The sequence below is a fragment of the Sinocyclocheilus rhinocerous genome, unplaced genomic scaffold (genome assembly GCF_001515625.1).
Source record: "Sinocyclocheilus rhinocerous isolate Xijiao unplaced genomic scaffold, SAMN03320098_v1.1 scaffold4226, whole genome shotgun sequence".
Lineage (NCBI taxonomy): Eukaryota > Metazoa > Chordata > Actinopteri > Cypriniformes > Cyprinidae > Sinocyclocheilus > Sinocyclocheilus rhinocerous.
Window position 1 is genome coordinate 53308 of NW_015656248.1, and position 72089 is coordinate 125396.

Consider the following 72089-nt stretch of genomic DNA (forward strand, 5'->3'; position numbering starts at 1 on the left):
AAATGTTTAATTTCACAAAACTCATGTTCATCATGCTAAACAACGGACACTCCAAACGCCAGAAGTAAGTTATAATACAGTCGGAATAGTTTGTTCAGTTTAAATCACTCTCTCTTTCTTTATTTACATTTTTCCTATTTAAGTGCAGTGTATTTTCTTATTTATAACTTCTCCACTGCTGTAATATCCAGACTGCTACAAATTGCAAATACAACTGACTGTTGGCAATATCTAATTATTTATGAACATTCTTTATAATTTATTTAAATTATCACTGAAGAAAGGTATTATAGCCCACAAAAGGGCTTTGCCCTCAGAAAGAAAAACAAAAAGTAACATACAGTCCCCATAAAAACAAATATATTTTGCACTGAACAATACGATATTTAAACTGAAAAGCAGTAAGTAAATGCCAGTGATAAAATCTGTTGTGTTATGTTCAGCATTAAATAAACAGAAATAAATAACAGAGCTGTGACTGATGTATCACTGCATGTCATCACACAAAAAAAGTTTTTATACAAGTTTTTCCTTCATGAACAAAATGTAGTTAGAGAAGCTGTATTACTAACAATTCTCTAACAGGTCTATAATTAGAAGTGTAACAGTGTTACACATCATTCACTCTAGTGCAATGAACTGGAATAGTAGAAGAGAAATTGAACCAGAACATCCCAAATAAGAATCAATCCGAATCCACAACTTCAGTGAAGATGTCATCCAGTAAGAAGTGGGACACTTGAACAGGATTCTTATCAGCATCCAAATCGGAGACAGGAGGGCTATTTTGAGGAGACTGCACAGCAGAGGATGTAGCATTAATAAAAACAACTAATAAAAAGAGATGTCATAAATTTAAACCTTTCAATTCCTTATCTAACATTAATATAAGGTGTAATAATGTACAGAATACAATGATTTGCTTATAGATCACAGCTTGTACCTGATGATCTGCTGATGTTCGGGAGGGTGTGGTGGACACTCTGGCTGGGGACGAGGTAGGTGTGGATGTGTTCTCATCAGTAGCTGTTAATGGTATACGATGAAGGACAACCCTTGGTGAGTATCCTGGCAGCACAGGCGGCTCCTCTTCAGCATATGATTCTAAACCAGAGCTTCTGCTTCCATGCAAAACCAGAGATGCCTTATGCATCTCATTCCTAAGAGTACAAATAGATTTAGTAGTTGTTTTTACTGTGAACAGCACTAAATATTGTGATTTCAACAAGAATTACATACGGTGTCATTGGCATGAAATGGAAAGTATCCTTACCCTCTAGAAGTGGTTTTCACAGTGACAGGTGTGCTGTGATGCATTGGTTGCAGGTCACTCTGGGCACTGCAGATTTCCTCTACAGATAACCTTTCTAGCTGTATCCGACACACACTTGAGATCTCTCCTGTTTGTTGTCTTGTTGGAGTTCCCATGGACTCCTTCACTTTTGATGTCAGAGTTCGCTGAGGTGTTGTCGGGGGGGCTTGGGTTGACTTTAGCACACAAGGTTGAACTTTAAAGCGTCTTTCAGGTGATCTTAGTGTCATCTGTAATGTACCTTTTTAAGAGAAATCAGAAAAAAAAAAAATTTGCTCGTCACTCTTAGGGGAATCTCCAGTCTTCCTTTTGGGAAACGTCATCTCTACCAATAACTTGCCTTAAAAGCCAGGGCCATAAAAAGCATCAGAAACGTTACTCAATCAAAGAAAATTCATAACGTTACTCAAAGAACATTCATCACATTGTTACAGAAACTAAGCAGTGAGTCGAGAAATTACGGTTTCAAAAGTTTTTCACCACCTTTTGCCAGAGTGGGTCTTTTCCTCTTGGGTGATACTGATGGTCCCACATTTGATGATTGTGACACTGCGCATGACAGGTCTGTGGTATCTGGATCCTCTCTCACCTGTAGTATAGATTTCAAACAAAAGCCAAATTAATTATGGGTATTAAAATTATGGACATAATAAAACAAAATAATTTTGAGATTGTTAACATCTTTAAAGATTAACTTCAAGTTAATTTTGAAAATGTAAAATATGTGGAAATAAGAATTTAAAATTAAATATCCAATATTGACCAATGCCATTAAAAAAATATCTAACAGTACTCATTATACCATTCAGATAACTAACCTGAGATCTTTCTGCCTCAAGAGGGCTTCTCTTTCCAGTTGTTGTCCATTCCTTGCTCAGATCATCTGCCATTTCCTCACAGACATTGGGATAAAAAGTACTCAAGCGACCAATGGCCTTTCAAAATAGAAACATACATGGACTGCATCTTCTTTAAGACCAGCTGAGAAGGCCTCTTTGTGAAGGGTGCATTCTGCAGTCTCATCCAATACAGGCACCAAAATATCAGAGAACACCATGTGAGAAACACCCCCACATGCCTCCTCACAGTCCTCTGAGCCAATGGGCAGCAAGCCAGCACTATGACAGAAAGACCAAACCATCAGTAATTTAACTCATATTTTGATTAAAACTTAAAATGTACAGATCACTCATACCATGTCTCAGCACTGCATTGTGTTGACATTACGGTTGACGGAGGAACGGTTTGTGATTGCTCGTCACTCTTAGGGGAATCTCCAGTCTTCCTTTTGGGAAACGTCATCTCTACCAATAACTTGCCTTAAAAGCCAGGGCCATTAAAAGCATCAGAAACGTTACTCAATCAAAGAAAATTCATCACATTGTTACAGAAACTAAGCAGTGAGTCGAGAAATTACGGTTTCAAAAGTTTTTCACCACCTTTTGCCAGAGTGGGTCTTTTCCTCTTGGGTGATACTGATGGTCCCACATTTGATGATTGTGACACTGCGCATGACAGGTCTGTGGTATCTGGATCCTCTCTCACCTGTAGTATAGATTTCAAACAAAAGCCAAATTAATTATGGGTATTAAAATTATGGACATAATAAAACAAAATAATTTTGAGATTGTTAACATCTTTAAAGATTAACTTCAAGTTAATTTTGAAAATGTAAAATGTGGAAATAAGAATGTACAATTAAATATCCAATATTGACCAATGCCATTAAAAAAATATCTAACAGTACTCATTATACCATTCAGATAACTAACCTGAGATCTTTCTGCCTCAAGAGGGCTTCTCTTTCCAGTTGTTGTCCATTCCTTGCTCAGATCATCTGCCATTTCCTCACAGACGGGAATAAAGTCTATGATGAAGAACGACTGACTTCTTGTTGGTGAGTTTTTTGCTTGTGATGCTGACAGACTCTCATTTGACTTCAAAGTCTTTGGCATGTCAGAAGTAGTGTCTAATTGGTGTACCTATAAAACAGATTTTTGCATTGTCATTTGCACCACCTTGTTTAACGTTTTATATAGGAGAATCTCGAAAAACCTGACCAGGTCACACTTCACTCCAAAAATTAATTATTAAATAGATATTTTGTTCATTTTACTCCCTCAATATATTGTGTCTGGTACGGTGTTTTTTTTCTTTTAAATCATTTTCTTTTATTAATATTTTATTCGTTTTTTTCAGTAAAATGTGATCTAGACACTTCTTCATTCAACTTACCCATAAAAAAATCAATTGTTATGAACCACAATTAAATGCTTCTTAAAATAGCATACTTCACTTGAAATTTCAGAGGGCGTCTCCTCACTCTTTGTCGGACTAAGAGCGATTTGCTCATCCTTATGAGGAATGCTTGAGACACACACTTTTAGGTCCGTTGGGATCAATATATCAGTCAGCAGCATGTGTGAAACGCCTTCATGTGAATCCGTTTCCTGGTCTGCTTCTGCAGCGACGGCCTGCTGGCTCTCTTCACGCATGTGAAGACGTACGGTGTTTTTTTTCTTTTAAATCATTTTCTTTTATTAATATTTTATTCGTTTTTTTCAGTAAAATGTGATCTAGACACTTCTTCATGAGACTTACCCATAAAAAAATCAATTGTTATGAACCACAATTAAATGCTTCTTAAAATAGCATACTTCACTTGAAATTTCAGAGGGCGTCTCCTCACTCTTTGTCGGACTAAGAGCGATTTGCTCATCCTTATGAGGAATGCTTGAGACACACACTTTTAGGTCCGTGCTGCTCTCTCCAATCTCTTCAGAAACAGGCACAAATGCATCTGACAGCAACATGTGGGAAACTCCTTCACACCAGTTCTCCATCTCATCTGAGTCCATGGGCAGCATATTGCTTTTGAGGGACCACTCTGCTGCTTGAGGGTCCAGGGACTGCTGAGATGTAGCTAAATGTGTCTGTGTAGAGCTGGGCTGACGGAGGTCAGTTTCTGAAGAATCATCTTTTCTTTTTGATAATTTAGGCTTTGGATGCAGTGTGCCTTGAAAAACAGATTCAATATCGATTGAAAGCATGAATTTAGAAGCAAATCCAAAATCATTTGTTCAAATAATACATTTATGTTAATACACTTAATTTTGACTGAAAAAATAAATAAATACATAAATAACATGACCAAAATCATGGTTCAGTTTTTTTCTGGATCTGTTGCTCCCAATGAAAAAGCAAAAGTCTTTTTTTTTTTTTTTTATTAATTTTAACTTCTGGTTTGGATGGAACTTCCACTAGCCATATGATCACCATCTCCCAATTCAGCAGAAACCGGCACCAATATATCAGACAACACCACGTATGCAGCATCCTCATGCCCATCCTCTATTTTCAGTTCCACTGGTTGCAATTCAGTGCTATGACAGAAAGTTAAAAAATTAGTCTATAATAACTGTACACAGATCTAAGGACATTTATTAAGATAGATGTGTCTTACCATGCTGATGTTTTTGTAGTGCTGAATGGTATAAGCTGTTGAAGTTGTGAGGACGAAGCAATCACAGCAGGCTCTCTGTCTAACTCCTCCTCTTGATCAGACCACTGTTCCACTTTAATGGATTCTTCTTTAATCAGAGGTGCTGGATCATTATACCCGAAGTCAGACTGCTCCTGTCTTGAGAAATCATCTTTAGTAGATGTCGTTTTGGGGATTTTAGGCTTCACTTGCAATTTGCCTTGAGAAGGAAAAAGAGATGATAAAATTGAAATGAAACCAATCAGGTTTGTTCTCATGAGTCAAGCAAGTAAGTTTGAGCTTCCATTTACCATATCTGATGTGCTTTATGTGTGTTGATCAATAAAAGCCAAAATTAAGTCTGTTCATCATACAGCATCTCTCCTTAAGACTTGGATTAAACCACAATTTATATGGATTACTTTTACAATATCTAAAAGCATCAAAGTTTCAGCTGACTGACCTTTCGATGGATGGACAAAAATCTCATGGTTTTGGAATAACATGAGGATGAGTAAATGATGACAGTTGTCATTGTTGAGTGAACTATCCCTTTAAAAGGATAAAATAAGTCAGTTAAAGGGACATTAATATCATTACCTCTCCTAAACGGCACAGTCTTCTCTTGAGATGCAGATGATGTCACACATGATGCCTCTCTGTAAGTTTCAGGCTTTTTAGCAATATCAGCCATTTTTTCCTTCTGTGGACACAAGTACTAATTAACTCAAGTAATGTGCTCCTAGTAAACTTGAATATTTTACGTAAAAAATGTCATAAGGTACATGATAGAAGGACTAATGTTTTGTTTAAATATAAACAAACACACTTACTTGGTCACTAACTGCAGGAAGAGATTTCTCACTCTCTGTAGGACATACAGAAATGTCCTCAGGTTTTTGGAGCTCACTATCATGAGGGCTTTCCTTTTCCTTATTAAAAACATCCTTCATTTCTCCTGATGAGAGTACGAAGGTATCAGCCAACACCATGTGTGAAACACCCTCATAACCAGCTTCAGTGTTCTCCTCAGACTCCTTTATGAATGGACTGTGCACCTGTGAAGAAACACTTAGTGAATGACTGATTTATCTTAAATTATAATACAGCAAAAACAGTGTGAATGGTCCATTTCAACAGAGAACAGCCTCTGACTCACTGGAGGGCCAACAACAGTGTCCTCATCCGTCTGGAGCTCTGTTCTGAGAGGACTTTCCCACTTCACTTGACTCTCAGCTCTCATATCTTCAGAGACTGGCACAAGGGCTGTTGATATCACAGCGTCAGGTCCAGGATGTGCTCTTCTCTCACTGTCTTCAGGGCTTGAGTGGATTTTAGGACCAACTGTTTCCTGCGCAGATGTTCTCTGGTTGGACTCAATCTCAGTTTGTGCTGTGGCTTGAGATGGTGGTAGATACTGACTGGGTGCACAGTCAAACTGGCCATTTTTTGAAGGCCCAACCTTCACACCTGGCTTTAGTTTTGGCTTGACCTTTATCTTGCCTTCATGGAGAGATCAGACAGGACATTACCATCTCGTCTCCTTGAATATACCAGGTTTAATATAGTAATTGATATGACAAATAAAAATTGAATGCAAGTGAATTTCCTACATCTCCTTTGTGTGGGAGCTTTAGTTTCTGGGGATTCTGTCAGGAGCTCATCCAACTTCGGCACATCTGATGGCTTTTACCAAAAGAGAAGAAATATGCTACAAAAAATGTATACGCTCTGCAAATTATGGTAACAAAAGGGAGTACTACATCATACCGTGGCAGAATTACAGGAGAACATCGCGGGTGGACTAATTAAAGAGTTCACATCATCACGACTGCTTTCCTGTGAGGATATCAATTGTGTCCTGGCACCATCTACTGCATCCTTTGAAAGAGGATCCAGGGAGTCATCCACTAACTTGTGAGAACTACTTTTACATGGATTACTGGTCTCTTCTGATGCCATATGCAGAGATGCACTACAAAACAAGGTCATCATGGATGAAAGGAAGGGTTAACCAAGAGTGTATTTTTTACTGCGTAAAAAGTTATCTAATTAAATCTGGACTGGAAGGGAAATGTACCTGGAAGCCTCTAATGTGACAGAATGAAAATGTGAACTACTCGACAACAGTGAGGGTGTCTGGAATTGTGCTGGCTGCAGTTCATAAGGGGCAGTGCCCTGCTGCCCAAAGGCAGCCTCATGAAATAGCTGAGAGGCTGGAATCTCATATAAAGTTAAAATAAAGGTGGGCTCCTCCTCAGACTGTTTATCTGTGACAAGGAAAAATTGTTAATTGTTTTTAAAAGAACTTCATACTTTTATTCAGCAAGGATGCATTAAATTGCCAGTAAAGATGTTTATAATGTTAAATAAATGCTGTTCTTTTTAACTTTTTATTCAACAAATCTTGAATTTTTTTTTATAAGTTTCCACAAAAATATTAAGCAACACAACTGTTTTTAAAATTTATAAGAAATGTTTCTAGAGCACCAATATCAGCATATTAGAATTCTTATAATATTTCATAATATTACAGTTTTTGTTGAATAAATAAATGCAATCATGTCACCATTACCAGCTGCACCTGTATCCACTCCAGCTGAATCTGAAATTTCAGATTTTGCATTTTGATTGAGAGGGGCACTGCATTCCTGCCAGAAAACATTAGTTCAAAAGTATTTATTTCATTCAGCAAACAGAGAATACACAAGGTGTAATGTTTGTCAGGACTCTTCACCTCAGAAGCTTCTGATGGCTCTTCTGTGCAGTCTTGCTTTTCTGAATCCTGCTCACCTGGTATTTGGATGTCTTCAGCTACAGACTCGCTAAACTGCATCCTAAAGCAACATTTAAACCGCATACTATCAGTCATTTAATACGATTATATACATTCCTAATTATTATCAATTAAAGCTGCAAACAATGTACATACGTGTCCATATCACACAGGTTGCTTGCATGTTCATTGGGAGGTGAAACCAGACTGTGTGCTTCAAATGGTGCTGATGAAGCATCACTGAGAACTGGATCTACAAGAAACCAATCAAATGAACAGACTCAATCATTTGCGTGTATACATAAAGGATGGTTCCTAGTCAGTTTTATGTTTTAACTTAGTTCAAATATGTGGACTAAATATTTCTATAAAGAAAATAAAATTAGATCAAACTAATTAAATATAACAAAAACTTAAGAAAGTGTTAAAAGTCTAAAACTCACCATTTGGTTCATCCAGTTTACGTTCCTGTAAATCCACCTCAGATGACAGAAGCTTATCTTCTCTGGAGATGTTCTCCATGTCATGATCCAAATTACTGTGCTGGGCTTGAACAGGACTCTGAGGTTCTGGCTTTTCGGCAGAATCTAAATGAAGATGTCAAATCATTGGCGGTAGCACTAGTGACCCTTAAAGCGATATTGTCAATCTGAACAACATGAACCCCACCTTCTTTAGGCTCTAAGGTCTGCTGAGGGTTGATCATGACTGGGGGTGTCCCTTCTAAGTTGGGTGTTTGCTTATCAAACTGACTGTGTCTCTCTGGGGCAATATCATCTTCAGTATAAACTGAGGAACCATCCGCAGAACAGCTGCACAGATGCAAAGACAGTTAAAAACATTCAAGACAATTTCAGCCATCTACCGATTCATCTGACAGTGCGCACCTGACTGGAATAATCCTCTTCAGCTCTGTCCGAGATTCCTCAATCATTGCGTCTGTGACTTCAGACTCAACAGGCTCTGAATCCTGTTCCTCCTGATCAGTAATTTGATCTTCATTCTCAGACGTCTGCGATGGAGACCTATCAAATCCTCTTCTTTCAGGCACATCTGTAAAAGTCACTGATTTTTTTACTTTTTGGAATCTGCTGCAAACCAAGTTAAGCACTTAATTGTGGGTTTTTGATGTCTGAAAAAAAAAAGGCTTCTATTGCACCTTCATCTGACGGTGTGGTGTCAAGAACCTGGGGCATCCCAAGGATGGGTAAAATCTTACTCGCTCTTGGAGGACTTCCTTATTTAGATAAGTGGTACAGAGACAAAGAAGTAAATTAAAATGAGTTGAAAGGAAAAAAGACAAAGACAAAAAAGAAAAGATAAAAAAAATAAAAAAAGAAAGATGAAGGGAAAGAAAGACAACCGAATAACAAAAGCAATATTGCTTTTAATCTTACCAACTGATGTTAAGGAAGGAAGATCATCTACAGTGGTTTCTGCTTCATCATCCTGGACCTACAAAAAGGAATTAAAGAAGAGAAAACTCAATGCAAGTCAAATATTTTTTATGTATGGCTTTTCCGTCAAATGATCAGAACACACAATGAAGTCACAAAATCTCTCACCTGAACATCCTGAGGGCCGTTCTCTTCTGGAGTAACACTACATGTGCTCTCTTCCTCAGGACGGTCCCTGTGCTCTTCTACAAGGCATTCATTTGGGGTGTTCTTCACTTGGACTTCCACAGGACAGCTACACTGCAGCTGCACTGAGTCACGTTTGAAAGACGGGGTATCTGGATTTGGAAAGAACACATGCCCTCATTCAGAACAGAAAACTACACCGTGTTAAACACTATTCACAGGCCACTGGACGGTCTTCTTAGCTCATGGTTTATATACATCTGAAGCTCACTTTCATTAAAATCTGTTGTCTGTACATTCAGAGGTCTGCGGATGGACTGTGCTGACCGGCTCAGACTGGGTTTGGGCTTGGAAAACCTTCTCCTTTTTTCGACAATGCTTTGTTGGGCAGAAATGGAGGCGGTGTCGGTTTCCTTCACTTCTTGAGAGACCCTCTCTTCTAGAGTACCACTAGAAGAACCCTGTTCCTCAAGACCATCCCTATGCTCTACCACCTGCAAATCACATCAGCAGTCACTGTTTACTGATTACTACTTGAGTAACGCACAAACAATAACAGATCACACACACATACAGAATAAACTCCTCCAGTACTGACGTGAAGGTCTCTGGCAGGTGCTGTGTCCTGCTGACTCTCAGAGGCTGTTGATTCCTCTGCAGTGGTTTGTGCTTGACTCCTGAGGTAGTGCTTCACTTCGTCATGAGACACCAACACAACTGCTCTTTTCAGTAATGTCTGACCTTGAGGGGATATTAAAAGAAGCATCACACCCATTTTCAACTGTTAATATGTGTTGCACCAGAACAACAGCGGTTGGCTGAAGATCAGTGTTTGAGATTAGATAAAGAGCCTAGAAACAGACTCTTGGTAATGTCATCCATTTACATTCATATACATTACCATTCAAATGTTAATACTTTTACTCAGCAAGGATGGATTAAATATATTAAAACTGATGGTAAAGACATTTAAAATGTTTCAAATAAATGCTGTTCTTTTGAACTTTATATTCATCAAAGAATCATGAAAAACTATATATAGCAGCACAACTGACAATAACAAGAAATCTTGTGCACCAAATCAACATATCAGAAAGATTTTGGATAGATCATGTGACACTGAAGACTGGAGTAATGGCTTGAAAACAGTTATTTTAAACAGTAATAAGCATGAGTGAAAAAAAAAAATTATGAGACACATAAGTGCTCAATTTGTCTAACTGGTCTTACTATGATGAAATAGTTATAAAAACATCAGCAATGCAGACTTACCATTAACTTCAGATGAAGTCAAAAACTCTAAATGCTGTAAATTTAAACCCTAGAAAGAAAAAAGGTAATTGGTGTATTAAATAAAATGAGCAGTTTAGTCTTTCTATTGGTCTATTTACATTCAAACCCTGAACATCACCATAATTGACATATTTAAAGGGGTCATATGATGCTATTTTAAAGATCATTATTTTGTGTATTTAAGACTGTACTTTCATTTAAGTACAATGCACTACATAATCAGAGATCCATACATTTTAAGATCACAGCTTTAAAAATTATGCTCTAAAGTTTCAAAGTATTACGATCAACACCTTTATATTATAGTGATTACTGGCACTCTGCTATGTTAATGCAGGCCTGAAACAGATCCACAGCACACCAAAAAATTCCCAGCCTCCCTTTTTTTTTTTTTTTTTAATTATTGTGGAAATGTTGAGCACATGCAATTAGAGCTATTTGTTTTACCTCCTCCATACAATGATCAGCCACTTTAGAGTCTTGCATGCCCACTTGTTTCGCCATGGCAGTGCTGCTCATGTCCTCTGGTGACGGATCTGACCCAGTATGACACTGGTCTATCTGATCCCCTTCTGAAGCAGTCAGATTGTGCTTGTTCTTTTCCGCTGTTGTCCGCTGCCCAGGAGAACATTTGAACAAGCTTTGCGAAATCTCCTCCTTAGTTGTGCTCTCTGGAATGAGCTTCTCCCTGACACATTATGAGGCAATTGATGAAGATTTGTAATAAAGGACTACTGAAAGAAAATCCCATACCCTGACCATGGGAAGATAATTTTGCATACCCTTGATCCTCTTTAACACCAGGGCCTGCTGTCAAGACTTCACTACCATCACCTGAAGCAGTCAGATTGTGTTCTTTTCCGCTGTTGTCCGCTGCCCAGGAGAACATTTGAACAAGCTGTGCGAAATCTCCTCCTTAGTTGTGCTCTCTGGAATGAGCTTCTCCCTGACACATTATGAGGCAATTCATGAAGATTTGTAATAAAGGACTACTGAAAGAAAATCCCATACCCTGACCATGGGAAGATAATTTTGCATACCCTTGATCCTCTTTAACACCAGGGCCTGCTGTCAAGACTTCACTACCATCACCTGAAGCAGTCAGATTGCGCTTGACCTTTTCTGCTCTCATCTGCCGTCCAGGAGAATGCTGCGGGCTCTGGGAGGACTGAAGCTGGTTTTGGATTTCAGATGAGTTGTGTGAATCTTTTAACCTGTGATGTAATGTAATACAATTTATAACAGATAAAATATGTTTTTTCAAAAGATCACAGTGTAGTGCTGTAAAGTGCTGAAAGAATGAATCATAATTTACCTTGGTGGAGTTCTTTCCAGAACAACTACAGGCTGATTCTGGAGCTGATCCTCAGCAAGACAGATGATTCTCAACTATAAGAATAAAAAAAATAAATAAATAAAAGAAACATGTTTCAGGATTATCCCTAGTTATCACTAATGAAATGAACTTGTGACTGTGATTTTGTTAATGGCAAAATGTGTTTTAAAAACAATGGTTTGCTTGGTAGATCTAAAAGCAGCATGATACTGTTCTGTGCACGTAAAGTTTCTATGCGGTAAATAAATCAATGCCAAAAAAAAAAACTATTAAAGAAAAAGGGATATTTCACCCAAACCTTGTCATCCCAAACCTGTTGACTTTCTTCTGTGGAATTAAAAAAAAAAGATATTTTGAGAAATGTCTCAATGAATGTCAAAAGCTATTCATACAGGCTTGATCAAGATTGTGAGTAATGATGACAATTTTCATTTCTGGGTGAACTATCCCTTTAAAACATTATTTTATCCTGGGTGGTTATCTATATACTGTGGTAAACAAACCAAAAAGAGACTAGGCAGGTGTGGAATCAAACTCAGAGATGTGAAAACATACCTCATTGTCTGCTTCTCTGCAGCTCTCATCTTGACATTCTTCTACTGTATCCTCAAGCTCTACTGTTGCTTTTGGCTCAGAACATATTTTGACTTTCCTTTTTGCCAAATTGGGCCTTTTTAAACGTTTGAAGGAGCTTTGTGAAATCTCCTCCTCAGCCGCACTCCCTGGAAAGTGCTTCTCCCTGACATATGAGGCAGTTGATGAAGATTTGCAATTAGAGTATTGCTGAAAGAAAATCTCGAACTCTGGGAAGATGATTTTACATACCCTTGATCCTCTTCAGCACCAGGGGCTGTTGACGAGACTTCACTACCATCAGCACCCAGCTCAGATCCAGTACACTCTGCGTAAAACATACAAAACAGGTGACTTTTAAAAAGCAAACATCAAATTTTAGTGATCACTTTAAAATGTATTAAAAAAAAAAATCCTCAACCTTCCTGTGATGTTTTGCTCTTTTTAGTCTTCCGTTCTCTTTTTGTAGGTTCCTTTTCTTCCTTCTCACCCTTTTTGGAGCGTTTCCGCTTTTTAGTTGGGACGGCAGATGCCTCATTGTGCTCCTCATTCACTGCACCACTTTCTCCATCAGTAGGTTCTTCATTCCGTACTGTCAAGTTTACAAAAAGTATATTTTAAACATGCACACTGCAGTTCAAAGGTTTAGGGTGAGTAAGATTTGTCATTATTAAAAGTACTCAAATTCAGCAAAGACTGATCACTAGGGACAGTAAAGACTTTTCTAATGGTACAAAAGATTTCCATTTCAAATAAATGCTGATCTGTTGAGCTTTCAATTCATCAAATCCTGAATCCTGAAAAAACTATCATGGTTTCTACAAAAAATATTAAGCAGGAAATGCTTTCAACATTGATAAGAAATTTTTCTTAAGCACCAAATCAGCATATCTGAATGATTTCCGACAGATCATGTGACTAGATGATCCAGACTAGATCATTGTCTGCTGAAAATTCAGCTTTGATATCACAGGAATAAATCACATTTCAAATTGTAACAGTAGTGCAGTGTAAACAGTAGTGTATAGCTCTCATTTTGATGTCAGAGGGTCTTTAACGTGAGCTCAGTAATGTCAACGTATCAACAGAAACCTTCAAGTGTCTTTTTGTTCTTCTTTTTGTTCTGTTTTTCTTCTATTTTCAATTCTTTCCCCTCCTGGTCACCCTTTTTTGATTGTTTGCGTGTCTTTTTTGATACGGGCATACATGACTGATCTTCATTGTCTGTGTTTACGGAGTCTTCCTCCAAGTCATTGTCCACACACACAAGGTCACCATCTTCAGCTTCCATTAAGCATTTGGCTGAAATAATAAACAGATCTAATCGTCATTCAGCTGCTAATTAATACAGGAAATTGTTATGTTCAGACACTGTGTGGGTTTTGGACCATAATGCACTACAAACAACAGACAGAATGGACAAATCTGAATTACAATAATGAGTAATCACATATTAAAATTTGTCAAACCTTTTTTCGGTGCCTTGTTTTTCTTGCTCGCCTTGCATGTTTTTGGCTCAGCGTCTTTTGTGCGTTTACGCTTCTTGCTTGTGCTTGACGGCACATCCGCTTCATTCATATTACTGCTGTCCTCATTCTCCTTTTCTAAATCAAAACAGACACTGTCCACACTGCACAATTCATCATCATCATTAATGGAGTCTTTGTCCTCAAGCTGTTTCACTTTTTTACCATCTGGGTGAGTGAGAGTAAAACATAAATGAAATTAAATAACAGTGACACAAACAATACTTTGGGAAAGTGTGGTACAGTGGGTTCTTGAGATCTGAGGCTGCCACTCTTGAGCACATTACCTTTGCCTTTCTTTGCTTTACTGGATTTTACAACCAGTTTTATGGATTTGCCTTTTTGTTTGTCTTTAGCCAAGACCCTCTTCAGCAGGAAACTGAAAAGCTCGCTGTCATATGGTCGCTTATTTCCTAAACAGTCAAAATGTCAGAGCAAGGACTGTGCAGTAGATTTTTTTAACAGCACGATAGACAGACAGAGAGATGGATAAATAGCAAAACTTTAAAAATACTCACTGAATGCTTTATCCACTCGCCATGCATTCGCTCTCTCCTCCTTCTTAAATTTACTCTATCAAAAAGAGAAAGACCAAAGCACACAAACAGATAAAGTCTAAGACCTAATGTGAATCAAACTTAAGGTAATACATTTATACTCGGGGTCAGTCAGTGACATAAGGATGTTTGTTATGATTGAGTCTTGTACCTTAATTTCTGCTCTGCTACGGTGAGTCAACAGCTGAGTAATCATGGAGAAGTCTGTTCCCACCATACTGATGGCCAAATAGAACATATCTGTCTCTGAAACACACACGCACTTAAATTTCAAGATGCTCTTAACATGTTTCTTCTCATAACTGAGAAGGAATAAACCAATAAAAAGTATTGATCGTTTAACATTCAACCTACTTCTATGCTTGACAAGAGCGCAAACATCAAATCTCATGTTTCTACACAATTATAAACCAACAGATGTAGCATTTAGTATTCGTACCTCTGACAGACCAGTTTTTCACATAGCCTTTTTTCCTGAAACTTGTGTATGTTGTAGTAGAGCCTCGTTCAAACAGTGGATTTGCATTCTCAACAACTGTATCAGACGTCCTCTGAACGCGCACTGTCAAACTGAACACGACACCGTAATCAGTCAGTAATTCATGATTATGCATTATATAAGATGAAATAAACTGTTACTGGCTGTGCTAAATGCCATCTTTACATCTGTAACCCTGCAGATGCATAATTTCACATATCATTAAACAAAAACAAAACACCTAAAAAAAAAAAACTATTTCATTTCAGTTAGTTTCCAAGTCAACATTTTTCATTTTAAGTTTTAATTGTAAGTACTATAATAACAAACCTAACTATATAGATATATTTAAATATATATATAAAAATGACGAAAACAACAATTACTAACATTTTAATTAAAATTGGTGTAAGATGAAAGTGCATCAATTAATAAGGTTTGGCTGGACTAATAAAGTTAATTAATAAGGTTAAGGTTTGGAAGCACATCTGAGAAGCAGTAGGGGAAATGAAAGCAAGCAATTTCACTTTCAACAAACTAACTAACTAATTAGCTGAATAACTAAACTAAATAAATCAATAAATCAATCAATACATCTGAGAGTAATGCTGAAGTGAAAGTTTCCCTTATTAGGTTATTAGATTCATTCAGGCCACCATACCTTTCTTCATCTAAAATCAGTGAGCCATCTTCTGCCACCTTGACTTTGGGAACAAGCAGTTCCTCATCAGCATCAGCATCATCATCATCATCCTCCTCGCCTGCTTCTGCCATATTTTTCTGCACCCTGAGACACAAAAACAATGGCATTATCTTGAAAGACATGACTCTAAACAACATGCAAATCAAACCAAATATTGTTCTTTACTGCAGGAGAAATTGCAGTCCTGAATGTCAAGTTAATGTTACACTAATTGTCAAAAACAGTGTACGTACTCAGAAATATGAAAACGATTAACCCCAAGTACAAACAGCTATTCAGTGAATGGGACATGTGTGTATAAATAATAATAATAATACAGGTTTTATTTCACTTACGTGGGAGTTGGTGGAGCAGTGGTCTGTGTTTGAGTCTCCTCTGTGGAAAGGGAGGACCTTTGGAGATGTAAAAAAATCATAGGATATGTGATAATATGGTAACACTTTACAATAAGGTTACATTTGTAAACATTAGTTAACGACATTAGTAAGCATGAACTAATTTAGTTAACTTCACAGTTAGCACTTACTTCATAGGGTTTGACTCAGGCAGGTAATAAATGAAGTCAGCTAAGGTCATTTTGTCACGATCTGGCTCAAAGCCATGCTCACATTTAGGTTGTCTACTCTTCTTCTCCTTTGAGTTGGCAAAAACAAAGAAAGTTTACATATATGAATTTAACATTTTGACTTTGCTTCTCCATGTTTTTGATAGATTTCTTATTTTCTAACAACTATTGTGAGAAGCTTAAAAACATTTTTTAAATGACTTAATATTGACTTCACCATTCCTTCTTTCTTCCTCTCCAGCTTCATCAGTTCTTTCAGTTTGAGGGCCCTCAAGACCCGCTGCTTGTCTGAAGAAATTTTGGTCCTGAGGGGAGAGTCTGGTCCATCAACACGTGACAGTTTCACATATGGTGAGAGTGTGCATGAAACTGGAGTGACTCCTTGTGGCCCAAAATCCTCATTTGGGATTTTTTGGGGAGTTTGGCAAGGCTCTTGTTGAGACGCTGTTGATAATGGAAATTCTGGGCAGCCAGATGTTGATGGAAGACATGGTGAGGATGGAGGGTAGTTGGCTGCTGTAGTGACATCTGAGAATATATAGTTTTGTGAATCGTCTCTGCTGATAGCAACTGGGATGGGGGACTGAGGAAAAGACTTGGCTGCCTGGAAAGGGGATGATGTCTTGGATGTCTCTGATGGAAGAGAAACAGTCTTTCCAGTGGATGGAGGAGGAGCAGAACGGACTTTGGGTCTGCCTAGGTTTGGTGTGGCAGAGAATCTACTCCTCCTCTGAAGTACTGTAGTTGCAGGTGTGCTGACGCTAGATGGCGCTCCATCATTACTGTCAAAAAATAAATAAATAAAAACTTGATTTGAGAGGCTTCTGAATCTGAGGTTTGACCACATCACTGTAGCAGCCATATAACTAACTTTTAATTTAGTTTAGGCAGTCATGTAAAGTATTAAAAACACATAATTTAATTGAATATTTACATTCATGTTCTTGTCTGAAACTAGCTTTTATAGTATTTATTAATATTTTTAATTAGCTTTTATTTTTATATTTCAGATTTTAATTTAAGTTCTTATTAGTTTCTGTTTTTTTTTTTTTATTTAGCTTTCATTTATTTTTAATTTCAGTTTGGTTTTTAGTAATTTTAGAACTTTAAAGGGGTCCTATGATGCGATTTCAATTTTTCCTTTCTCTTTGTTCATTTTAGTTGGTTGCCAAGGCAACATTTTGTTTGCAAGATTGTAAATGTCTTTACTGCCAATTTTGATCAATTTAATGCATCTTCGCTGGATAAAATCATTAACTTTTTTTCAAGAATTTCAAGATTCAAAATAAAAGTATTAATTCCCACAAACGTTTGAATGGTAGTGTATGTACGATCATAAATTTTCTATTTGATGTTTATACTTTTCCTTGTAGGAGGCAAATGCCATTTTGCCAATTCACCCCGAAATATACATGAAAAATATACTATTTAAAAAAAAAACTTTAATATAAAAAGATGATTTCTAAAACCAATGTCTCCCAAAAATATGGTTCCATGGGGAAAAAAATAATTGTAAATTCTGGGGGTGCTGTACATGTTTGCTTACATGTTCAGTGATGCTTTTTCTGATGGAGAGCCGGGCACATTTCCATCTCCTGTCGCCACAGCAGACTCTTTGACTTCCAGCTGAGACTGTGGAGAAGGTGACAGCGTTTGCTGGGTGTCACCAACAGCTGTGGACCCTTGGGAGCTCTTGTCCTCTGCAGCAGGCTCCACACTTCGACCTCCTGGCCTGACATTGGGCTTAATACTAATTCTTGCTCTTCGCATCCTGGTCAAGTAACTGTGGTAAGATCAAGTCATGTATAAGCTTGCATGTCATACATACACGTCTATATAAGGATGAGGTGTCACGTGACTGAGATAGAGTTGCACTCAGTCACAGCAGGACATACCCTATGATCATAGACTGTATATAGATTACAATTGTGTCATGTGGTCAAGACTGACTGATTTCCTCGGTCTGGTGATGGCCATGTTTCGCGTGGCTGCTAAGCTAAGTTTTGAAGGATATTATCGACAGTACTGACTAATTAAAGTATTTCTAACCCGTGGGCTCATGTATTTTGCTCACTGAGTGAATTATGAACACCAACAGTAGTCGAGATTAAAAATATAAAAGGGGTATCTCTGAATTGTTAAAAAATGCTCTTATATTGGACACTTATACTCGACAAACGCCTCTGATTCCCGCATGCCTGAGTGTGGTGTGTCCACACTGATTTCCCATTGGTTGCTGACAAAAATGAAGATGCCACAATTACGAGCGACAAAGCGGAAAATGTGTATTGACAACAGAAAAGCAACAAGCCTTACTTTAGTTCAAATCCTGTCAGTGTGATTGCCGCGATATAAAGTGGTAAAACGCCGTTTCAGCCGGTCGTATGGTATGGCTCCCCTGCAGCAACTTTCCCTGCGTAGTGCGTACCGGCCGGTGTCTGATAACTACGCCAGTCCAGACCTCTACTCATTCAGCGAATGGCATTGTGGGTCTTTTTAGTTTTACTGTTACTCTCTTCGCCTCTTTTCTCTCGCAAAAAACTACATTACCCAACAGCTTCAGAAAATCAGCTGCGACTGATAGTACACACGTGGAGCAACACTCTGCCTGAAGGCACGTCGTTAACAGGCAATACTATGAATTTAAAACTGCAATTTACATTTTTTAAATATTTTTTTTTCTTCAATTTGATAAAGAACAGTTTATGATAAAGGATATTACTCGAATGATATACTAAGTGGTATTTTTTTTTCAAGAGATAATCATACCTGCGTCATACGGTTGTTTGGAGTAGCAATAGCATTCTAACGTAATACTCTTACCTCAGTTTGTAGTATGTATGCAATGCGAATTATGTAAAAAAAAAAAAAAAGTGTGCTTGACTTTACGTCGTTAACAGGCAATACTATGAATTTAAAACTGCAATTTACATTTTTAAAATTTTTTTTTTTCTTCAATTTGATAAAGAACAGTTTATGATAAAGGATATTACTCGAATGATATACTAAGTGGTATTTTTTTTTCAAGAGATAATCATACCTGCGTCATACGGTTGTTTGGAGTAGCAATAGCATTCTAACGTAATACTCTTACCTCAGTTTGTAGTATGTATGCAATGCGAATTATGTAAAAAAAAAAAAAAAGTGTGCTTGACTTGACATTTTCAGTGTGCTGAATGACCAAGCAGTCATATTAACCACAAATTTTGACATCATCTTTTTGACTGCAAACCTTCGTCTCATTTTCCCCACCAATCATTATAGCTGCTTTGAAATAAATATATATTTTTTAAGTGATAGCAATGACTTGACTTGTAGCATACTAGTTAGAAAAAAAATCCTTGCGGTTATGCTTATGTAGGTAGTAAACCGTATGCTGCTAGCATTCCATTCTGAACATAGCCAGTGTAAGTTACTTCAAAAGTTTGAAGTGTACTTCATTCAGCACGTTTTTCATCTAGTAAAGAAAAATGAATTCAGTTATCTGCTGATCCCATTCAGAGATTATAAACCATTGTACTACCAGAACTTGACATGTGAGACTCAAATCATTCAGCCAGTCATCACTTTATTGTGAAGTGGACCTAACTGGTCTTATACAGATTTGAATACAAACTTTGCAAAAGATAAATAGGACAATTCTGAATCTATTCCACTAACTAAAATTCCAGTTTATTGCAGCGACTACATTAAAAAAAAAAACATATGTTCTATAGCATCCAAGGTAGAGATGGCATAGTGCATAACAGAGCAGATATTTATAAATGTACACACATACAATTCACATAATTCATTCTGACAAGGCTTTAGCATCCAGTACAGGCAGTATAGTACACGTTGTTGTTTTTTTTGCTAAACCATTAATTCAGAGATGAATGCATGTCTGCTGCACTTTTAAGCCTTGCAATATCATGTTTTTCCCACTTAATTTGTCAGGCAGAAACCATTAAAAATAAAGAGCAGTGTAGTAACATATCATTGATCAGTCAGACACATCAATGTTTTATCAAATATTACCTGAAACTTTCTGGATCATCATGTTACACGCAAAACAATGTGCTTAAATAATATTGCCTACAGGCATCATCCTCCAATTCTATGGATCGATATTATTTTTGACTGTTTATAGTTGCAGTACCACTGACAACATGCCAGTAGTCGCAATTAAAGATTATTTATTAAATACAATGTCAAATCAAAACAAAAACAGAGAACTTTTGACATGATGACAGTACATACTGTATATATTAGTGAATGTTGCAAGCTCACCACCTCACAAATAACAGAACACTGAATACAGATCAAAGAAAATAACATCTTGCAAGGGATTCAGTTCAAAAACAGGTTGATTAGAGTCAGTTGCTCTTTATAATGAACAGGCCAGAACAGTATGTATCATGTGATCTGATAAGTACAGAGCAGATCAGCAGATGTTGATTGCACAGTTGTCATATCAGAGCATCCCTATAGATATTATATACACTTTCTCTCTGCTGTCCATCATGTCGTTTTGTGTTTGGACATTTAATATTTAAAAAAAAAATCTGTAATCTTATTCAGTTTATATGCCAGTTCATAAAAATGTTTCTCAAAATTAGTGACCAGTCATGCCCTAAAGCTTTTCATAAATGTGGAAAAGTAAACATATAATGTCAAAATAATACTGCAATGAAGAAAAAGTCATCAGACAAGACAGCAATAACTTGTCTACTGGTGCGAAAATGACAAAATTGCTTTTGAGTGCTTTTAGTACAGAAAACAAAACCACCCTCATCATGTTGTCATTTAGAGACACAATGCACTCAAATTCATGTTTGTTTGGTTTAATCATGTTTTAACAGCAGACCAGCACTGGATGATGGTTTATTTTTAGCCTGTCCATGATCATGGCTTATAAAACTAGGAGGGTTGCACACACTTCATTTGGCTGTGACATCAGAGCTAAGAGACCTGCTCTTGAACAGGATGCACTTTAGTGGGAAAGATACATAAAAATGGTGCTCTGTGAAAAGCGGTTGTGGTCGTGTATCCATTAGCTCAACCACAACATTATAAAGCTGAAACACCTGGGATGGAATTGTTTTTTGCATAATTTCTTGTTCAGTGATTTTTGTTTGACTTGGAACCTATGGAGTCATCAAGGTGGCCAGCTATCATGCAAATGAGTTTCCAAATGGGTCTCTGAAAGGATCTAAGCCCACTGTCTTTATGGGAGGAGCACTCTGTAAAGGTCAAAAGAAAACAGAAACAGAAATATTAAAGAAGAAGAAGAAACATATTGAGCCGCTCAGAAAAATAAACTTAAAATAATGTTATTGTTTGATAAAATGTTTCATAATCTCTTAAAATAATGCACATATACGTACAGTTGCAGGTACAGATGTGCCAAACAGATTTTTTCCAAAGGAGTTGTCGAATGGGTTCTGAACTCCAATCTTCAGTGGCTCTGCAGTGACAAAAATGATTTTTTGTATGTTATCTCAAGATGTTACCAAAAATATAACCTACGGATTCCCAAACTTTTTGTCAGCCAAACCCCCTTGACATAAAACAATTACTTGAAGTATCACGTTAATACTTCAATAATTTAACAACACATTTGCATGCTCATGGTTCTCTGATGTTGGTTAATGGCAGGGTTATTATAGTTAGCTAAGACTAAATCCATACAAAACCATGTTACTTGAAATAAAAGTTAACTGAAATCAAACATTTAAAAAAATTAAACCTATTTTAATTCAGCTAGTCGCCAAGGTAACATTTCTCATTTTCATTTAGTTTAACTTGATTTACTAAAATAATAAAAAAAGTGAATAATAACTAGACTTTTAAAAAACTAACAAATATGACAAACAACAAAATTACTCAAACTTTAAATAAAATTGAAAAAAAACAAAAACAAAAAAATAAAAATTCAAACTATTAATAAAAACTATAATAGTATCTCAATGACACAAAAACAGCACTGGTTATTTTTGTCATCTTTTTAGTTTTGACAGCATTGCAGTCCACATCACAATCACACTGGTGTTTTTAGGAACCCAATCATTTTGAATATAATAATAATAAATATAAAATTATTTCATAATTTTATCATAATTTTTATTTTTAACTCAAAATTATTAAAAATCCTTTTGAATAAATGTAATTATTAACAATCATTTTGAATAACTAATTATTGAAAATAAAAACGGAAATATACATTTCTATTGTAATAATGCAATTGCGCAATCATATTTACTAAAATTACTTATAGTTACAAATTAAATGATTCACTTTCAAATGTTAAACCCTAAATCTATTATTCTAGTTAAAGGTGGGGTAAGCGATTTCTGGTAGCCAATGTTGACATTTGAAATCACCAAAACAAACACGCCCCTACCCCAAAAGGGTCTCGCCCCTATTTTGATAGCTCCGCCCCACACATACATACGCAACCCAGGCAACAATTAGTTCTGTGAAACAAAGCAAAACCAATGTTACACCGTGTCTACACCGGACGCGAGTGGCGTGGCGCGACAAAATACTATGGAACTCATTATAATCAGTGATGCTGTTTACACCATATAGATATATATATATACATATCTATGGTCTACACTGGATGCGGCGCGGCACGACACGACAAATCCCCGACAGAAAACTGCTGCTGCGTTCTATTTATGACGTATTGACACAAATTTCAAATGATTTTCAACGGTCACTTTGTCGCGTCCAGTGTACTAGACAGACTTTAGCTGTTGCGGTGCAGACACGGTGTTACTCACCTATCGAGAAGAAACAAAGCAACCTGAATGCTCTCTCCTCCACATCATGAGTAGACACGCCCCTTACTGCTGATTGGCTACAAGTTTGTTTTGCTAGTCGGCCCGAATCAGTTTTCTAACACGTTTTTGAAAAATCGCTTACCCCACCTTTAAACACTCAAGCTTTTTCTGCAGTGAGACCTCTGTTTAGGTGAAATCAGGTTGATGAATGCTTCTCGTTACAAATCTGGTGAAATGCTGAAAACGTATTTCTGAAAAATTTTGAAAATTATGCAAATGTAAAATAAAGTGATTGTGGTGTATGTCGCATTCCCAAAATGCATGTTATGAGCAACTCAAACTGACATCAGATGCAGAGACGCATTTTATGGCATTCTCATGTAATTGTTAAAACAGCTGAGATTTTAATTACAAATAGATCCATATCTGCTCACCTTTCCTTGCTGGCAAGTTTGGTGGCTTAGCCATCTGGAAATCCTTAAACATGTCCTTTATATCTCTCTTCTCCTTTTCTCCTAGAGGATCCAGGTCAACAAAAGCATTACTGTCCACCTTTGGAGCTTCTTTGGTAGCTACTGCCCGAGGTGGAACCAGTGGAGGGGGACTGGAGCTCTGCTGTCCATCGGGCACAAGGCTGGGTGGAAATACGCTGGTCTGGAAGGGGTTCCCCAGGGTTGAATGAGGGCTCCAGGATCCATTGGTTCCATTGGAGACTGGGGTGGTGGTCCATGATGAAAGCTGTTGGGTAGGGTTTGAAGTTCCCAAACTTCCAGGAATGTTTCCCCAGGCAGGAGCAGGAGAAGTGGAGAAGACAGGTGCTTGAGTGAAGGGCTGAGAGACACTGGTGGTGCTGGGGAAGATGGAGGAGAGCGGCTGATTCCACAGAGCTGCTCCAGGAGTGGAGACTGCAGGTGGAGCTTGTAGAGACAACCCTTCTTAAAAGAAAATATAGTGTTGATAAAAAGAAGATGAAATATTACACTTATTCAGTGTTCCGCTTATGACAAGAATCGAATGGACCATGCATTCCTTTTGGCACAAAGAGTCATTTTTCATTTCAACAGAGTGGTAATCAGTAATCACCATATCAGCCTTCCTTTTGTGAATATTATACTACTGTACTTTAGTCTATTTGAATCATGCACATTGCTTATAAATCATGTAATGTTTTATTTGTTCACCAATATCTATTTTTCCATGTGTTTGGCACTTGCTAGGTATTCATTTTGGACCCTGATGTCAGCTTTCAGTGACTTACACTGCATTCAACATTTAATCAGTTCATGCATTCCCTGAGAATCAAACCCATGACCTTTGGCATTGCTAGTGCCGTGCCCTACTGTTTGAGCAACAGGAATATATGAACAGAACAACACTCAATCTAGGCTCAAGCTTTCATTTGAATAAGAATCACTGACATTTTGAAAAAGCACTGTTTGGAAGCTCACAAATGTCAAGATATTTATTTATTTGTCTCATATGTCTTACCAAGAGCTGTGAGTGTGTCAGTGGAGGATGGGCTCCGGCTGAACAGACTGACAGAGTTGACAGGGCAGTTGTCAGGTTGAGGAGGTGGTGATTCCGATTGGCTCGGTGAAACAAATGGATCCGTCCCGAGTTTTTCATTGGAAGGGGACTATAAAAGATATAAAAAATAATTATAAAAGAGATTCAGTCCATTATGGGGCCAACCTGGTTAAATAAAAGTGAAAAAAAAAAAAAAAATTAAACAAGCATATTGTAATAAATTGTAATGTGAAGAAATATGTTAACATTTTTACCACCAGAAGAGAACCTTATAAAATACTACAGTTCAAAGGTCAGGGTCAGTTAGATTAAATTAATACTTGTATTTAGCAAGGATGCATTAAATTGATCAAATGTAACAGCAAAGACATTTGTAATGTTACAAAAGATTTTAGTTTGAAATAAATGCTATTCTTTTGAAGAATCCTGAAAAAAATGTATCACATTCCCACAAAATGTGTTTCAATATATATATATATATATATATATTAGGGATGCACCGAAATTTTGGCCGCCGAAAATTGCATTTTTGGCGAAAGAGAAAAATGGATGAAAATATATGCCACGCTGCGGCACCGCAGCGCACCACCCAGCAGTGTTCAGTGCGCAGGTTCACTCTCCCTCTAGCCATCGTCACTGCGCGGCGGTGTGACGCTCCGTTCAATATTCCGCTCTATGAATGTGCGTTCTGTTGCTCACGGCCCATGTGAACACTCCACTCATGTACCGCTTTTCAGAATTTTCATTTTGGTTGGTGCCTAATATATATATATATATATATAATATTATCCCATGGCAAACAAAAGCTTCTATACTTTTCTGTTTTGCAAAAAAAAAAAAAGAAAGAAGATCAAATGACATTAGGGTAAGAAAACAATGACAAAAGTTTAATTTTTGGATGAACTAACCTCTTAAAGTTGGTTAGTTTTTAAAGACTGTTTTTAAAGTTCCCTGTGACCCTGTTTTGACCTTATCTCAAAAACAGAGAAGAAAAACTTTCCCTGACAGTGTCACGACTGATCGGTCAGTCTATTCCCCAGCATGCCTGCATGTTTCACTCTCAGATAAGATGTTACAGTGCCAGGGTGCTGCCACGCTCTGCCCACATTCACTTCTTAGCAACTGGCAAAGGATTCTTCCTTCCTCTCTCTGCCGCCTCCTCATCTACACCTCCTAAGCGACCGTCTCCACACATGCTGTTTATTTGGAAGAATCCAGAGAGACACAATGGTGATTTCCTACAGGACCCAGTGATGCAGACATTGTTCTGTTGGCTTTGGCTACAGGCTTTGCTTTCTTTGCCACTACTTTTGCCATGGAAGTTGGAGGAGTTTATTTTGATCAGCTGGATTTGTTGAGTCAGCTTAATGGAATAATGTCATTCGTGTATGTATGTATGTATGCATGTGTATGTTGTTTTTTTTTGCCAAAACCAGTCACACTTATTGATATTGAATATTATATTTTTTAACTGGAAATGATGTGCTGAATTCACATGTCTGACAGTATGAAGCTGTGGAAATTCAGAGCGAGCCATATTTGCAGTTTAATTTCAGTAAAAGTCTTTTTGGACTGAAGTAATTAGCTGTCTAAAATTGCTGTATGTGTTCATAGTATCAAGCTCTTTTTTACCAAAAATGATCATACCTTTAAGCACCATAATTCTGTTTTAATGTTATGTCAGATAAAATGTTCTATTATATTTATACTTTTGGCATTGCAGTAATCTTAATGAGTATCATTTAATATGGACTTCAGAAGTATCTTATCTCAAAGGGTGTATTTTTTTATTTAATTTTTTTCTTGGACTGAACTTTCATCCTTTGGGTGATGGGAAACATTCCTGCTTTGACATCACGTGTGTTGTTGGTATTTCAGCTTTTTGTTTTTGTGTGTGCTTTTGGGATAATAGTAATGAGCCAGTCTTCCTTTTAAGATCAGTTTCCATTATTTTTGCACTTGTCCTCTCGTTGACTCCACAAAAGAAGCTTTTATTTCACCCGTCACCTATAGTTTGCGAAATTGCTGTCGGATTGTAATGTAATTCAGTATGTGTCTATTTTCCTTTCTAATGAAAGTCCATTGAAGTGCTTAGCATCTGTCTGAGAGTTTTGGGTTACAGGCCTATTGAAGATAATTTTGTATTCCATTCACACTTGGAGTCCACCCTTTTCCTCTGCTTGGTTGGCGCATGCCCCTGACTTTAGGCCAGTTTTGCATTTTCCCCCCCTTACGATGTTTGAGGTTAGGATTTGAACCATGGAGTTTGGTCCTCAACCAGTACTTCAGGAGAAATCTATCCTCGGCCCCTTGGCATTGTTAAAGGTGGCAAGAGATCACAGATGTTGGAGTAACATGCACGTCGAAGCAGGAAAGGTATCAGACTGCAGAAGCTTGGCCAAAAAAATAAAAGTTCTCAATAGTTTCTCATAAGCGCCTCATATTTATTGTAGTTATGTTTTCATGTTGTTATTTTCTGGAAATTAATAACAACATATATATCGTAATGCGATAGGAAAGGCATTAGCAAACCAATCCGTACCTTATGAGTACAACTCAATGAAGCATTGAAAACTGGGGCAAAAACATTACAGATCATAAAGTGGTGTTAGATATACAAGATTAGAGAGCTTAAAGTGACATGCAAGTTTAGAAAAAAGAAAGCATTAAGAAGTAAAGTAGAATGTGCAAGAGACCTTTTAATTTTCAAATTAAAAAGCATGAAATAATACAGCGCCATCACTGCAACCTCACCTTTACACTCCTCCTGCCCCTCCCGGCTTTCATGTTGAGTGGTGGAGGACTTATAATGACTGAATCCTTGGTTTGATTGACAGGTGGCTCTATGCCTCCATTCTCATGATTCACTCCATTCTGCACTGGCTGCATCTTCTCCGAACCTCCCACAAACGGATTAGGAATCACTTTCCCATGTCCGTTCTGCTCTTGAACTGGGACAGTATTCTGAGTCCAGCTAGTGGCTTCCACAGCTCTGCCATCTAAAGGCCAGTGGCCATTACTGAGAGCATGGATGACTGTCCTGTTGGAGAGCTGGTCAAACTGCTGGCCTAAGTAGTCAGAGTCACCATTCTTAGGGCCACCATTGAACAAGTTATTAGGGCTGTGGTTGGCTAGGGCAGAATCGTCCCTGATTGATTGGTCGTCGCTTTTGGAAAATGGGTCATCACTGAACGGGTCATGGATAGGGGTGGGGAAGAAGTTGAGTTGAGAAGAGAAGGGGTTCTCAGGCGAGAGGCTGGACGGGGCTCTGGGGACAGAAGATGAGGTGAAGGGGTTTCCTTTAACGCAGTTCTGATTGCTGTCTATCTCAGTGGACAGATCCATCAATAGGATGTCCTCAGACTCCTGAAAGACAATTTGGGGGATAAGGAAAGACAAAAAATAAGACAAAGTCAACAATACATGAATGTATTTTTGTGTGGTGCACAGATGAAGTCATGCATGAAGTACAATAAACAACTTGTTTAGGTAGATGCTGTGTTGTTCAATCAATCAAAAATGCAAACAAGATGGGTATTCATGACATAAGTGTACGGCTGCCAACCATCCAAAACACCCTCACAGTTAAGAACAATATTTTTTCCCCCACTTGAATCAGTTTTACACAACCGTTCAAAAGTTTGCTAAGCTTTTAGGAGGGAAAGAAAATCTCTGCAATGCTGCATTTATTTGATCACAAATACAGTAATATTGTGAAATATTATTACAATGTTTTTAAAATTTAATTTGTTCCTGTGATGGCAAAGCTGTATTTTCAACAGTCATTATTTCAGTCTTCAGTGTCACATGATCCTTCAGAAATCATTCCAATATGCTGATCTGGTGCTCAAGAAACATTTCTTCTATTATTAATGTTGAAAACGGTTGTGTTGCTTAATATTTTTGTGGAATCTGTGATATATGTATTCTTTCAGGATTCTTTGATGAATAGAAAGTTAAAAAGAACAGAATTTATTTAAAATAGAAATCTTTTGTAAGATTAGAAATGTATTCACTGTCAGTTTTGACCAATTTAATTGCCAAACAAAAGTATTAATAAGTAAAAATCTTACTGACCCCAAACTTTTGAATGGTAAGGGATATACAAGTGCTAATATTAAAAATTACAGAGTAAAGTAGAAAACAAATTGCTAAAGATGGATGTAAAACACAGAGTTGTGAATTAAGAGCACTAATACGGGAAATGTTACATAGACGTATTTGACAATAAGGGAAGAATCAAGAAAAAAAGGGAGGGCAGCTACTACTAGCTTTATTTCTTTTATTGTAAATGGTGAAATTTAAATACTTTTGTCCCTTATCCTCCTCTACTGAAGTCGGCAACCTTACATAAGTGTTTTTTCCCCAATATACCATGCTTTTGACAACAAAACACGGGTTGAATAATGGATGACTAAAAATGGATGTATAAACTTAGTATATGCACACATTACCTGAACTTGTTCTCTCACAGTCATTGCAGTGTTAGAAGAATAAAACAAACTCTGCATCAACACCACTTATAAAAAGTTCACCATGAATGTAAACACCAAGCAGAAGATGACAGGCTATGGGAAGATTCATTCATTTTGTTGTACCTCATATATTTTACATGTAACCTATTTAACACTTTCAAGGGGCTAAGAATTCCTCATTTTGAAGAAAAAACTGCCTCATATAGCTTTAAAGCTCCTCTAAAGAGCAGGGTCTTCAAACAACTGATCCTTGTTGAGTTTTTCGTGCTTGTTATTTTCGTTGGCCTGAACCCAGGCCTTCTACTCCCCATGACGGCATTTTCTTCATTTGAGGTCAATCAAGCACCAGAGACTAAACAAGGACTATAGCAGGATATGAGACTTGTCTGAATGCCACTAGTCTCTTTGAAACAGTGTCATGTCTCATTTGGATAATGTTGCTTTGGTCTGGTAAATGAGCTGGTGTATTAACATTAATAATGTTAGTGTATCTTTTTGTATTAATAAAGCAGAGTGTCACTGTCAATGCAAACCATTAATAAGCAAAATTGGAGTAAAAAAGCCTGAATGTGTATGTGTGACTCATTCTTGCCCAACAGTCTTACCGAGGGAGAGTTTAAGTCAGGTGGGGTCGACATGTCTCCAAACAAGTCCAGCTGTTCAACTCCCTGCAACACAGAGTTGCAAAAGGAAAAACAAGATTCAGACCAGATTACGGAAGCCAGAGTCAGAGTAACCAAAACACCTAAGAGAAGAGCTATTCATACTGTGGGCAGATGAATGGGAGGAAATGAGCAGTGAAGAGAATGAGGAGAATTGTGTTTTTTCCAAAGACTGTGAGTGAAAGGAGTGGAGGGAGAATGGCCAGAGCTGCTGCTATGTGATGCGTCTCAGTTATTTCCTGTCTGCTAACTTCATTAGCTTTCACCCCCTGAGGAGACTAGTTTAGGTGCTGTGTGCAAATGGTGAACAGCAACATGAAGACAACCCAGCAGGGGGCTTTAGGATCTGGGCCAGAGAGAGACAACTCTACTGCTAACACTGCTGGCATCTGGAAGCCTTCAGGTTGGAGGCAACTAACAAAAGTCTTTCACTGTTCTTTTGCAAGGAACAGGACCATTTGGAGAATGTAAACCATACCACAATAGGTCATACTCACTTTTCTGTCATTGTGTGAGCCTTCGCTGCCATTCTGTTGAGGTAAGATTGATGGAAATTGAGATACAAGTTGCACTGGCAAAAACAAATTTTGTTTGGTTTGATGTTGACCAAAATGTTGGTTTGGAGTGAAAGAAGTCACAAAACAATACACAGAAGCACAGCTGAACAGAAAGTCACACTAGATGGGAATGTTTACAGTCTTCCTGTTATGTCTGTGAGATAATAAAGTTTAGATATGTGCTAATGTGTTATAAATTTACATAAAGTCTTCAAAAATGTTTGAGTAATTCAGTTTGTGATGAAATACATTATACACTATAATTCAGTTTGTATACACTAGATATACACTACCTTTCAAAAGTTTGAGGTTAGTCAAATGTTTGGATGTTTCTGAAAGATGTTTCTTATGCTCATCAAAGCTGCATTTATTTACTGTACTGTATCAAAATACAGTAGAAACAGTATTAATGTGAGATATTATAACAATTTAAAATATCTGTTTTCTATGTTAATATATGTGACCCTGGGCCACAAAACCAGTCTTAAGTCGCTGGGGTATATTTGTAGCAGGATATTCTGCTTGAGAAACATTTCTCATTATTATAAATGATGAATAATATTCTTTGATGAATAGAAAGTTCAAAAGAACAGCATTTAAGGACTACCATACTAGTCCTTTTTCTTATTGTTTCCCAGTCACGCATAAAGCAATTGTAAATTAACGACTGATTATTGGGTATTGAGGCAACAACCACAGACATGGATTAGGCCATGATCCTGGATTCTTGCTGAACCAAAATCAGAGCGTAACAATTGTTCTGCTCACAGCGAAGGAGAAAATGTTCTATGGTGCGGCTAAATGGTGCTGAATATTGGGATCATAACACCTAGTCCTATCATGCAAACTAAATAGAAATCTTTAACATTATAGATGTCTTTACTGTAACTTTTGATCAGTTTAATGCATCCTTGCTTAATAAAAGTATTCATTTATTTTTTTTAAAAGTCCTCCTGGCCCCAACATTTTGAACAGTAGTGTATAAAACCTGTTGCATTGTATGCGTGTAAACGTTTCTCATCAGCTCATATATCCTAGAATCATCTCAAAATAATTTCAAGGGCTCCCGCACCTTCTTTGAGCCCTCAACTTCTTTTTTCTTCATATTGAAGATTAACTGGAAAAGATCTTTCAGGTCAATGACAAGAGGCTCTGCCTGAGTGAAAACACAAACAGCATGTTAAAAGGCATGTTTCCTGCAGGTTTATGGGTGAATGTTTTTGAGTGAGGGAATGTTTTTTTTATTTTTTATAAAAGAGCTACAAAAAAGAGAGAACAAGTTTGTCTATGTGTGCCTAAGGCATGAGTGTGTGAGGGAGGAAAGAGCTTTGCTCAATAAAATCTCACTGGACCTGCTGTGCAGTTTTAATGGCAAAGAACTGGTGCTGGCCCTCCGCACCGCACACATAGCCAAACGCTCTGCTGTCAGTGACATCCCGAGCGATGAAGGAGATCTTATTTACTGCATGCTCCAGTATTGCTGCCTGGAGAAGTCAAAACAAAATCACAATGAATACTTTATATGGAGTACCGAATGATATTTCAGTTAAACAGTTTATACTAGTCAGTATAAATGAAAGAGTGAGTGAAAGAAATGCACCCCTGTTTTCTCATCAGTAACAGTGATTCCTGAGAGAGAAATGTTCACCCAGACTCTCTGCTTGTGTTTGCCCTGAGAGCGAGCTGCCACCGCCTTGCCCTGTGATCACAGAGAGAAAAGACAAATCAATGTTTGCTGAGAATAAAAAAAAAAACAAAACAATATTTTGACTTCTTGATCCTGGATGCATCAAACCCATTTGGATTACTAAATAAATTGTGTAGGAAACAAATGGGATTTTTCTGTCTCTTAAAATATCTTAAAAAGCTAAACAAACAACAAAGGCCATAAAATGACTTTTACACAGTAATATTTATGTCAAAAATACTAGAAAAAGTTTTGGTGACTCAATTATTCTCTTTCTGCAGAAACATGGTTCCTTCAGATGTCTCTTTCTTCTCAGATCTTAGGGTATGTTTCCTTTCCACAGTTTTCTCTCTGGTGGTACTGAGGCACTATTTTCTATAAAGCTTTAAAGGGGTGATTCACTGGGTTTTTTCTAGGCTTGATGGCGTTTATGGGGTGCAGTCTAACATGTGTTAATGCTTTGTTTTTAAATAAACGCATTATTTTTCACATAACTTACCTTTATTCCACAAAGCTCTGTCCCTTCTCTGAGAAACGGGCTGATCTTTTCCTGTTTTTATGAAGCCCCGCCTTACGGCAACTGCAGCGCGTCCATGTATAATGCTTCTTATAGCTATGTAAAAATAAGTGTATAATTGTAACAGTTCATTGTTGGAGGTGAGCTGAATGAGAGAGAGAGAGAGAGAGAGAGAGAGGCAGAGCGTGTGCAGTGCAGGGGGACGCGAGGAACAGTATTAAGAACCGCTGCTTTAGAACATTGATTTTGAAACTTGTGAATCCATTAGAATCTTAGAAGACAGAATCGCGATTCATATATGAATAGATTTTTACGTGCACCCCTAGTTTTCTCTTCCTCTTCTCTAAAGCAGCGCAGCATGGCCTCGCCCCCTTTGCTGCCTTTTCCTGAGGGCGGGGTTTATCTGGGTTTGTGACGTCACAAGATATCAAAGACGATATCTCCGTTTGCATTGAACTTTCAGCTTCGTAACTTTGCAGATATTGTTTATGCTCAAACAGCAACATTACACACTAACGTTAAAAATGTGAAATTGCAATCAACCACCCCTTTAAAACAAGATGCAATGTGAAAGTTTTCCACAAATAAATCCATCTTGTCCTGTGTCTCTGTCATTAGTTTAGGCTAATGGAAGTTGCTTAAGATGTGTACTAAAAAGTAAACATGCTTGACCTTTCACTGACCTTTAGTTTTATCATGGAGTCTTGGCTCATTTTGTCTCCTCTTGCTTGAGGCACATCATCTACACCAATCAACTTGGCTTTGTAGCGAACTCCATTACCTTTGAACCTGGCTAAGAGGAACTCATCTGTTTTCTCTGGGCTTGCTGCAGCTGAGAAGAGGAGATAAAGAGAGAGATGTTAATCTAAAACATAAAATGTAATATTGTGAGAATTAGAAATATTCAATCATTAGTACAGTGTGTGTTGCCATGTATTAAGGGAGAAAGAAGTTAATGATTTATGATTAAATAGCTTAGTAAAACAGTTCACCAGATCACCATGAACTTACAGTATACACTATAAATGACATCAAACGCTTCTGGAGAGAAGAAACAACAGATATTTAGACTTATATACTGTACTTATGTTAATTCCCAACCAGAGATATGAATACCCTAGAAAGTACTTGGATGGATTTTGCTTTTGCTTTTAAAAATATAATTAAAGTAAATGTTAATAAAGTAAATAATCACAATTATCTTTTTTTCAGGTCCTGTTTTAAGAAATGAAATGTTTTAAAGTTGCCATAGAATGCACTGATACAATATTTTAAATTGTTCTCTGATATCTACATAGAAGGTATGTGGCTTAGGTAAGGGCAAAAAAACTACAGAAACGGTTTTACATGTCCATGTACAACCCTAGGATTTGTCCCTAGAATGAAATGGTCTGTTTTTACCTTATTTGGAAGGGTCATGAATAATAATGTTAAGCTCTGCTCTGATTGGCTGTTTCACAGTGCTGCTCATTTCAGTAGCTCACACAGCAGGAAGGAAACACAGGGAAAATACATATTTCAATACTGTCTCTCGCAGTTATATCGTTGGGTAATTATACTGTATATAAAATGCGGGCATCAGGGAGCCGCTATTAATATGCGGGGCATTGAAACTGCTTTAGAATGCATGATTGATTTTTACTTTCACTTTCGAGATTTGCGATCGCACATGCTCTGTATAAACTACAGCGGCAGTACTTACCACACATTTTACAAGATCAGATGCTTGTCAGTGGTGCTCAGGATCTGTAAATCATTCGCCATCATCCTCAGTCATCTCTCCTGACTCTGTTTATGTGGTAAGTGAAATCTTATGTACTGTAATGTAACAGGCTACCGCTAGCAAGCAGCTAACCATGTCCCTTTAGTGGCTCGCGTTATTTAATTAGAACGCACGTTATTTGTTTTCCGTGCCTTTCTGAATACAGACACCAACCCACCCCTGCACATCCTGGAACATAACATTTATTTCCATGATCTGCCATTTTCGCTATTATCCTCGCTTGTTTCTTCACAATACCTGCAGAACTTCTGATGATTCGGCTATGCAGGTCCGGCTGGCGGCTGGCATAAAACATGAGTGGGTATATGCAAATGTTGGGGGCGTAAATATTAGTGATCCCAACTGTAACGTCACAGTCGGTGTTATGTTCTGATTCGCCTATTTTTCAGTGGTCTTTTGCATGCACGAGATTTACATAAGAAGGAGGAAACAATGGTGTTTGAGGCTCACGGTATGTCATTTCCATGTACAGAACTGTTATTATTCAACTATGCCATTCTATGGCACCTTTAAGGCTGATTTGTACTTCTGCGTCGGACATACGCCTTTATTTTAAATAAGAAGGTGTAACATTAAAATATATTAAAGGGCAAAAAACACACAAAACTCAAATAGATACGGAGGGAGGGGCTCTAGCGGACCAATCACAACTAGGGGTGTAACGATTAATCGATATGGATCGATACGATGTCTGAAGATACGATGCAACGATGCTATGCGTAAAATATCGATATCTGTAGTATAAATAGGCACCTTTATTTTTGCACTGTTCACATTTTCACATAATGTCCGTCTATGCATTACCGCCAACGCGTGCATTCTCGTTCAAACTCACGTATCAGGACTCGATATTAGGCACAAGGCGCTCGGGATTGTTGGCGGAACAGTCAAGCTTTTTTGTGCATGGATGAATAAATACAGACAAAATTACATCAAAATGCGCGTTTTGGCGAATATCCTAGTAAACACAGTCTATATATCTTAATGTAAACAGTTGAGAAAGAAAAGGCATGTGTATCAGTAGCCTATATTAAATACGTGCTTTCGTTCTTTAAGTGAAAGCAAACCAATAATAAATCTAATGCTGTCAAAGAAAATATTTTATTAGAACGCGCATTATTTGTTTTCTGTGCCTTTCTGAATACAGACACCAACCCACCCCTGCACATCACATCCCCTGCACAGCCTGGAACATAACATTTATTTCCATGATCTGCCATTTTCGCTATTATCCTCGCTTGTTTCTTCACAATACCTGCAGAACGTCTGATGATTCGGCTGTGCAGGTTCGGCTGGCGGCTGGCATAGAACATGGGCGGGTATATGCAAATGTTGGGGGCGTACATATTAGTGATCCCGACTGTAACGTCACAGTCGGTGTTATGTTCTGATTCGCCTATTTTTCAGTGGTCTTTTGCATGCAGGCGATTTACATAAGAAGGAGGAAACAATGGTGTTTGAGGCTCACGGTATGTCATTTCCATGTACAGAACTGTTATTATTCAACTATGCCAGGGTAAATACAGTTTTCCATTCTATGGCACCTTTAATAAATGTACAAGTATAACTACCATTCAAAAGCAAGGATGCATTAAATTGATCTAAAGTGACAATAAATACTGTTCTTTTGAACTTTCTGTTCATCGTCCAGAATCCAGGAAAAATAAACATATCATGGTTTCCAAAAAATATTTAGCAGCACAGCTGTTTTCTATAATAATAATAAGAAGAGATGTTTCTTCAGCACCAAATCAGCATATTAGAATGATTTCTGAAGGTGCATGTGATACTGAAGACTGGAAAAAAACTTGTAGATCTTGAATCTTGAGTCTTGAATAGGTTTATCCTTTTGAAAATAGCTGGGAAAAAGCAGGTTCTTCACTCGTACATGAAACCACTAATTAAGTGTCCTTTCTGTAGTGCAGGACTAGCCCCTGTCATTTAACCTTTTTAAAATACTGCTCCATGTAATTAACTGATTACAGTTTACAGCCGGCAAATGCGGCTCATCACAAATGCAGTCATTCAAAACAAAAGCATTCTAAAATGGGCAGGAATTGTGCAGTGCAGAATCATTTATGAAATCCTCTATTCTTAGTGGAATGAGAAACGATTCTGTGACATAATTGCAGGTGTCGCTGGGACTGATTGATGCCATTCGGAAGGAACTGATGGTACCAGCTGTCTGAGAGACAGAGTTATCTCTAGCAGCTCCGAATCTCAGTCTGAATGTTACTCAATCACTGGAAATGCCAGCAAGTTAGCCAGACGCTCATCAAAATATGTGCGATTGCTCAATGGCGCAAAAAGATCTGAAGGAGGCTGATTAAAATGATCTCAAAAATGCATCAGAAAGTCGCTGATATGCTGATCATGGCGTTTTATGGGGTTACTCCCAATGCATGTTTTAATATATCAGTCTGGCTAAATTCTAGCTCTGAAATTGTGTTTTAGATATGTGCCACATTAATTGCTAGTTTGCGAGTTCATATCAGTCCATATCAGGGTCTTTTCACTATCATCTAACTCTACTTGCCTTTTGATTCTCTGGACTTTTTGCCATTTATTTTGTCTGTCTGCCCTGTCTCAGTTCAAAACCAATCAGCTGACTATGTGGCGATGTCCCCTTCTGGCCAGTGGAGCTGCTGAGATGGCAGAGGCGGAGAAAGAGAGAGTGAGCCAGACACAGAGAAACAAAAAGAGACTGAGAGAGAACAGCCTGGCAGAGGACCAGACCTCATGCCTTCAGTGGCCAAGCTGAGGGACAGCATTGACATTCATTCCATGCAGGGACTCTACAGGCTTGAGGTTTCTGCTCTACAACCCCCTACCCAACGTGAACACATAATACCCATAAAATATGAGTGCTTGCTTTAAGTAGACACTAAAAAAGATAGTTCTTTAAATGTTTTTTACATGTAGTAACAGTTCTATTTAGAACCATATCATCCTGAAGAACACTTTTACATTGAAATGATTGTATGTGTAAGAGTTTACGGTTCTTTATTGCCACCTTTTTGTTTTTCCAAATCTTTAAGTGTCAAAGCACTTCATTACTGATTTTCTGGAGCTCAGCTATCCAACTACACAGACTGTCAACACACTCTCAACAGGTAAATGATTTCTTTCTTAAACTTTCGATAAATTTTAACTTTCAACTTTCCTACCAATCGTGTCTTTTCCTCTTTTTAGAATATGCACGTGTGAGCAGCTCTATTCAGTTGAGGATACTTCTCTCTACGTAAGTAACAGAAATATTGAATTTATGATCCGTATTGTTAGATTATTACTTGGGTTTATCCACAAACATACCCAGTCACAAAAACATTAACGCTATTCCATGACTTTTTCCTTTTAACATTGTGAAGGGCATACATACCGTTCATTTTTTGCTACTTTTGGCCTTCATAAACAATTGTTTTTACATAAACAAATGGATGAGACACATTGTAACTCTAAACTCAGTTGTGTATTTCAGATGCATCACATCCCACAACCTCATCATCTGCAGAGAGAAACTGCCACTCAGTTACACCAAAATGCACACATAACAATGGACTTAAAGGCATCACAGAAGATTGTGAAGATATTTCACTGGAACCTTCATAAGATCTATTTTCTGTTTCTATTTTGTGTTTATTTATTCATGTCAACTGTCATTTATTAATGTTTTCAGCTAATACTAATTATACTACTATACTAATATTTATGAAAATAAACTATTATTAAAAAGGTTATTTATAACATCATTAAGGAGCGATCAGTCCCAGCTCCAACACATATTATTTATAGGGTTATCTATAACCTATACCTATACTAGCTATATTATTAAGGGTTTATTAAAGATGACAGTTGTTTTTTGTCTGTCTGGTAAAGAACTCATGAGATGAGGTGGGCAGAGAAATCACAAACATACTGAAAAATGGCCTATTGCTCACAAATGAGCCTGATCATGAAGGAAAGCTATGCCATTTGTGTGCCAGTCTAAATCAAAGAGTTGACTTAAAGGCCAAAAACATATCCATCTACAAAAAAGGTAAAGATATGAAAGAAAAATAGTCCTGTACATGAATCGCAATAATGATGTGGCTGAAAGATCAAACGTGATGTTGCATCAATATATTTTTGTTTCTATGTCCAAACCATGACTATGAAAGACCTCCTTCAACCCCAGATGCACCTCATCACCCAATCACTACTGGCTCCTCAGCGTGAGACTGTGGGAATCATTCAGCTTGTTTTCATGCCTGTGGAAAAGGCTCATAAATAGTCATGTTGGAGAGTGTCTTGCAGTCGCAGCTGGAAGATATTGTGGAAACAGCAACAGGACTGTAATGGAATCCATCACTAGTGTGCTCTGTTGGTATGAATGAGCAAGGCAAGACAAACAATACCACTGTGCACCAGGTTCCAGCTTAGAAAAATAAATCCAGAGAAATATTGGGGCAAAGAGGCCCCTAGAGCTCTGGACGGTGGATTTTAGGTTTCTGCAGGTGGCTGTTCGCCAACTTTGCACTGCGCTACACGACATGTCAAGGAACTTGTTGAACTCAAACAGTCCTCTTGAGAGGAACTAGGGCCTTATTTTACCAGAAAGACCTTCATTTGTCAACTGTAATCACTAGATCATAAACATAATAGCATAATCATCATGCTACTACTGCATCAGCTTTGCATTTAAGTACCCAAAAAGTGATTCAGATCAGGTTTAAATAGGGAATGTCTGATCTAATATCCAAAATTTGCTGAAAATATGCTAATGTTATGAGAATACAGAAAACATGGTGCTTGAATTTTGTAGTACCAGTTTTTGCAACTTTACCATTGCAATTAGGCTGCAAACAAGCACAATGTTTCTAAATGTGCTCTATAGTCTAAAGAAGATTAGAAGAAAAAGGGTAAAGGTAATATATTCATACAGATAAATGGGTTAAACCTGCACATCTGTAGCTTAAAGCAATATCCTATGAAACTAATAAAAAGCGCATCCATGCTTAACATTGCACAACAAAAAATTATGACTGAAACCTTCCAAAGAAAGCTAACATTTTTTTTAATAAACTGATGAATTTAGGTTACATAACTATTAAATCAATTTTTATCTGTTTCCAACTGTACAGCCAGAGAACATTATGGCAAATCCTTTGGATTCCAGACTGAACTATAAATCATGGATGTAATCTCAAAATGGTTTTCTTAACCAGCTCTCCAAACAAGCTGCCTTTTCATCTAGGGAGGTGGCAAGTACAATGGAAGTATTTTCAGGTTTCAAAACTCTTATGAGGGCTTAGTTTTTCCTCAGAATAGGTTCATTACATGTTTGTTGTGGATCAAGCATGGTTTTTGTAGGTGCTCTGGGGACGTGGATGCTGGGAGCAGCTCACACTCATATTACACACAGCAAGAGACTCACAGTAAATCTCAGCGGGACAGTCACTTTACCACTAATGATGTGCTAGTAGATACAAGTAGGTCAGCAAAGACGTCTACTAAGTTTTTGTACTTTCTTAAAACAATACATTACATATCCTCTTATAATGGAGAGGTTTCACTGAGAAACCACTAATTAAGTAAAATGGAAATTGTCCTTTTGGACAATGATTGGCAAAGCTGATCTAAAAGTATTTGAACCATTTGCATTTGAACCATTCGAACCCAAGGTCTGGCCTGTATAAATACAAAGCAAGACACTGTGCAAAGTGAAGACCCCTGGTCTGTCACATACCCTTCTTCTTTTCTTTTTTGGAGGGTGTCTTAAAAGGTGCCTGCTCAACCGGGGGTGTGCTGGTTTCCACTTCTGCAGACATGTTTGGAGGCCAGCCTTGTGCAAAACAAGTGTGAAGACAGGATCAGTTGAAACACTCTTGCTCTCCTCTCTGCAGTGTGTGCACCACAGCTTAACTCAGCAGTGGACCATGCTCAGCTGTGCCCGCACTGGATAGGAAAGAGACAGAGAGAAATCAAAACAGGAAAAAGATTTAGTAGAGGTTTACATATTTACAAATCAAAGACAAATGCAGTCTTCAGAGCATCACTATATTTTTGTGTAGAGAACAGGGCTTTAGAAAAACATTTAAATATAATATAATAAAAATAAATAAATATATGAGCCATTTACTAAAATGAAACCTTTAGAAACCACATTACTTTTTCAGCTGTCAGTTTTCAACTATTTAAATTATATGAACTAGTTTATTTTGTAATATTAAGTATAAATTCAATGATGCTGTGATTCATATAATGATTACATTTGTAGTACCATAACCTCTGTTTTGTAAGAATATTTCTGCTTGATTGTTTAAAAAATTAAAAATGTTGGGTTTATTATGTTTCCAACATATCACCCCATCAAAGTTTAATTTAAAGTTGATTCAATCTTACATTTGGACAACATATGTTAAAGGGGTCATATGATGTGATTTCAATTGTTCCTTTCTCTTTGGAGTGTTACAAGCTCTTGGTGCATAAAGAAGATCTGTAAAGTTGCAAAGACTAAAGTCTCAAATCCAAAGAGATATTCTTTATAAAAGTTAAAACTTGTCCACGCCCTCCTAAAACGCCTCGTTTAAACACGCCCCCACATGTCTACGTCACTATGTGGAAATATTAGCATAATGCCGCCCAAACGTGCACGCAAAGAAAGAAGGCGTGGTTTCAGAAACAGCAGTAGTGTTGATGCAGCCATGTCAGGGAGACGCTGTGTATTTCAGTGCGAAGTAACATTTCCGTCACAAGCTTGAGGTATTCAGCCAATCACAACGCACTGGATAGCTGGCCAATCAGCGTACACCTCGCTTTTCAGAACGATGAGCTTTGTAAAAATCAACGCGTTTCAGAAAGGCGGGGCATAGAGGAGCAACAATAATGTACATTATGTGGAAAATAATGTGTTTTTTTTTTACCTTAAACCGCATAAACACATTGCATTAAACCAAATACACAACATAATGTTATTTTTAGCAACGTCATATGACCCCTTTAAACAAATTTAAAAAATCTATTACAAAATCGATTAAACCCTGTTGTGATCATGTATCTTTACTTACATGTTGTGACTAGTGTAAGTCTCATGGACCTAAATACACAAAGAGACAGTTCCTGGTTAATTTTCAATTGTATGTAACTGTAAAATAACTTGAGGTTCAGTGAGCGAGTCAGTTGTGATCTCAATAGTGCCTCTGAATGACTCATTAAAAAGAACCAGTTAATAAGAGTGATTTGTTTGCATGACAGCTTGCGTTGTTCATTGTTGTATGCAGGAAACAGTGGCATGCACTCAAATGATATGATATCTGACGAAAATGCATATGGACACGCACACAGCTTTCCCGTTCCATGTCAGAAGCTGGAGAATTTTGTTTAGTGCAAGTTGATCACTTGCTCTCTGAACTCTTATTGGTTACATTTCTGGTTTCATCCCAGTGGACCGAATAAACAAACAGGGAATACTATAAATCTAAGTAGCTGTGCTTAAACAGAAGGTGAGTAAACATCCTGGACTCAAGCATTTTGCTGTGGTGACGGCATTGTTCAGCCATAAATCCACTCACTGCCTTTAACACACCACATGACATTCATGTTTTGAGTTAATACAGATAATTGGCTCTCCTCAAGACTTATCTGAGGTGATAGGTCACCGAGACATTTTTGTATTCTCTAACCTTTCCTTTCTTGGCATATATCTATTACAAGACCACAGTACCCTTAGCCTCTATCTCCCGCTGTCTCTGCATTGCAATTATCCCGCCCTGCACCCAAAGACAGGAAGTCAGAGCTTCCCTTCCATCTGGGATCTATTCATTCTCCACCTTCTTCATACCACAGACTGGCTATTTTTGCACATTTGTTTTCAATCAAAAAATAAAATAAAATTCCAAGTCACATTACATGAAAATATTTGGGATGTTTTTTCTCTCATCCGTCCACTGACTCAAGCTGCCTATAAATACATTTACATTTAATAGGCTCCAAGAATATTTCCTTGAAATAGCCTTCTGTAGAACATTCAAAACAATGCTGCAATAATGCTACATAATTAAAAAACAACTTAGAATGTTAATATGGTTAACAGAATAACCATAATAACCTTCTCAAATTATTACAAACATGTTTGTTATTTGAAACAAAGCTGAAATAAAAATATTAAACTAAAGTTTAAACTAAAGGAAAATTAGGAAAATGTTGTCTTGGCAAATACCTGAAATAAGTTGAAGCACTAAATGAAGCTCTAAAATTACTAATTGGAATTAATAAAAACAAAAACTGAACTAAAACATAAATAGTAATATTTGGATATTATATGGCAAAAGCACATGACAAAATTAAGCACATTGAAACTCAAATGAAAAACTGAAAAATATAAAAATAAAAGTTAATTCAAAAAGTCTATATAATACTAAAATAACATTTTGCAGTCATTAATGAATCAAAATCCCAAATAATTTCACAGTTTTTAAAGCAGGCTACATTCTTTTTCCTGTAATCAAAGTTGTTATCTAGTCAAACACAAAATGGCATGCTTTTGTGTCTCACCAGACATAAATAGTTCCTAACCCATAATCAGCTTCACCTCTTACACTGGCAACCTACATGTGACCCCAGACTTCTGCTGGTCATCTAGAACTAGTGAGAAGATTCTATTATAAGAGCAAAGAGTACCAGCTGCCCTTCCCCTGAATGACAGCTGTTAGCAACTCATGGTAGACAGAGCAACCTTGGCACAAAACATCCACAAATGCAGTGTCCTTTCTAGACATGCTACTTCCCTTCTTGGAAAAATGGAAGAATGGAAAAAGAGGAAGAATGTGTCATGCTGGCGAGCTATTAAGATGTTCTAGACAGGAATAAAGTCTTGGTATCTCTCTAGCTGACACCCTGATCCTATTAAGTCTACAACAACAGACGAGAGAAAACATACCGTTTATATCTAGCACACAGTCACACCTAAATAACAAGATACCAGACAGCGAGAATATCTGCACTAGCTCACACACATTTACATTCATACACGTTTAGGTCATTTGGTTCATAGAAAGCACAAAGACATCTTCAAAATGCCATTATTTTAGCATTATCAATTTATGAGCACTATATATTGCTGGAAGGATTTTAAACCATTCAGTACTGAATTCATTCAGGTGTTCAAAGGTGAACAGTAACAGAAACTGACACAGTTGAGAGATACTGACATGGTTTATCCTAAGTGAGGGTTCATTGTAGTAAACGAGTAATTCTGACTCTAAAATCTAATAAACCGCATATAATATATGTAACCCTGGACCACAAAACCTGAGTAAATAATCTTTCCATTGATGTATGGCTTGTTATGATAGGACAATATTTGGCCGAGATACAACTATTTGAAAATCTGGAATCTGAGGGTGCAAAAAAAATCTAAATACTGAGAAAATCGCCTTTAAAGTTGTCCAAACGAAGTTCTTAGCAATGCATATTACTAATCAAAAATTAAGTTTAAATATATTTACAGTAGGAAATTTACATTATATCTTCGTGGAATGTCATCTTTATTTAATATCCTAATGATTTTTGTCATAAAATAAAAATCAATAATTTTGACCCATATAATGTATTTTTGGCTATTGCTACAAAAATCCCCCACGACTTAAGACTGGTTTTGTGGTCCAGGGTCACATATAATAATAATAAACCACACCTTTAAAAGTAAAAGTTGTCATTGTTTATAGTTTCTGCTCAGTTTTGAAGCCTGTCCAAGGTACAGAAACACAGTATACACATGAGAGAAAAATGTAAACATTTGCAGGAATTAGTGTATCCCTATAGACAGACCTCACACTATGCGTAGTGTGGTTTTTTGCTAATGCTAGAAAAAAAGCATGTCTGCACAAACAAAACCTCCTAATGTGATACATCTGAAAAATAAATGTGACACATTTAATCACAAAAACACTTATCCATTACCACTCCATAAACTGTGGCATAAATTTACAATGACTGCATGGCATCAAGCATTGAATTGGACAGTTTCATATAAACAGACAATTCATGCTCTTCTGCTGGCCAATAAAACTTGGTGAACTCTATATTCTGTCCAACCATGTGGTCACCATATGAGGCATAAGTTGCCCTTATTTGTGTGTATATGGGGTCTTGTACCTTTAAAACATTTTTCACACTCTTCCTCACATGGCTTTAGTACTTCCTGGTCAACGTGCAAGAAAAACATCAATATTTGCACTTTCTCGCTGGCCTGAGAAGACCTCTTAGTGTCCATTTTCTCCTCCCTGGCATCTCAGCGGGTCTTCAGACTTGGTCCAGGAGCCGGAGAGGACTAAGAATGGGTATATAAAGTAAACATCATCTTTCCTCTTCCCTGTCCCCGGCCCCAAGGCTTTCACTTAACACTGAGTATGTGTAAATATCTACATGAAAAAAAGAAAGCCAAGATACATCCTCCCCAGCTCAATGCCAAGAATCTCAGAGCTCTGAGATAAACACACTGGACAGAGCAAATTTCCAGGGGTGTGTTGTCGGTTGTCAACAGGACACTGGATAACTAAGGAACACACAGTGTACCAGGAACAAAGACCTGATTGTACTCGTGCCACATGCAGGACCAATCGATGTATTTAATGGCCTCAGTCAGAACACCTCCGCATTTAAGAGTCCTTCAGTTACTGGCTGAGGATAATGAACTGTTTGAGAATGGAGATCAGAGCAGAAGCTGGTCATAGACGGGAAGCTGAGGTGATAATGATATTGATTCTTGTAACATTTTGCAATTCAAATGTAACATGTGGCTAGCCAATTATTATATGACCCTTATTGCTTTGCGAGGTTTGCCATGGCAACCGTTGACAGGTATGGGCTACCCTTTTTATAGTGCTGCACTCGCAGGCTGGCTTTGCACAGCAACAATCCATCATCCAAGACACATAATCAAACAAAATGAGGGCACGGCACAAAGCCTCCAAATTTTAAACAATTACAATTCACTTTTCAAAAAGACCAATCAATTACATAAAGAATTCGAAGCAGCACAGCTGTTTACAAAATTGCTAAAAATAAATGTTTCTTGAGCAGCAAATCAGCAAATTAGAATGAATTCTGAAGGATCACGTGACATTGAAGACTGCTGAAAATCCAGTATTTACATCACAGGATTAAACTGTAATAACATTTCATAATATTACTGTTTTTACTGTATTTTTGATCTAATAAATGCAGCCTTGGTGAATGAGGTATTTTTCAAAAACATTAAAAAAATCTTACAGACCCTAAACTATTCAGCAGGAGTGTACAATAAACAAGCTAATTTTATACATTATATATAAACCAATTAAACTCTATTTCATATGAAGTATAAAAATATATACAATATAAAAGCCTATTAAACATAAAAAGAACTGCAGAAAAAACTTTACATTTACATTTATCAATTTAGACTTATAAATCATATAATGCAGAAGCCATTAATCCAAACCTGAACGCAATAAATTAGTGCTACTGTACCAAAATTCCAGTTGAGTACTAAAACAGTACAATGTTAATGTACTACAGGCTAGATACTTTAACTTGTGCTTCAATCAGCACAGCAGAAGGAGACCAAACCCACTGTTAAAGTGTGATCCAATGATATTCACAGACATCTAGTCAGACTGCCCCTCATTAAGCCTCTGGTGTCCTTAATGTGCTACTAAGGCAGACCCTGTACGTTGATTTCTCAACATGAAGGTTGAACATGTAATGCAGTCCTTTCTCACAGGAAATCATTATACAATTAATCTTCTCAGCATGGGGTCCCATGATAAGTAGAGGTTTGTTAAAAGCTAGGTAAACTATAATTTTAGCTCTCTGCTTGTGTGGTCGTTCAGGTGTTCCAGACCTGCTACAAAAGAAGCATTAAAATGTCTGGTGTACAAACACTGCCTAACCCATAACACCATAACTAGGTTCATCTAGTGACACAACAAACTCTTTATGGAACACCAAGCAAAGAAAATCCTCTTTTCACACAATAATTGACCTATCGGTAAGCTCCTCCCCTCGAACGCAGATGAGCCAATGGCAGTCGAGTATCAGTTGCACAGGGAGCGGAACTCGGACATCTTTAGGTTTCAGCGCAAAAGAGAAACATTGGGAGATCCGAAGCTCGCATCGGTTTAATGGTGTTTATACTACAAAAATTGAAAAACTATGTGCCTAGGGTACTTGTAGCACAAATTCCAGTTATCCTGAGAGGATAGGCAATAATTTGTAATTTATTTTATTCCATTTCCTAAATCCAACCAAAACAGAGCAAAGCATTCAACCCCATCACAATGAAGATGAAAACATTCATTTTCTGGTTGTCACACTCTCATTAATTTACACTTTTCATCTGCTCAAGCAGAACGTTAATGTCATCTTGTGCTTCAGCAATGTATCTCTGGCTAAAACTAGCTAACGTTAGCATTAAAGTTAGTGAGTCCATGGACTCCATGCTAACGTACAAACCTAAATAGCGAACTGTTCTCACGTCATGTCCCGTGCAGTTAAAGTCAAAAACAAATAAACGAAGGTCTAGAGTGCCTCCATATTAATCTGGTTAAATGTAAATTAATTTAATCTTACTCTGCGGTATATGAACGGTACTGATCCTGGATGTTGTCATTGCGATCGTGACGACCGTAACATAATTCTTTCGTTTGCATTGTGATCTGTATTTTTACATATTTATTTTAATATCTTTTGTATATCCCTCCACGGCATATTTAAGTCCCACTTGAAGGTCCATCTGTGTCCCAAATTTATCAGAAACACCTCGGAAGAAGGTTTTCACTGACAGCTGTCATTGTAAGACAGTGAGCAACTCCATTTATTTGTCAGAGTGAGCAACAGTAGCTAAGGGGGGCGGGGCTTACCGATAGGTCAATTGTCTTCAACCTTTACTAAAATGATGTTTAATGGAATGAAATGAAGACAAACAGTGCAGTAAGCCACAGGATTGTTAGAGAGAGATACGAAATGAACAATCTAAATACCTGTGTTTTATACACCTCGGACACAATGTACTTACAGAGGATTAAAGTATGCCATTTGTGAACCTATACTGTAAATAGTGGTTTGTAGAAAAGGCAAAATGGAGTGCTTCAGTAAAGGCAAAAAGTATTGGTTCTGCAGCACAATGACCTAATGATTTACAAAGTTTCTTTCCTAAACAAAATGGACCTGTCATGGATCAATAATATTTGATAAGCTAAAGGGTGGACAGTGTCATTTTGAAAGTTAATTCCATGGAGAAATCTACACCTTATTAATCATCAAAAAAATGGGTTTATAGCCAGATACGGAAGCATTTGCTTTCTGCATTATCTGAGAGAATAAAACGTGACCGGCAACATTTAAAGAGTTGAAAACACAGTAATTTAAAATTTTATCATTGTTTTGGAAATTAACATATTAAAAATATATAGTACACACACACACACACACACACACACACACACACACACACACACACACAACACACACACACATATAATGTTTCAATAAGACACACTGGACCTCTGACTTTTGTGAGAAAAAGCAAGATATTTAAATAAAGAAAATAAAGAAAAAATAGTAAAGAAAAACACTACCACAGAAAAAGTCATACAGGTTTAGAACAACATGTGGGTGAGCAAATTATGACAACATTTTTAATTTTGGGATGGACTATCCCTTTAAGTGTGTGGAGGTCAAGTGTTATCTTAGCGGATAATGTTGGAAGCAAAGGCTTCCGCATCTGGCCTAAACCACTTTTTCTTTCTTTATAGATATAAAGGAAAAATCCCAATTTCATTTGTTTGTTTTTAGGAGGGGAAAAGTGCAGTACAAACAAACACTTGGGGCAAAGGTCACTTACCTCAGCATGTGGCCACCACAGTAAAATACCACTCTACACATTACAGAGCTGCCATGACTTCTTTTCTGACCTATATATGTCCACAATGAAATACAATAGCAGTCCCTTTTGTCTAATAAAATGTCAAAGAGGCAGGAAAAGACAGCAGAGTTAGTGGAGAAGAGTCTTATTGAAGTCCAAAGTGATGGAGAGTTGCCTTTGTTTCTCTCTTTTTTTGGACTACTTTCTCCACTGAAATATGTTGGTCTTTTTATGAAGAGAGAGGGAAGAGGGTGAAGGTGCTGGATAGCATTTGAAGAGTTCAGAATGAGGGACAGAAGAGAAACTACGTTGAGTGCCAACATCTGGTTCCAATAAAACAGCACACATTGTACCAACAGGAGAAAGAAGAATGTCTTGACGCGAGTCATACTCAGCATCATTTTTAAACGGTAATTCACATTTTCAACTGTTAAAAGAGTTGGCTACTCGTCCTTGGTAAAGTCATTTACACATACTTAAGTAAAAGCACATTTGCTGTTTTCAATAAGATTGAAAGCATCTGTCCATATCCAATGTGAGGAACAAAGATGTTTTCCTTCAACGTTTCAAGTAGGTTTTTATTCTCTGACTACATCAAAGTGAGCTCACTATAAAAGAGTTACATGTTCCCTCGACATTTCCAGTTTTGTGAGAGGAACAGGAACGTATTTACTGTGGCATTTCCTCCTCTTATAGTATTATGGGGGATGGTGAAGGAAAAGAGGATGAAAATGCCATACAGGGAAAGGAAGAAACTGTAGGCCTTACAGTTAAAGTGACTGAAATTTCTCTCGTCCTCTCATCACTCTTACTCTAACGCCACCCCAGCAGTTCTCACGTTTAAAGGCTTAGCTTTTCCAAGTCTTACACTGTCATTAAGATCTACCAGGACTTCATGATATACATTCCCTGGAACTGAGATCATACCTGGTGGATAGCATTTGAAGAGTGCAGAATGAGGGACAGAAGAGAAACTATGTTGAGTGCCAACATCTGGTTCCAATAAAACAGCACACATTGTACCAACAGGAGAAAGAAGAATGTCTTGACGTGGTGAGTCATACCCAGCATCATTTTAAATGGTAATTCACATTTTAAAGTGCCCCTATTATGCCATTTCCAATATTGCCTTTTATGCAGTGCGATATTTAGCTATATGTGAATGTAATTAATCTGCAAAATTGTAAAGTCAAAAGTGCACAATAAATAAAGTTATAGTCTCCCAAAAGAAAGAATCGACTTTGAACAGCATAAACGAGTTGTCAGTAATTCGAATCCCACTTCACATTTGCATAATTCTATGTTCTATAGTAGTCGGTTGCAAACAACTTGACCCCACCCACAAACACGTCATTTTACTGACGACTGCTTCTCTTATCTCAGAGAGTTCAATATGGGATTCATAAAACACTTGCTCTTGAAAGATGGCTCAGTACCCAGTTTATTTGGACCAGCTGGCTGCACTAAATCACAACCTGTAAGTATGATAAATAAATAATAGATGTTTAATTGTATATATTTTCTATCGAGCGTTCAAAATACTATGCCAATGGGCGTATTGTTTCCGACACGTGATGTACGCGGTAGACCAATCACAACAGACTGGGCCACCTGACCAATCAGAGCAGAGTAGGCTCACGGAAAGGAGGGATTTAGAGAGACTGAATTTTAGAACTGCTTTGAATGATTCGTTTCAGAATCTTTGGAAAATTAGGTTATATTAAATGCATATTTTGATAAAACAAAAGCATTTTTTGACCTTCCACACATGTAAACCTATTGTAGGAGACTCCAAAAATAATATCAGAAACCTTAAAAATGGCATAATAGGGGCATAATAAAATTGGTTTTTTTTGATGACATCAATGTGAGCTCACTATAAAAGAGGTACATGTTCCCTCGACATTTCCAGTTTTGAGAGAGGAACAGGAACGTATTTACTGTGGCATTTCCTCCTCTTAAAGTACTATGGGGGATGGTGAAGCAAAGTGGGATGAAAATGCCATAGAGGGAAAGGAAGAAACTCTAGGCCTTACAGTTAAAGTGACTGAAATTTCTCTTGTCCTCTCATCACTCTTACTCTAATGCCACCGCAGCAGTTCTCGCGCTTAAAGGCTTAGCTTTTCCAAGTCTTGCACTGTCATTAAGATCAACCAGGACTTAATGACACACATTCCCTTGAACTGATATCATACCTGCAACCAAAAGTAAACAAAGTCACCAAAGCTTGTGTGCCGCTTAAAACAGCACAGCATTATTTAAAGGGGTCATATGATGCGATTTCATTTTTTCCTTTCTCTTTAGAGTGTTACAAGCTCTTGGTGCATAAAGAAGATCTGTAAAGTTGCAAAGACTAAAGTCTCAAATCCAAAGAGATATTCTTTATAAAAGTTAAGAGTTAGCCACACCTACCTAAAACGGCTCGTTCGAACACGCCCCCACATACCTACCTCACTATGTGGGAAGATTTGCATAAAGCCCCCAAATGTTCACGCAAATACAGTATGTGGAAAATAATGTTTTTTTTTTACTTTAAACCGCATAAACACATTTCATTACACCAAATACACAAAATAATGTTCTTTTTAGCAGCATCATATGACCCCTTTAAGGTCATAACATATATGAGGTCACTATCATACTCGGCTTGCAGTGATTCTGCTGCGATGTATAAAAATGAAGTTTCAGACATGATTCACCTTGAATGAGAAAATACAAAACTAGTCTACTGTAAGAGGTTTCACATTGGACAGTAACTTCAGACATGAAGATGATGAGGGGGTCTTCAAACTTATATCAAAACCCTGATTATGCTACACCTTATAAATGCATGTGAGTGTGGGATCAGCATGAAGCTGTTTGATATCGGATGTGGTCACTGATGATGAATGCAAACATCTGTGAATTTAGGTCAGACCAGCAGCCAACATCAGTGTGGTCAACCTATTTTTCCACTGGAACATTTAAAATCAACAGGTTCTATTTGCAAAACGAAATAGACGTGGAATAGATTTCATACAGATATGAATAGGGATATATTCCTCATTTTCGTGAGACCTGTAAATGCCTGAATATTCAAGAATGTATCTACGACTCAACGGTAAATGAAACATGCAACACTTAATTTAGCGCGTTAGAATGTCACATTTGGCTGGTCTGTGCGAAAGCATAGCACGCGTTACTGTGACAATATTTTCAGTGTTTACGTGGGAAATCTGTAAAAAGCATATAAGACGGCATTGCGATAGACAGTAACGGAGCTGCTGCTGCAGTAAATGGAAACATACCATTATTTAAAAAAAAAATGAAATGATTCGTTTGTTTAAAGCATGAGATTCGGTTCAACAGCTGGCAAAATCGTCAGGTTTTCTGACACCCACACTAGGCTACTACATTCATTTAAGGAAAACGTTATACTCACCTACGTTAAGACATTGAGTGGATCCTGGAGCTCGCATACTCCGAACCGGCAGAGAAAACGCGGCTTGACAATCGAGTCGACGCGTGTCCGGTAGTGCAGTATATATTCCGGGGATCTGGCTCTGAGATGTAGACGGTGAAGGTCTTATTCCCGGGATGTTGGCAGCTCTGAGGAATGTGCTCTGATGTTACTGCAGATTCGGTAACTCCCCCTCAAAGTGAAATTTAACCCTCTGAAGACCAGACGGCGATTCTCCTTATTCACTGCATCATCATCACACGACACATCGTCTCCCAGTGTTTCTAACGCGCTCTCACTGGCTGTTTCTTATAGTGCGAAATTCGTCTTTCATCAAGTAGCTACTGATTCCTTATAACTCACACCTATATATTTCGCTAGCCTGTGCACAAAAATAGTATAGATGACAAAAATAGTGATATATCATACTTCAGTAGGACATTACAACACACTACTGCTGTTTCCAGTCAGAGAAATTACGCAATAATTTACAGTCAACAAGCTGTACACGCTGTGCCATGAACAAAATTCAATGACCTTTAAAATGTTGATTCAATTTGATTTAATTCTTTTAAAGTAATTTATACTGAGTAATTTGTTCATTTATATGTAATATGGTAGATTTTCAGAGACATGCGTTTCATTAATTTTAAAAGGGATACGTCTTACGTGTTATGTGTTTTAGATTTGTATATACTCACAAAAGAAAATCTTTAGAGTATACTGGGAAATATTATTAGAATGTAGTTAATATTATTATATGATAACAAATATTTACAGTATATTCAAGTTTCAATCCCTGCTGAAAACAATGATAATACACTGTGAAGAATGTAGATTAATCTAATACATGTACTGTGTGTGTGTGTGTGTGTGTGTGTTCTATATATATATATATCTCTCTAAGTATATATATACATATAGCCTATACACAGAGAGAGAGTTTAGTTTCAGTATTGTAATTTCATGGAAGGTTTTTTTTTCTTTTCTTTTCTTTTTTTGCTCCCAATTCCAGTGTCTCATAAAGAATGTCAGGCCAGGAAGCTGTTAAGAAATGGCCCTAAAGAGAGCACCGCTGCTTGTGCTTGTGCTTGTGCTCCCGTGTAAATCAGAAGAAGAAAAGACTAAAATACATTATGTGCGTAAATGTGAACATTGAGAGGAATATATTTCCTAAACCTTGGTGTACTACATTATATATTGTATAGCACATATAAAAATGCTTATATTGCAAATTTAGCCATATGATGAACTGTGACACAGGAAAGATACCAAAAGGTGAAAAGGATATGAGTGGTTGTTGCATTGCCCTTGAAATGACAGACATCCCTTCCTTCTGTCCCTCTCACTTCCCTTTTTCTCTGCTGATTCATCAAACATGTGAAGAAGAGCCACATTCATAAAATCTTTGCAAAGAGGCACTGAAAAAGAAGCATTTGCTCCACATTTGTTGTTGAGCACAAAACTGTCTCTACGTTGGTTGTAGGGCTAAAATAAGGCAAAGGTCTAGATAACTCCCTTATCTAAAAGAACTCTTAGGGGTTTGCAGATTGGTCCATCTCTAACTAAACTGCCAATCAATAGTCAGATCAGTAGTGGTGTGTTGAGAAAGCTGAGAAGACGACACCAGTCCTGAGATATATCATGACATTCTATTAGCATTAAAATAAGCAGGCTCTTGTAAACAAAGCAAGTTTAATCAACACCATACATGTCTTCAAACACTAAAGTTAAACAACTGCTAAACCCCTGCTCATGGCAGTAATTATTTGGACTAATATGAAGCCTAGTTACCATAGCGATGGGTCCATAACAGGGCCGAATGCCCAGAGCTTGTTTTAGTCTTTGACTTTTCAAATAATGCCAGACATATGAAGGTGTTTTTCTCTATAGTATGTCTGAAAAAAAAGATTTAGAAAGGAAGTGTGGAAGGATAAATGAAGGAGGGATGGAAAATTCTTTATAGGAAAGTTGGGGGTGCAGATCTTCTGGCCTGAAGTGCTTCTACTCCTCAAAGGCCACTGCAAGCCATTCATCTAAGGCTCCCTGAGTTCAGTGGTCAAATGACATTACCTCATATTTTACAGAAACCCCTTCAATGGGTTGGGGTTTGCCAAATAAAGGCTACATTCACTGGCTCTGAGGCTCTTGCATTTATGAGAGGAAGAATCCAGTTATCTTATCTGTGCCAAACAGTTCGACACTGGCTTGTCTTTGTTGCTGAACTGTATTATACCAAATGTTTGGGTGGTTAAAATTCTGTCATTAATTACTCACCCTCATGTCGTTTCAAACCCGTAAGACCTTCGTTCATCTTCGGAACACGAATTAAGATATTTTTGATGAAATGTGAGAGCTCTCAGACCCTGCATAGACAGCAACGCAACTGTAATGTTCCCAGGTCCAGAAAAGTAGTAAGGACATCGGTAAAACAGTCCATGTGACATCAGTGGCTCAACTTCAGTTTTGCGAAGCTACGAGAATACTTTTTGAGCACAAGGAAAACTAAAATAACAATTTATTCAACAATTCTTCTCCCCTGAGTTATGTCTTCCGCCATTTTAGAGAGTATCACAACGCATACGCGCGCTTTCCCCTAAGCGTAAACAACGCTGATTATGTCGATTACACTCTTGGGTACTCTCCAAAATGGCGGAAGACGTAACTCGGGGGAGAAGAATTGTTGAATAAATTGTTATTTTTGTTTTCTTACTACGTTTCTGGACCTGGGAACATTACAGTTGCGTTGCTGTCTATGCAGGGTCTGAGAGCTCTCACATTTCATCAAAAATATCTTAATTTGTGTTCCGAAGATGAACGAAGGTCTTACGGGTTTGGAACGACTTGAGGGTGAGTAATTAATGACATAATTTCATTTTGGGGTGAACTAACCCTTTAAGGATGAAGCAAAACATCAGAGACATTTCCTTTATAGAGAGGATTTCCAGTTCTGCTTTATCCCAATGGATCTATTAATCTCTTATCAGTGAACACAAGTTAGCTCAGTGCATATATAGTAAGATATACTAAGCTTCTCTGCAAACATAGATAAGATAAAACCAGATGTGCAGCACACATTAAATCTAAATACATAAAAAAAATGAATGTGTGCTGCATATATCTGTTTTATTAAGTCAGTAGGTCAGTATCACAGGGTACATCTAAAAAATTATGAACATATTTTTTTTACACAAAAGCTAAGATTTCTCACAGTACAGAAGCAAGAACAGAAGTAAAAGTAAAGAAAGTTTAAAATAAATACATAAATAAAATGTGTTTATAGGAAATTTGCAGTTATGCTATTTTAGAAATAATATAAAAATAAATCCTCCTCACATTTAGGCTATTGAAGCTGCAATACAGTATGTACAGTATTTTGCTTTTCCCAGAATGCTGATACTTACATTCCAAGAGCCGGTGAGACACAGACATGTGCCAAGTTTACACTGTCAGAGTGTGTGTGGGAAGGCGGCAGCTCATCATGAAGAGAGCTTTACATCTAAACACTCGAATCTGACAGAAAACTGCAGTTCAAATCAGAACAATTCATCAAACACTCCCAAGACTGTCAGACAGATCATGAACCTTTTTTTAATATTTCGGAGTCTGGCATGAAAATGGTAAATTAAGTAATAATAATCTAACAGAAAATTATGATGAGCAATTTCGGTTTTCTTTCTCCATAGTTTTTCCATACCACTTTCAACGTGAGTGACGCAAGCAAGACCAGACGATCATTCGTAAACGGACAACAGATGTTTTTTCCCCACAATGCTCATGATTTTTACAATGAAGGTCTGGAGTGTATTAAATCCCATTCACTGCAGGAAGAGAAAAGGAGAGAATGGAAGAGAAAGCATTCCCGGAATGTAGAAGTTACATCCTTTCCCAAAATTCTGCTTTCTTAATCATCTCAAAGGAGATGTTGTAACAGATGCCTAGAAGGGTTTTCAAACTTTTTTTTTTTTTGTACAAGAGAACAGAAGTTTTTCCAGTAAATCCTATGTTGTTTTGCAACACATTTCTGACACTATCGTGTATGCATGTGAGTGTGTTGGCATACTCATGTTTGTTTACCATAGTCTTTCTAAAAAGTCACCTCACAAGTGGACACTGAACAACCACAGCTCGTGCCAAACTGGTGAGGAATGCCTCAGTGGGTTACAGACTTTACATCACAATTTTCCTTCACAAACAATCAGAGCAGCTCTTTGCAGTCCAAGAGAGGCTGCCCATCTTCACGAGAGTCTTTGAGCATTCTTAGTCACTTAGTGTTTTTATTTTCCTGTCAGAGGAAGAAGCTATGGTCTTTCTCCTTTGATGTGAGAGGCCAGGCAGACTGAGAATCCTGGCCCGAGCTCCAGCAGTCTTAGAGAGCACAAAGGACTTAAAGCATTTATGTTTTGTGGGCTAGAGTGTGTTCAAATCTAGTGGAGACAAAGCTGCCCAAACATGAGCAAAGTACCTTTTTCCACCAACTACTGGGTGTATTAGCGTATTTGGTAGGGAAGTCTGGCTTGCTGCCCAAGGTACAACAGAGGCTGCCTTGTCGAATGCTGAATAAAATGTACAACAGTGCGCTGTACCCCTCTCCTTCTTGTCCAGTAAAACATTTCTGTGCCTGATGGAGGGAAAAAAATCATACAGACCCACATATGGAACTTATTAGTGTGCTAAGAGAAGACTAAAGCCAAGAGAATTGTGAAACTAGGGCACCGATCCACAGAGAGATATTAAAAAACCTGTTGAAGTTAACACAGGGTGAAGTGAGGCTGTAATGTTGTTTGGACAAAGTGTACATGCACTGTAAAAATGATTTCAAAGGTCAAACAGACCCGGGAACACTTTCCATAACACCCGATGAACTTGTTACGTCATTAGAAGAATGGCATCTACGCTAATATTAGTCTGCTTCATTCTTATTCCGAGGTCATCATAGCCACCTGGATCCAGTTCTTATCCTGACCAGATGGTGGATCATCAGCACTAGAGACGACCACAAACAACCCTAAATGTCAGCAGAGACCATGACAACTAGATGAGCCCGAGAGACAGATCCCTTGCGAAGACCTTGTCAACTAGATAGTCATCGGCACAAATCCTCAGCAGAGACCACGAGAACCAGACAAGTCCTCTGCACAGACCCTATGGCCAGCTTCAAAGGAACTGGATAGATGTTCTGAGTGATGCCAGTCCACAGCCTGACTTGTGTTGTAGCCTGGAATTAAGCCACGCCATGCTGGTTTCGTCTGGCCAGAGGAGAACTGGCCCCCAGACTGAGCCTAGTTTCTCCCAAGGTTTTTTTCTCCATTTCTGTCAACGTTGGAGTTTGTTGGAGTCTGTCACCTTTTGTCTTGCTTAGTTGGGGACACTTAATATTTGGCAGTATTATCAACTTGATTGTACAGACACTATTGGATGAAACTGAACTGAGCTGGATGATGACATCACTGAATCAACAATGAACTGACTTTAACCGAAAAATTGACTGTTTACTTTTGTCCTCGTTACAGCAGAATTTAATTTGCCTTTTTTTCTCTTTTTGCATGATTGAAACACTATTTTCCTGTTTAACACTGTAAAGCTGCTTTGACACGATCTGCATTGTATAAAGCACTATATAAATAAAGGTGACTTGACTCAAAAGTTATGTTACCTATTCATGGGTATATCCGAAACAGAGGTCAATCATGATTTGTTTTGTATAATTTTTAAGTCCATAATCTCAGCATTATTTCACAGCTTTTCATGGTTTTACAGACAATTGCGATTAAGAACAACAGTATGCAACAATAAAATGTAGTCTTTTTTTTAATTTTTTTATATTGTCATCATTTACTCACCCTCATGTCGTCCCAAACTTGTATGACTGTCTTTTTTTCTGTGGAACAGAAAAGAAGATATTATGTTGATAACTAAACCGTTTCAGTTCCCATTGACTTTAATTCTATGAGCAAAATACAATGGAAATCAATGGGAACCAAAACTGTTTGGTTACCAACATTCTTCAAAATATCTATTCAGAATAATAGAGCCACCCAGAGAGTGGTTGAGATCTTTGAGACATTTACCATCTTTTACAACAAGGCCTGCAGCATCATTCAGAACCACGTTTATTCAATTCAAGTTTATTTGTATAGCGCTTTTTACGATACAAATCGTTGCAAAGCAACTTTACAGAAAATTAAGTTTCTACAATATTTAGTAGTAGCTTATCAGTGGTGGCTGTCAGTTTATGTACATATGGCAGAAATGTACGGAAAAAACAATCAAACAGACAATGAACACTATTAACAGCAATTATTATATGATGCAATCAAACTTATAGCAAAATGTGGTAGGGAAGGGGGCCCACTGGCTGCAAGGAAATTATATATATGTTTTAATAATTATTTGAGTATATGGGAATTTGCAGCAGTGGCAACGGCATTTTGTAAACAAACTTACACACTCATTTTCAGCGATGCCCTGGTTGTAGTTTATAGTGAATGGTTCAGTTTAAGTTTCCCCCACACAGTTTGTATAGTTGGTATGTTCCATGTATTCCACCGATATAATAGCAGAATACACAATGCATGTGCTCTGAGGGGTTGGCATCATCTCTTCTCAGGTGTTCTGGATCCAGACTGAAGCTTGTGTAAATCCTAGTTATGTGGCAAAAACAGAGAAACAAATAGAGACATAATTAGCGTAGCTGCTGTTCCAACCAAGCAAAATTGATTTGTTTAACCCAAGCTAAAGAATAATAATTCTGTAATCGTTTATTACAGCTATAGTCTGTTCTCGCATCCAATCCCAGACACATCTTGCTCTAAAATTGCCCATAGATTCATTAGATTGTCTAATATTAGACTGTAAGTGGAATAATATACAGTCAGCTCTGTTGCGATAATGATCAGTTGACTGTACATTATCATATATCATACATTAGGTAATTACGTAAATGAACATGCAATATTGATTCAAATTGAAATTATTTGATTATATGAGACGAGAGATCGCAAAGTGAACTTTTGCACTCTTGCGAAAATGTTACTAGTTCATAATGGATACATACACTCACTGGCCACTTTATTAGGTACACCTTGCTAGTACCGGGTTGGACCCCCTTTTGCCTTCAAAACTGCCTTAATTCTTCGTGGCATAGATTCAACAAGGTGTTGGAAACATTCCTCAGAGATTTTGGTCCATGTTGTTTCATTTCATTGAAGAAATGGGAGAAATGCTTTCATGGGAATGATGAAGAACAAATGCTGCTTTTGCCTTTGTCGTAAAGTGGCTTTCTGCCCTGTAACACTCTTCAGCTATTCAAATCCTGCCTGTATTGTGGTTAGACTTAAGAGTGAAATTAAACAGTGCATTGACAATACTAGGACTCCTCTAACACCATAAGTGGCCTCAGTGCAGTCAAAGCAGAAATCTTCATCAAAACCCCCACTTATGTAGAGTTACTGCACTGTTTTCAGAAGGATTATACTCGGGTTGGTAAAAACAGCACTAATTCATAGTGTGAGAAGAAAGCACTAATTCATAGTGTGAGAAGATAAGAGTCTAAGAGGGATTTATGATACTCTTTTTCTTCATGTTTTCTCTATGTTTATGACACTCCTTTTCTCCATGTTTTGTGAATAATTTTGTCTTGAAGTATCACAGAGTATGATGAATCTGGTCATTTCAGGGTTGCATTGAAAAAGTTATACATGATATTTAGGAGTTTTTCTAAAACTCTAATAAAACTAAAACTTAATAAAAATAATTTTATTAATTTTTTTTTTTTTTATTGTATTGTCACTTTTGGGAAACAAGGATGTATGTCTAAAGGACATGAAATCACATGAACATGATTTCCTGAAAGCTACTGACCGCTGATGAAATTGAACCATCTTTTTTGTCTAATCAGCTCTTTTCCCACTCATTCCCTTATTCTTGAAAGAAAAATCAGCATTTTTGTAGTGACTCAGTTAAACTGAGTTGGAATGTACAATTTTCTTCAGGATACATCTGTTATGGTCTCCTGACACAACTCGGGTTTATTTTACTGCCCCTTTGACAAAACCACAGAACTTAAGAACAGCATGACCTTACAACACAGGATATCGCCCCTAAAACCTCCCGCTTCAAACATATGCCTGTACAGTTAGAGTAGATGCTGCATTAACATACCAGACAGTGTAATCCCTGTTAAACATTGTTGTTTTGACTGCACTGAGAATAGAGCATTGGTACTAGTTTCTCAATTAGCAGATTTTGACTGGTATTCCTCTTTGAGTATGGACTTGAAATGGAGCATACATAGGTGGGGGCAGAAGTCTATCATCTTGAACATGCTGAACGTGTATAAATACAGTACCTATCCTGTGTGTAGTTTCCACTTCAGAATAAAATAAATAAAAAGATAATTGTAACATTTCTCACAACTGCAACTTTATTTCTCCTAATTGCATAATTTTTTTCAAAATGTGACATGTCTCACAATTTGACTTTGGATCTTACAAATGTGACTTTATTTCACATTGACTTTGTGACTTTTGTTATTTGTTATTTTAAATGTAATCTCACAATTTAAAAAATAAATAAATAAAGAGTACGTTTTAAAAATGTTTTTAAATCTCTTATGTTCAACAAGGCTGCATTTATATGTTAAAAATACAGTAATACAGTAATATTGTGATTTTTGTATTTATTTACAATAACTGTTTTCTATATAATATATTATAAAATTATAAAATGCAATTTATTCCTGTGATGGTAAAGCTGAATTTTCAGCAGCCATTAATTCCATTCTTCAGTGTAACATCATCCTTCAGAAATCATTGTAATATGCTGTTTTGCTGCTCAAGAAACATTTCTTATTATTATAAATGTTGAAAACAGTGGCACTGCTTTATATTTTTGTGTAAACAGTGATACATTTTTCAGGATTCTTTGATGAATAGAAATTTCAAAATAACAACATTTAAAAAATAGAAATCTAATAATGTAACATTATAAATGTCTTTATTGTCACTTCTGACCAATTACATCTGTTACAGTTATATCTGTTACAGTTTACATTCATTGGTTTATCTAGTCTGAGCAGTAGCGGACAAGACTAGAAATACCACAAGTGCTGAATAAGCATGCGGATAATGTGGGTGGTCTTCCACAAACCCACTTAAACAACACACACACACACACACACACACACAGAGAGAGTTTCCCCACTGACCTCCATTCCACAGGCTGAATTCATGCAGGTCTGACAGCAGTAACTGTGAGCACGTGAGCTTCAAGCAGCTGGAGGGGGGCCAGCTGGCCAAAGTAAAACAGCATGAAGGGTCCTCGGGCCTACAGAGAGGCATCTGGGAACTATTAAAACTGGTCAAAAACAGTGATGGTGTTTGCCACACAGAAAAATGATTCATTATAAAATGCATTATCAACAAATACATTATTTCACTATTAAAACTCTCCAAAGGCAACACAGAAAGAGATATTATTTAGGTGGCAAAATTAACAGTTTAGAAAATGCAATTCAATAGCTCTTCCGATACGATTGACCTGTTTTTCAGTTCTCTCAGCTGCTCACGTCTGGAACTGTTTTTGTTCATTATATCTTCCTTATATTTATTTGATTAGGCTATTTAGTCAGCTATTGTTACAATGTGTTAGTTTACAGTTTTTTTTTTTACCAATTGCTGACATCCCTTTGTCCTATCTGTGGTCACATTTTCAAAACTCTACACACAATTAGCACAACATCGGTCTGTTGTGACCATATCATTAACACAATTCAGGTTGTTTTCACACAATATTCAGTCAATTAACACGTTTCTAAAATGCTTAAATTTTCTTTTCACACAAGACCATACCAACATCATGGATCTTTCTTATCTTTTTACAAATGCTTAAACACAGCATGACAGAAATGAAGACCTAATGTTACAACATTTAAATATAGTGTAAAGCCTCTATACTTCTGCAACAACAGCAGCTCAAAAGTATTGAAAAAAATCTCTCTATATGAAATATTGTAACAACTGATAAGCATTTTTAAGTAACAGATCACTGAAACATTTAGAAATAGCTGATTCCAGTCTCAGTTGGAGGAATAGTCAGGTGTTGATGCCCTTTCCATTACATCAACATAGAGTAAAAAAAAAAAAAAACTCTTTGAATTGGTTTTGTGGATGCAGAACAACACAAAGAATCAGAGAGAGAAAAAAATAATGCCTTGGAGAGGGAGAGGAATAGTTGTAGGAAGGAGAGGAGTAGTTGGATCAAAAAAAGGGAGAAGAAGAGATAGGGGAGAGGAGTAAACTGGATTATGCATTTTTTATGTTTGTTTGTTTTCCCCCTTACACATGTGGAACCTATGAAAGCTTATTTCTGCCATGAAATATAAAGGGTAAGGGTAATTGTGACTTTTTTAAATCTCACAATTCTGCCTTTTTTTCTTGCAATTGAGAATTTATCTCACAATTCTGATAAAGTCTGAATTGCAAGATGGAAACTCGCAATTCCAAGAATAGAAGTCCAAATTGTGAGATAAAAAGGTCACAATTACCGTTTTTACTTTTTTATTCTGTGACGGAAACAAGCTTGCATAGTAACCAAAGGCCATATATGTTGGAATTTTTTGTTGATGACTAGCATCAGCTACCATGGGGCACCATCCACATCCAACCCCCACCCACTGGACAGCAATTTCAATCAAGGTTCCAACTGAATTTCTGCATGGGGACCCTGTTTTTTCTATTGTACATTCTATACAGTAATGATTCATTCCGTTTTAGACAGTATGTGGCCAAGAATGAACACATTCAACACTTAAAAATGTAAAATGGGTTTCAGTTAAAGGTAACTAGATTACAAAAACAATGGATTTTTATATTGTCTATATGCAGGTAGAACTGAAACATGACAAGTAATTGAGTTTTTGTAAAGCCATCAACTGTTTGTATTTTGACAGTCACTGTGCTATGATTGACTATATGTGCCTATTGGATAGAAAAGTAGTGCTAATGTTTTGACCGAATGATTTTGAATCGGGTTCGCTGTGTTTTGATTGAGTTAGTATGTAGAAAAAGGTATTCAGCATTTTGAAATGTAGAGTTTGTATTTATTTAACAAAATGTGGTTTTGGACGGAAAATTAACTTTTTGGCTAATTGTGTGATCTGTTGCTGTGTTAAGAGTTTAGAAAAAAAGTACTTTAAGTATAAGTAAACGCTTTTTTAAAAATCCTTTACTATTTTGGAACATGATGAATACCCTGTGGTAATTATTAATACACTACCAAAAAATAAAAATAAATAAATAAAAATAATTAACGAATGCAAGAATGGAAAAAAATGCCCGCAAAAATCCACGAAGTTTAAAAAATGTTTATTCATTTCATCCCATTACTACATAGAATGGAGAACAATCGTGTGCCTGGCAGTGATGGAGTAGGAGCGGTAGGACATCTAGCGGTAAAAACGAGAAGTGCAGGCTGGGACTGAAAGACGTGTCTTCATTTGAGCTTCAGTTCACCTGACTAGCACCGTCTGAGGTGTTTGTGGCTATAATATACAGCCATCGGCATGCATGGTCAGGGTTATCATTTAAATAATTTATTCAGTAATAATTCAAATTTTCTGCGGAAACAATTGTATCAAGAACATGTTCAACATATGCATTTTCTAAGTGGTCTTACCAAAGAATTCAGCCTAGCTCAACTTCAGTTAACGTTCGCTCTTTCCTCCTACCCAAGATCACATTTTCAGCCTCGGTTTTTAGATATTGTTGTAAACGTTGTTGTGAACACCTGAAAAACTGTCATACAGTTGAAGTTTTACAAAGCGTTTGCCTGACGAAATGTAGTTTGGTGGCGTATTCACCTTGTAAACGCAGTTTTATCCAGGGCTGACTCACGCAATTGACACTTTTCTCACGCCACACGTCCATTTTCTCACGCAGTAGCAGTTCTCACGCTTAAGTTGAAAATGTAATTATCGGTGATTTGCATTGGTCACATTGGCATTTAAAACTATTCAACATAAACTCACCCTTCTGAAAAAAATTAGATGGCCAGGCTGGTTTTTGTACCATGCTTGCTAGTCAACCAACTAGAAACACCAGCGTACCATTTTTTTTTTTTTTTTTACTGCACCGTCTCATAGAATAAATTAGGAACATATATAGTACACTGTAAAAATGCAAAGTAAAGTAAAGTAAAGTAAACCAGTGTTTTTACTGCTTCAGAGGGCATTATATTCGTGGATGAAAGTTCTAGTGTCAGTCAGCGGCCAATAGATGGCAGTATTGGCCTTCGTCTTCAACACGAATGTGTGACACGAAATCTAATGAATATTATTATCTCAAAGCAAACCATATTTCATTACTACAAAAACAGTATTTCCTTTCTGTTTACCTACGAAGTAATAATAAAAAAAAAACGCTATAGTTACAATTCAAGTGGAAAAAAGAGAAATCATTACGTTCAGCGCATTCCTCCTCATCAAATAGCTGTTGTTTTAAATTCCAATCATAAAAAAAAAAAACGTTTCTTAGACATTAAAGGCATGGAACACCATCGCTGTAACTTGGTTCTTGAGGAAGTAAACTTGAAATGCTGTTCATTTGTCGGACAAACCACTCGTGTCTCCTACCAGGACAGAGCGAGACGCCAGTCCCTTTGACTGACGTTCTCGTCCGCCAATCAATTGAATGGATGTGTGGCGAACCTCCAATCACAGCAGAGAAGGGGCGGGGCTTTCTCGGAATAGTCTCTTCGCTATTACGTCATGCGCGAACAGCTGGTTCGTTGCAAGAGCTGAAAATGTGGACAAGCGTAGCGATATAAAAATCGCGTCCGTGCCGTCGGGGCGTAAACAGTCAGTTTATCACGATGTGGTGGCTGGAAGGGCTTAGGTCGGGGATGGGCCGTCTGGAGATCCTGTTGCTTGTTTACACCTTGCTCTGCTCTCTCGGAGGTGAGTCGTCCAGTGAGGGTTGAAGTGCGATCTCTATCTTGATGCAGTGGAGCTGTCCTTTGTGCTGGTGCTGAACTACTTCACTGAATGGCTTGGCCGTAGCCTGTATAACATTCAGCGCTAGAGCACTTTGGCCACCCAGCAGGTGGAATGCGTTTCTGCTTTGCGCTGATGTCTTATTTGTCTTATTAATGTTGTCCTAGGCACATCCCCGAGAATAAAGCACGGACTACACTGTGCTACATTCTTGAGGAGCTTCGCGCGAGAAGTGAATGCTTCTTTATGTCTAGCAAGACTTCTATCATAATCTCGGGCTAAACTGAGAGCAAAGTAATTATGTATCACGTTCCGTATCGGAACACACTTTATTGCCTTATATCCCTAATGCACGCTGGCCTATATTGTTTTAACTCAGTTTTATTCTATTGTAGCCAATAATCAGTTTTAGCGTGATTCCCATAGAATCAGAATCAGTTGCCGTTGGGAAATATGTAGGCCAATTATTGCTTTTTAATGTTAGCGTGTAAGTCTCGAGACTTAGGCTACCTCTAGTCATCAAACGCTTGATTGCGCAAGAAGAGCGCCGAGTTGTTTCTTGTTTATCTCGAGATGCATTTGTGTAGATCGCATCGATAAGGAAGTTAATCTGGCTGCCAGAGCAAGACAATACCTTCGCTGCGGTGCCTGAAAGCGCATCTGATGGATGCTGTGCTGCTTTAGTGTCAGCTGTAGCTACTTGAGCTCCGACACTGACTTCACATCTCTTGCTGTTCTTAAGTACGACAGGAATAACAGGCACTGTGTTCTTCGCTGTCTTTTGAACTCTATTTAAAAAAAAAACTTTATTCCAGTATACGGCGATGATTGTATGATAATGAACAGTAGCACACATCACAAACCTATATAGTAGAGTATTATTATATATTTGCTGGTCCTTTTTGGAAACGTTACAAGGTTAGTGTGCAGTTATTTGTTTAAAAAAAAAAAAAAAGATATTGGCGAACTTAACTTGTATTTAGATTTTTTTACACTGTAAAATGTGTTATTATTATTATTATTATTATTATTATTATCATTATAACATTTTTTTGTTTTTGTCATATATATATGCAGCAATTCTTGAAAATCGATTTTTTTTCACTCTTTATTTTGTACAAAACTGCAGAACATGTGCAACGAGAAAAGTTGTCTATTGTGGAAAATGTTTTCCATTTCCTCCAGTGAATACCTTTTTCTTTTTTATTTGTTTACTTTACTTACTGCAGATGAGATTCATAATGCATGAGCTATTCATAAACATCACCTGATTAACAGGGCACCAAACACTTTGCAAGGAGACACGCCAGTCACTGGACTTGGCTGCTCGCTCGCATTGATCACAGTATTGACAAGCGGCAGGAACAGAGTGATGCTCTGAGGCTAGCACAAAGGAGCAAGACCAATGAACCATCCAGTCTCATGGGAGAACGAGTCAGAGCAGACCAAAGAAAACAGTTCAATGTGACAGACGCAGACAAAGCTGGGCTGAGACTCAGTGAGTGAGAGAAGAGTCCCTTAGCCTACCGTTTCTGTCTCTGTCTCTGTTGTTCTCTCTGGAATCTGACTGTCGCTCTCACACACTCTTAATGTTTTGACCGGGTTCGATCTGATCCTCTGTCCTTTTTTTTAAACTGTTGTGTCAACACGTTTTTCTGGTCAAAATAATTAGATACATTGGTATATCACTGAATATCAGTATCTATCTATCTATCTATCTATCTATCTATTGACAGTGTGTGTTTGTGTGTAACAAAGCTTTGTAGTATTTTGAGTGGGAGATTGACTTTTATGTTAAAATGAAGCATGCTTGTGAGATCCCATTATGCTGAGATGTGACCCGTGAAGGGAAGCTTTTCACTGAGTTTTAGTACATTACTTAACACTCACATTTACTGTGTAAGTAGGTGGCATGCTATTATTGAGTCGAACTCAGTTTAACGTATGAGGATGGCAGCTGCTGTTAAGGCAGCACTGGCTCATCTGTACCAACAGCTATAGTTTAGATGTTGAATGACCAATTAAGATTTATTCCTGCTGTGAAGCCAATAGCTTAGTTGTGATGTCAGTTTGTTGGCCAAACCAGCTAATTTGTGCTGGGAATTTCCTGTCGGGTTTTACATTTATGTGTTTAGCAGATGCTTTTATCCAAAGCGACTAACAAAAGAGGAAAAAAGCAATTAGTTTATATATATATATATATATATATATATATATACTGTATATATCTGTAAAAAAAGTCTGTGGTTAACATTATTTGAAGAGACTTTCATGTTTTGTGTTATAGCTTAAATAGTGTAAAAAATGTTATTTTTTTAAAAAGTTGTAAATAAAACAAAGAATATAGGAGTGTTTATTTGTATATTCTACTTTGTTTACTTGTGTTACTTGCTTTTTCTTTGTAATTAATTTTGAAAATTACTTTTTTCCATGCAGTCATTCCTTAAATATGAATTATGGAGCCACTGTGTTTTAAAAAATGTAAGTTGTTAAAAGCCACAAAGGATGTTAATTTATGTACTTAACAAATTGGACAATTTGGAAATTCTTTATGTTTTTAAATCACACAACAAGCTTTTATAACTTTTAGGATTTTTAGCAAATATCAAATTAAAAGATCTTATATAGCCTAGTTGTTACTGCAATGTTGTAAGAAGCCTATTTGTTTATTGTTTGTTTAAAAATACTTTGATTTTGCCATGAAAAAAGCTGTTGATGCTGACAACAATAATATACAATAAAAATAAAGAAAAATAAAGAAATTCATTTTCAAAATTCACTGAAGTTATGAATTTGTGTCATTTATGTCTCTTTAAGTAATGCTAACTGTTTACTCATAAATCAAAACCGGTATTCTGAAAACCCATCGGAAATTCCTGAGGAAACCCATGGCTATACTGTACTTCCTGTGCTATACTATACAAATATACTATACTTATCAAATATGCAAAATTATAAATGTCTCTTCAGTTCCTTTGTGTAAGGCCTTATAGTATATAATAGGCTATATAGCCAATGACTACTAACATTTCGTATGAATTTGAAATATTTCACAAAGTCTTCATGCCTTTGCTTTACACTCCTGTATAACACAGCACAAACATTGGCTCCATCAGCTGTCCCCATGCAGTGACGCATATCACTTTTACTCACAAGCAAGTCCGAAATCAATTAAAACGCTGCAAGATGAACAGCGCCACAACAAACCCGCAGGGAGATTTAGGGCTTCATTACTTTGCTCAGTCTGATGAATGCACGTCACTGCTCTCTGATTGATGCGACACCATCGCATAATTCAATATGCACCGCACCAAGATGCTAATCTCAAAGTCTCCGGTAACTAATGGAAGTCTGCTTTTGTGATGTCTAAATTGTTGAGCACTGTCAAAAAGTTCTTCAGATGGTTGAGTCATGTGTGCATCCGAACTGTGGGAAAATCTTACAGTCAGTTATAAAGATGTGGGGAAAAAAGGATTTATAAATAATAAATGGAGCCCTGGATAAACTCTTGAGATTTTTACACATGGAAACCTTCTAGCTTCTCTCTCTGTTCCTCAACATCTTATGATTGGGGCTTCTCCCTTTATTGAGAATAATGTCCTTAGGTCTGTTGCCTTTTATGTAATGAATGCTTAAATCAAATTCTTTTTACTTTGCCAGAGAAATTGCTAGAAGAAAAGCAGTAATCTTCTTCTGAATGTAAGAGCACAATGTGTAGTTGTTAATTGGCACAACCAGACAAAAATCAAAACAAGCTCTTTGAAGTTATATTGCATAAAAATATAATTGCCAGAGAAAGATTTGTGAAAATGGTCACACATGATATGAGTGATTTCATGTTAAAACAATCTTGAAATTTGTATATTGTTGAAAACTGCAGTGATAACTAATATGTTTCGTGCTTAATTTAACATACAGATGGTAGAGTTGCTTTAATCAGGTTGAGTTCAGTACAACATGATATAATTTTACTTTATGCATTTAGCAGACGCTTTTATCCAAAGCGACTTACAGTGAATTCAGGCTATACATTTTTAGCAGTATCTGTGTTCCCTGGGAATCGAACCCATGACCTTTTGCGCTGCTAATGCAATGTTTTACCACTGAGCCACAGGAACATATCATGACTTAAAATGTGCTCTACTGGTTGAGAGGCCTGTTGAAGGGATAAGGAGCTTTTTCTACCTGATCTGACACTTAAAAATGAACTGCGTTGGTGTAATCTAATGAAATCTGGTTAAATAATTTAGATTTTGGTTTGTAACTAGACCTATTCATTAGATGTCTGTCCTGTGTATCATTGCGTTTCACTTGATAATGTTGAGTTTTTATATTTATATTTTATATAAAGATTTGTTGTATTTAATATTAAAAAACAGCAGAAAAGTTACTGTATTCACGTGATAATGTCATAATGTAGGTTCATTTATCTTTCTGCTCTATTTATTTATTTTTGCTCATAACCTCAAACGTCATTGCTTGCTGAACATGTGCAGAACAAAACCTGGAACTAAAATCAAGACATTTTCCAGGGTCACCAATTGATCATTTATACTATTTAGCAAGGATGAGTGATTACGATTGTATCATCATCGTGGAATAATTCAAGACACTTTTTCCCTCCAGTTTGTTTCAGAAACCTATGAAATAGCTGACAGCTCTAAAGATCAGTTTGGCTGTGAAAATAATGTTCAGCAATTTCGCAATACAGTAGTGCACAAAACATCATTAAAAAAAGTCCACCAAATAGGTGAAATTATGTTGTATAACGGAGTCATTGACAAAATGTAATTGCTAATCACTGTTCAGCAGTTTGTTCGACCAACATTGCATGTTTGTACATTGCAGTCCTGTATATATATGCAGAGAACACACATACATATAATATGCAGAGAGAGGATAAAAACACTCACTTCTATGACTTTCAGGAAATACAGCAGGTAATTGATGAAGGCAAAGATGTTCTCGGTTTTAGCGTATTGGTGAAGATTTTACGACTTGGGCTTTATTATATCTGTATCAGACACCCTGTTTGTCATTTATTACTGCCAAGCTATCTTTGCCATGAATCACTATAAGGAACGCAAAAAACAGTCAAAACCAAAACAAATTATAAAGCCATCCATTAACTGACACTGACTGCACTTGAGCAAGTGACAGCTGAAGTGATTCTAAACGCTTTCGAGCATAACACCAACATAAAGCGTATTGAGTAGAGAGGAGGATTGCATTATCAGATTGCATTTGTTTTGAGTGCCACCTTCTGATCCAGCAGCTTTATTCAATTTAAACCAGCAATACTCTTCTCTCTATTGTTGGAATGAGAACACAATCGGTGCGATGTACACGACACAGAGGCCCGTGTTCCACTCCAGAGGGCTGGTCTGTCATCCTCTGCTCCTCTCTGTGTGATTTTGGCATTAGGGCCACTTTACTAATTGCACTCGGCTCGACACATCCGTACCCTTACTGAGTCACCAACTGCTACTAGGGGAAAAGAGCTCTTTATCCATCAGGATCTCTTCTGCTTTCTTTTTTTCAATCACACTCTCGTTCCCCATGACACTATATCCTCCAATCCACGCGGCTTGCTGTGAAAGGTTACCGCGACACATTTCTCTCATCCTCATGCAAACATTAATTAGCGGAACCGCCTGAAGAGGAAACTTCTCTTTTCTATTTCGAAAGGCTCTGTTCTTGATTACAGAATGTGTTGAGTTCAACAGCTTACAGAAAAAAAAAAAAAAATTCACGCGGCTTGCTGTGAAAGGTTACTGCGACACATTTCTCTCATCCTCAAGCAAACATTAATTAGCGGAACCGTCTGAAGAGGAAACTTCTCTTTTCTATTTCGAAAGGCTCTGTTCTTGATTACAGAATGTGTTGAGTTCAACAGCTTACAGAAAAAAAAAAAAAACCATTGAAAATCGTTAACGAGCGGCTTCGCTTTTCTGTTGTACAGAAAAATCAGCACATTCCGAATTTCCAATTCGCGTAAGCTGGGTTTTTTGTGATTTCTCTTTCAGTTCTTCATGTTTCAGATGAGAAGGATTGATGGGAATTAGGAGAGATCAGGGCCATTAGGAACACTAATCCACATGTAATCCAGCACCAGCCACACTAAAGTTTCCTCTGGGAACTTGTGCTACTCTTGGTGGGGAAAAAAAGCACCTGCTTTTGGTCTGCATAAGAGAGAAGGACATGGTGACAGAGTGTGTGTGTGATTATTAAAGGGATAGTTTGTTTTAAAAGTGCGCTCAGTTTTATTAGAAACAGATGAACAAGATTCTGGCAACGTTTTATTACATTGAATGTTGTACATATCACAGCAGTTCAGAAATTAATTGTCCGGTGAGGAGGTCTAAAAGGTCAGTGCTCTATTGCGTTTGAAAATAGAGTACACTACACTAAACCTTACCCTAAACCTAACCAAATGTGAGATAATAATCCATTTACTGAAGCAGCCATGCCATTTTAGATCGCTTCTACAAGTCTTAGCGCTCTTTTATCATGACTCGTGTTTCACGAGACTGGCAGGGCAATCCCAAGAGCAATGCTATACCAGGCGAGCTACTGAGCAAGTTTACTATACGTCTGAAAAGCCATAGATAGATCTGGTTATATAATGCGAATGTCAAAATGTATTAGTTTACGAGTCATGTACTATGGTAAAAGTGTTTTGGGCTCATAACATAGTATTTTACTAGGAACTGCATGAAAATAAGTGTTTATTTTTCAATAATTTGCTCTTGTAATCATAATTTGTGTGAAAAGGAATAAAAGTTGTTGGTGTTTTACTTCTACTAGTGTTCATTTCAGTTGGAAACTGCAGTGGATTTTATGTATAGGTACATTTTTGGAGTTTTGCAAAATGTAGGAAGTAGGACGTTTTTCCAATGAGCCTATGTTAAAACCAGTTCCTGTCACATTTTTCATTAGGATGTCTACGAGTCATACTGTATATTTACTCTGAAACAGAGAGAGAGGAAGCAAGAGGGAGCGTAAATATGAATGCTGAGAAAGTGACAAGGACAGGAGAGAGAAATGGAGAGAGACGAAAGCGAGAGAGTGAGGCTGACAGCAGCTTTGCCTATGGCCATACAGAGCGGCCGGTGTGCTGAGGAGCCTGTTTGCGCAACTGAGGCCTGACGGATAAAATTGCGGACGGATCGTTTGGATGCTGAGAGGAGGGGAACAAGTCACAGAGAGAAAGAAAAAGCAGAGAACTTTTCTGCTGTGTCTGCTAGCGCAGTAACAACATCATCCATCATTCCTCTTATTATCATTAATTATTATCAACGCACCAGAGGCCCATTTACATCAAGCTCACAGAGAGGCAGAGAGGGGATTCCTACACATTCACAGAGCTGCTGCAGTCTGTGTGTGTGCGTGTGTGGGCGAGCATCTTTTTTGTGTCTGCCAACGGTGTTGAGCTTATTTCCAACTGGCCTAGTCTGGGCAGCGACATCTCGGAGTGTGGTATTTTTGGGCCTTTTCTTTTTTTGGGAAGTAGATCAAGAATCGTTCTGGAATCGGATCGTGACTCCCAGAATCGGATCGGATCATGAGGTGACTAAAGATTCCCACCCCTAGTGTTTTATTACTAACATTTAGTC

At 37.3% G+C, this 72089-nt stretch overlaps 3 protein-coding genes and 1 long non-coding RNA gene across 8 annotated transcripts in view; 1 reads left to right on the forward strand and 3 right to left on the reverse strand.

The window, feature by feature from the left end:
• Positions 1–1585: 1585 nt before the first annotated feature.
• LOC107719928 (uncharacterized) lies at positions 1586–2210 on the reverse strand. Its single transcript, XR_001637565.1, has 3 exons — positions 2131–2210; positions 1796–1901; positions 1586–1652 (listed from the first exon to the last, which is right to left on the reverse strand). It is a non-coding gene; the product is annotated as an uncharacterized LOC107719928 (long non-coding RNA).
• Positions 2211–2231: 21 nt separating this feature from the next.
• Positions 2232–18778, reverse strand: bdp1 (BDP1 general transcription factor IIIB subunit). Its single transcript, XM_016527483.1, has 44 exons — positions 18500–18778; positions 17730–17966; positions 16401–16965; positions 16145–16251; positions 15954–16010; positions 15577–15702; positions 14877–15007; positions 14589–14683; positions 14399–14453; positions 14168–14293; positions 13824–14048; positions 13447–13656; positions 12845–12946; positions 12607–12682; positions 12337–12520; positions 11761–11834; positions 11538–11659; positions 11228–11279; positions 10893–11133; positions 10425–10473; positions 9727–9893; positions 9424–9646; positions 9135–9304; positions 8967–9024; positions 8729–8806; positions 8457–8622; positions 8239–8381; positions 8013–8156; positions 7726–7822; positions 7531–7630; positions 7369–7444; positions 6874–7063; positions 6564–6768; positions 6407–6479; positions 5953–6296; positions 5627–5851; positions 5394–5496; positions 4776–5013; positions 4553–4695; positions 3707–3815; positions 3085–3169; positions 2752–2857; positions 2508–2631; positions 2232–2430 (listed from the first exon to the last, which is right to left on the reverse strand). Exons 2-44 carry the CDS (start codon positions 17951–17953, stop codon positions 2232–2234), a joined length of 6387 nt encoding a protein of 2128 aa, XP_016382969.1. The 5' UTR covers positions 17954–17966; positions 18500–18778.
• Positions 18779–20723: 1945 nt separating this feature from the next.
• LOC107719926 (disabled homolog 2-like) lies at positions 20724–51829 on the reverse strand. Of its 5 annotated transcripts, none has more exons than XM_016527481.1 (14): positions 51469–51828; positions 41205–41233; positions 39884–40092; positions 33059–33207; positions 31772–31870; positions 31524–31655; positions 31244–31327; positions 30112–30144; positions 29558–29620; positions 27232–27843; positions 24439–24586; positions 23385–23885; positions 21550–21629; positions 20724–21405 (listed from the first exon to the last, which is right to left on the reverse strand). In XM_016527481.1, exons 3-14 carry the CDS (start codon positions 39963–39965, stop codon positions 21337–21339), a joined length of 2052 nt encoding a protein of 683 aa, XP_016382967.1. In that variant the 5' UTR covers positions 39966–40092; positions 41205–41233; positions 51469–51828; the 3' UTR covers positions 20724–21336. The 5 variants fall into 5 exon arrangements, with proteins under 5 accessions (XP_016382967.1, XP_016382966.1, XP_016382968.1 ...); XM_016527480.1 differs by having other exon boundaries at positions 51465–51828; XM_016527482.1 differs by lacking the exon at positions 41205–41233 and having other exon boundaries at positions 23385–23882; positions 51465–51829.
• A 12443-nt stretch (positions 51830–64272) lies between these two features.
• LOC107719930 (transmembrane protein 8A-like) overlaps positions 64273–72089 on the forward strand; it is a gene marked incomplete at its 3' end in the record, with an annotated part of 67897 nt that continues 60080 nt past the window's right edge. Inside the window, exon 1 of the mRNA XM_016527484.1 lies at positions 64273–64437. Coding sequence (XP_016382970.1) covers positions 64353–64437 — 85 coding nt within the window. The remainder of the gene's footprint in view (positions 64438–72089) is intronic.

Bases quoted from the DNA above. Each gene is read 5' to 3' on its own strand.
- bdp1 (XM_016527483.1), bottom strand. From the start codon at position 17,953: ATGCGAAGAGCAAGAATTAGTATTAAGCCCAATGTCAGGCCAGGAGGT. The intron at 9,647-9,726 runs GTATGTGTGTGT...TGTGATTTGCAG, and splicing joins GTACTGGAGGAGTTTATTCT to GTGGTAGAGCATAGGGATGG. The intron at 2,431-2,507 runs GTATGAGTGATC...TTTCTGTCATAG, and splicing joins CAATGCAGTGCTGAGACATG to TGCTGGCTTGCTGCCCATTG.
- LOC107719926 (XM_016527479.1), bottom strand. From the start codon at position 39,965: ATGTCTGCAGAAGTGGAAACCAGCACACCCCCGGTTGAGCAGGCACCT. The intron at 31,656-31,771 runs GTGCATTTCTTT...TGACTTCTCCAG, and splicing joins TTACTGATGAGAAAACAGGG to GCAGCAATACTGGAGCATGC. The intron at 29,621-30,111 runs GTGAGTATGACC...TCTGTGTTGCAG, and splicing joins GCTCACACAATGACAGAAAA to GGAGTTGAACAGCTGGACTT.